This window comes from Nicotiana tabacum, chromosome 15, assembly GCF_000715075.1.
Source record: "Nicotiana tabacum cultivar K326 chromosome 15, ASM71507v2, whole genome shotgun sequence".
In the NCBI taxonomy this organism is placed as follows: domain Eukaryota; kingdom Viridiplantae; phylum Streptophyta; class Magnoliopsida; order Solanales; family Solanaceae; genus Nicotiana; species Nicotiana tabacum.
The window spans coordinates 127585584-127657672 of record NC_134094.1 but is presented as its reverse complement, the minus strand read 5'-3'; the positions used below and the strand labels follow the sequence as shown (position 1 = coordinate 127657672).

The window sequence follows — 72089 nt, the reverse complement described above, 5'->3', positions numbered from 1 at the left end:
CACTTTTAATAAAGACGAGCTGCCACCAGAAGGACTAAGTCACAATAGGGCACTGCATATCACAGTGCAGTTTGGGACAAATTCATTGCCGGAGTCCTGATAGATGGGGGTTCGAGTATCAATATATGTCCACTAACTACTCTGAAGAGATTGGGTAAAGGCCTTCACGAGATACGAGCAGGAAGTATGAATGTGAAAGAATTTGATGGGTCTCAAAGGGCCACAATTCGGGTGACCAACCTCAGCCTACAGATGGGCCCAACCTGGTTTGATGTTGAGTTTCAAGTGTTGGACATATCTGCTACCTACAACCTATTATTGGGATGACCTTGGATACATGCCGCTGCGCGCCGTAGCTTCTACTATACATCGGACCATCAGGAGGTGATCATCCATGGAGACGGAAGTAATCCTATTTATACTAATCAGACTGTTCCGATCGTCGAGAATAGAAGGAAGTTGGGTGGAGAAACATACCATCGCGTCGAGCACGTCAACACAATTGAGAAAGACAAATGGTGGAGCAGTAAGATAAAAAGCATACTATCATGGACAGGGTATGAACCCGGCAAGGGTCTCGGCAAGAATCTCCAAGGGATCACCAAACCGGTACAACTAAAGCGTCATGGCACAACTTTTGGGCTCGGGTATGAATACACCTGGCAAGAGTATCAAAATTGGTCGTCACCATGGCGTGGTCCTTATTACCCTCTAGAACAACCAATACCACATTTGCACCAGTTATTTCATCAAGCTGACATGATGTGGGGGTCCGAAGAAGATGAAGTTTTAGCTAGCATAAAGAATTTGTTTCTGGATGATGAAGACATGGATTGCAGTGCGATAGTTGAGGAGGAGGATGAGGAGGAAGGCCTTATTATTCAGACCGTGGAGAAGGGAGTTGTTCTCAAGAACTAGACTGCTGCACCATCAAGGGCCCATCAAGTTCCTGGGTAGCCTGAAAATTAGCATCGTTTATTTTTTAAGCCAATTTTATCAGCATCTAAGACATTTTCAGTATTTTGTTTTAAGCATATTTCGTTTTGAAATAATTGCTCGAGTCATCGAGCCGTACTGGTTTGATGTTTTCAAGATCTATCTAATGCATTGTTATTTTTAGTATTTTTATTATTCTTTACATTTTTTCCTCTACAACATTATTATATATCCCGATGAACCTGCGACTGTGATATGTAATGAGACAACACAACGTAAGGATAGTGATTCAGAGGATCTGGAAGAGGATGTAATACCTGAGGAAATTGTCAGAGAAGTGGAAAATTTTGAAAACAAGCCTAAGTCCAATTTGGATGACACCAAAACAGTTAATTTGGGAGACTCCGAAATAGTCAAAGAAACGCGTGTAAGAATTCACCTATCACCGTTAGAGAAGGAAGACTACATCCAGTTCCTGAAGGAGTATGAAGACATCTTTGCATGGTCTTACGATAATATGACTGGTATGAGAACATCCATAGTGGCTCACAAGTTACCCACCAATCCCATGTGTCCACCAGTGAAACAAAAGCTCAGAAAGTTCAAGCCAGATATGAGTTTGAAAATAAAAGAGGAAGTCACCAAGTAAATCAATACCAAGGTTCTTAGAGTGGATGAATATCCGACCTGGTGTCGACTATCGGGTTTTAAACAGAGCAAGTCCCAAAGATGATTTCCCTTTGCCTAATATACACATACTGATTGACAACTGTGCCAAGCATGAAATTCAATCCTTTGTGGATTGCTTCGCGGGCTATCATCAGATCTGGATAGATGAAGAGGATGCCGAAAAGACAGCCTTTATTACATCATGGGGAGTATATGGTTACAAAATGATGCCGTTTGGCCTAAATATTCTGGAGCCACTTATATGAGGGACATGACAACCATTTTCCACAACATGATACACAAGGAGATAGAGGTGTACGTGGACAACATCATCATCAAATCTAAAAAGGGTACAAATCACATAGTGGATTTGAGGAAATTTTTTGATAGACATGGAAAGTACAACCTGAAACTGAACCCTACAAAGTACGCCTTCGGAGTCCCTACTGGAAAATTGCTAGGATTCATCATCATCCGCCGAGGAATTGAGCTAGACCCGTCAAAGGTCAAGGCTATCCACGACTTGCCACCTCCAAAGAACAAGAAAGATGTGATGAGTTTCTTAGGGCGTCTCAATTACATCAGCCATTTCATAGCACAATCAACTGTGATTTGTGAACCGATTTTCAAAATGTTGCAGAAAGACGTTGCAACAAGTTGGACTGAAGAGTGCCAAAACGCCTTTGACAAGATCAAGGAATATTTATCCAAACCACATGTTCTGGTCCCACTGGAACCTGGGAGGCCTCTGCTACTCTATATATCTGTACTAGATGGGGCTTTCGGTTGTGTCTTGGGACAACACGATGAGACGGAAAGAAAGGAGCAGGCCATATACTATCTGAGTAAGAAGCACAGTACTCTTTGCTGGAGTGCACCTGCTGCGCTTTGACATGGATAGCACAAAAGTTGAGGGGCTGCCTTTGTGCCTATACCACTTATCTCATATCAAGGATGGATCCACTAAAATACATCTTCCAGAAACCCATGCCTCCGGAAAAGTTAGCAAAATGGCAGATACTACTGAGTGAATTTGACATCATCTATGTAACTTAGAAGGCGGTCAAAGGGCAAGCATTGGTGGATCATTTGGCAGAAAATCCCGTAGACGGAGAGTATGAACCACTGAAAATAGACGGAGAGTATGAACCACTAAAAACGTATTTTCCTGACGAAGAGGTATCATTCGTAGGAGAAGATATCACCGAAGCCTATGATGGTTGGAGAATGTTCTTCGACGGGGCCTCAAATTTCAAAGGAGTGGGTATTGGAGCAGTTCTAGTGTCAGAAACGGGCCAACACTATACGGTATCCGTAAAACTCAGGTTTCCATGTGCCAATAATATGGCAGAATATGAGGCCTGCATCTTAGGACTCAGGTTAGCCATCGACATGAAAGTTTAGGAATTGCTAGTAATTAGAGATTCAGACCTTTTGGTACATCAGGTTCTAGGAGAATGGGTTACAAAAAATACTAAGATATTACCATATTTGTACTATGTACAAGAGTTGATGAAGAGATTCACAAAAATAGAGTTCAAACATGTTCCGAGAATCCAGAATGAGTTCGCAGATGGATTGGCACTCTATCTTCCATGATACAACACCCAGACAATAATTTTATCGATCATATCCCAGTAAGGATTCATAATCAGCCAGCTTATTCTGCTCATGTTGAAGAGGAAATGGATGGAAATCCATGGTTCCACGACATCAAAGAATATTTGGCAAAAGGAGAGTACTTGGAGCACGCAAATCATACTCAAAAACACATACTCTGAAGGTTATCCAATCACTTCTTCCAAAGCGGAGGAATTCTATACAGAAGGACTCCAGATCTGGGATTATTATGATGTGTCGATGCCAAGGAAGCATCCAAATTGCTCGAAGAGATACATGCCGGAACTTGCGGACCGCACATGAATGGCTTTGTCTTAGCCAAGAAGATATTAAGAGCAGGATATTTTTGGATGACTATGGAAACAGACTGCATCAGGTATATCCAAAAGTGTCATCAATGCCAAGTACATGCGGATATGATACGAGTGCCACCCAATGAACTCAATACAACAAGTGAACCTTGGCCTTACTCCGCTTGGGGAATGGATGTTATCGGTCCAATCGAATCCGCCACTTCAAATGGGCACAGGTTCATTCTAGTGGCCATAAACTATTTCACAAAATGGGTTGAAGCCGCATCTTACAAGGCTGTAACTAGGAGGGTCGTCATAGACTTCATTAAGGATCGTATTGTCTGTCGGTTCGGGGTGCTAGAATCAATCATCACCGACAACGCCGCCAACCTTAAAAGTGATTTGATGAGATCCATGTGTGAAACCTTCAAGATCAAGCATAAGAATTCCACAGCATACAGGCCACAAATGAATGGAGCTATAGAAGCTGCCAACAAGAACATCAAGAAGATATTAAGGAAGATTGTAGATAATCACAAACAATGGCACGAGAAGCTACCGTTTGCTTTGCTCGGATATCGTACCACGATTTGCACATCAACTGGGGAAACTCCTTATTTGTTGGTTCACGGTACTAAAGCAGTTATCCCTGCCGAAATAGAAATCCCTTCTCAAATCATACAAGAAGCCGAGCTCAGCGACGCAGAATGGATACAGAGCCAATATGAGCATTTGGCCCTCATTGATGGAAAAAGAATGAATGCAGTATGTCACGGTCAACTCTACCAAAACAGGATGGCCAGAGCTTTCAATAAATGGGTCAAGCCTAGACAATTCACATAGGGGCAGCTGGTGCTAAAGCGGATCTTTCCGCGTCAAGATGAAGCCAAAGGAAAATTTTCACCCAATTGGCAAGCGCTCTACATAGTTCATCGAGTACTAACAGGAGGGGCACTTATACTTGCAGAAATGGACGGAGAAATTTGGACAAAACCTATCAACTTAAGTGCAGTCACGCGATACTATGTTTAGACTCTATACACTTCTTCATCTGATGTAACTGAACTATGCTTGACCTGATTCCCATTTAAGAGGGGTTACGTAGGAAGCCCTGTGGGTTCGTTCACATCTTAATAAAAATCTTCATTTTGCTATGATCAGAAAACTAGGGCAAAATTTTGAGGAGGACCCTCAAAATTCTAAAGCAAGTTCAGCTGACATCGTCATACATGTAATAGCCAAAGTATTGCATTTAAACTGGGGCAGAATTTTGAGGGGAACCCTCAAAATTTTAAAGCAAGGAGGTCGCAATGTTTCTAAAATATGTCACATTCACCGGTTCATCTGAATTATTTGAAATCACATACTACTACATTTCAAATAGCTATATTTATCAAATGCATGCATATTTTTTGAAAACTTTATTTCTATGATTCCCAAATGCTACCAAGGGTAACTCAAACAGGACACCAAGACAGGAGCAAAGGCAAAATAGAAGACAAAAGCTCAAACCAACCTTCCGCCACAAAACTCACGATTTTTCTTTGGATGCAGGCATGATAAGACAACAATACCCATAGATACATCAAATCACTACCTTCATGATGAGAAGTAACCAAACGCAAACACTTCCAGCTAAGAAATACTTTAATTTCTCACTGTCACTCATCGTTTTTCTAGCATAAGGCTAAGCTTTGACTTTTCCCAACACAAGACTAAGCATTGTATCCTCTTTGTATGAGGCTAAGCATTGCCTCCATAATTGCTTAAGGCTAAGCACTATCTTTCCCTGCATGAGACAAAGTATTGTCTCCTCTTCGCACAAGGCTAAGCATTTCCTCATTAATTGCATAAGGCTAAGCACTGTCTTTGCCCACATGAGACTAAGTATTGTCTCCTCTTTGCATGAGGCTAAGCATTGCCTCCCTAATTGCATAAGTCTAAGCACTGCCTTTCCCTGCATAAGACTAAATATTGTATCCTCTTTGCACGAGGATAAGCATTGCCTCACTAATTGCATAAGGCTAAGCACTGCCTTTCCGTGCATAAGACTAAGCATTGTCACCTATTCGAACAAGGCTAAGCATTACCTCCCTAATTGCATAAGGCTAAGCACTACCTTTCCCCGCATGAGACTAAGCATTGTCTCCTCTTTGCATGAGGCTAAGCATTGCCTCCCTAATTGCATAAGGCTAAGCATTGCCTTTCCCTGGATGAGACTAAGCATTATCTCCTATTCGCACAAAGCTAAGCATTGCCTCCCTAATTGCATAAGGCTAAGCACTGCATTTCCCTGCATGAGACTAAGCATCGTCTCCCCTTCACATGAGGCTAAGCATTGCCTCCCTAATTGCATAAGGCTAAGCATTGCATTTCCCTGCATGACACTAAGCATTGTCTCCCCTTCGCACGAGGCTAAGTATTGCCTCCCTAATTGCATAAGGCTAAGCACTGTCTTTCCATGCATAAGACTAAGCATTGTCTCCTTTTTACATGAGGATAAGCATTGCCTACCTAATTACATAAGGCTAAGCACTGCCTTTCCCGGCATGAGACTAAGCATTGTCTTCTCTTCGCACGAGGCTAAGCATTGCCTCCCTAATTACATAAGGCAAAGCACTGCCTTTCCTCGCATGAGACTAAGCATTGTATCCTCTTTGCATGAGGCTAAGTATTGCCTCCCCAATTGCATAAGGCTAAGCACTGCCTTTCCCTGCATGAGACTAAGCATTGTATCCTCTTTGCATGAGGCTAAGCATTTCCTCCCTAATTCTATAAGGCTAAGCATTGCCTTTCCCTGCATGAGACTAAGCATTGTCTCCTCTTCGCACGAGGCTAAGCATTGCCTCCCTAATTGCATAAGGCTAAGCATTGCCTTTCCTCGCACGAGACTAAGCATTGTCTCCTCTTTCCATTAGGTTTAGTATTGCCTCCCTAATTGGATTAGGCTAAGCACTGTGGTTCCCTGCATGAGACTAAGCATTGTATCCTCTTGGCATGAGGCTAAGCATTTTCTCCCAAATTGCATAAGGCTAAGCACTGTCTTTCCCTGCATAAGACTAAGCATTGTCTCCTCTTCGCACGAGGCTAAGCATTTCCTCCCTAATTGCATAAGGCTAAGCACTACCTTTCCCCACATGAGACTAAGCATTGTCTCCTCTTTGCATGAGGCTAAGCATTGCCTCCCTAATTGCATAAGGCTAAGTATTGCCTTTCGCTGGATGAGACTAAGCATTGTCTCCTCTTCGCACAAAGCTAAGCATTGCCTCCCTAATTGCATAAGGCTAAGCACTGCATTTCCCTGCATGAGACTAAGCATCGTCTCCCCTTTGCATGAGGCTAAGCATTGCCTCCCTAATTGCATAAGGCTAAGCACTGCATTTCCCTGCGTGACACTAAGCATAGTCTCCCCTTCGCACGAGGCTAAGTATTGCCTCCCTAATTGCATAAGGCTAAGCACTGTCTTTCCCTGCATAAGACTAAGCATTGTCTCCTTTTTACATGAGGATAAGCATTGCCTCCCTAATTACATAAGGCTAAGCACTGCCTTTCCCTGCATGAGACTAAGCATTGTCTCCTCTTCGCACGAGGCTAAGCATTGCCTCCCTAATTGCATAAGGCAAAGCACTGCCTTTCCTCGCATGAGACTAAGCATTGTATCCTCTTTGCATGAGGCTAAGCATTGCCTCCCCAATTGCATAAGGCTAAGCACTGCCTTTCCCTTCATGAGACTAAGCATTGTATCCTCTTTGCATGAGGCTAAGCATTGCCTCCCTAATTCTATAAGGCTAAGCATTACCTTTCCCGGCATGAGACTAAGCATTGTCTCCTCTTCGCACGAGGCTAAGCATTGCCTCCCTAATTGCATAAGGCTAAGCATTGCCTTTCCCCGCATGAGACTAAGCATTGTCTCCTCTTTGCATTAGGTTTAGTATTGCCTCCCTGATTGCATGAGGCTATGCACTGCCTTTCCCTGCATGAGACTAAGTATTGTATCCTCTTTGCACGAGACTAAGCATTGCCTCCCGAATCGCATAAGGCTAAGCACTGTCTTTCCTTGGAAGAGACTAAGCATTGTCTCTACTTTGCATGAGGCTAAGCACCGTCTTTCACTGCATGAGACTAAGCATTGTATCCTCTTTGCATGAGGCTAAGCATTGCCTTCCTAATTGCATAAGGCACCGCCTTTCCCTGCATGAGACTAAGCATTGTCTCCTCTTTGAATGAGGCAAAGCATTGCCTCCCTAATTGCATAAGGCTAAGCACTGCCTTTCCCTGCATGAGACTAAGTATTATATCCTCTTTGCATGAGGCTAAGCATTTCCTCCCTAATTACATAAGGATAAGCACTGCCTTTCCTGCATGAAACTAAGCATTGTCTCCTCTTCGCACGAGGCGAAGCATTGCCTCCCTAATTGCATAAGGCTAAGCACTTCCTTTCCTCGCATGAGACAAAGCATTTTCTCCTCTTTGTATGAGGTTAAGCATTGCCTCCCGAATTGCATAAGTCTAAGCATTGCCTTTCTCTACATGAGACTAAGCATTGTATCCTCTTTGCATGAGGCCAAGGAACTCCTCTCTAGTTCTATAAGGCTAAGCATTGCCTTTCCCTGCATGAGACTAATCATTGTCTCCTCCTCGCACGAGGCTAAGCATTGCCTCCCTAATTGCATAAGGCTAAGCATTGCCTTTCCCCTCATGAGACTAAGCATTGCCTCCTCTTTGCATGAGGCTAAGCATCACCTCCCTAATTATATAAGACTAAGCACTGCCTTTTCCTGCAAATGACTAAACATTGTATCCTCTTTGCATGAGGCTAAGCATTGCCTCCCTAATTGTATAAGGCTAAGCACTGCCTTTCTCTGCATGAGACTAAGCAATGTCTCCTCTTTGCACGAGGCTAAGCATTGCCTCCCTAATTGCATAAGGCTAAGCACTGCTATTTCCCACATGAGATTAAGCATTGTATGCACTTTGCATAAGGTTAAGCATCGCCTCCCTAAGTGCATAATGTTAAGCACTTCCTTTCCCTGCAAGAGACTAAGCATTGTCTCCTCTTTGCATGAGGCTAAGCATTGCCTCCCTAATCGCATAAGGCTAAGCACTGTCTTTCCCTGCATGAGACTAAGCATTGTCTCCTCTTTGCATGAGGCTAAGCATTGCCTCCCTAATTGCATGAGGCTAAGCACTGCCTTTTCCTGCATGAGACTAAGCATTGTATCCTCTTTGAATGAGGCAAAGCATTGCCTCCCTATTTGCATAAGGCTAAGCACTGCCTTTCCCTGAATGAGACTAAGCATTGTATCGTCTTTGCATGAGGCTAAGCATTGCCTCCCTAATTCCATAAGGCTAAGCATTGCATTTCCTTGCATGAGACTAAGCATTGTCTCCTCTTCGCACGATGCTAAGCATTGCCTCCTTAATTCCATAAGGCTAAGCATTTCCTTTCCCTGCATCAGACTAAGCATTGTCTCCTCTACGCACGAGGCTAAGCATTGCCTCCCTAATTGCATAAGGCTAAGCATTGCCTTTCCCCGCATGAGACTAATCATTATCTCCTCTTTGTATGAGTCTAAGCATTGCCTCCCTAATTGCATAAGGCTAAGCACTGCCTTTCCCTGCATGAGACTAAGCATTGTATCCTCTTTGCATGAGGCTAAGCATTGCCTCCCTAATTGCATTAGGCTAAGCACTGCCTTTCCCTGCATAAGACTAAGCATTGTCTCCTCTTCGCACGAGGCTAAGCATTGCCTCCCTAATTGCATAAGGCTAAGCACTGCCTTTCCCCGCATGAGACTAAGCATTGTCTCCTCTTTGCATGAGGCTAAGCATTGCCTCCCTGATTGCATGAGGCTAAGCACTGCCTTTCCCTACATGAGACTAAGTATTGTATCATCTTTGCACGAGGCTAAGCATTGCCTCCCTAATTGCATAAGGCTAAGCACTGCCTTTTCCTACATGAGACTAAGCATTGTCTCCACTTGGCATGAGGCTAAGCATTGCCTTCGTAATTTCATAAGGATACGCACCGCCTTTCCCTGCATGAGACTAAGTATTATATCCTCTTTGCATGAGGCTAAGCATTGTCTTCCTAATTGCATAAGGCTAAGCACCGCCTTTCCCTGCATGAGACTAAGCATTGTCTCCTCTTTGAATGAGGCTAAGCATTGCCTCCCTAATTGCATAAGGCTATGCGCTGCCTTTCCCTGCATGATACTAAGTATTGTATCCTCTTTGCATGAGGCTAAGCATTGCCTCCCTAATTGGATAAGGCTAAGCACTGTCTTTCCTTGCATGAGACCAAGCATTGTCTCCTCTTCGCACGAGGCTAAGCATTGCCTCCCTAATTGCAAAAGGCTAGGCACAATCTTTCCCCGCATGAGACTAAGCATTGTCTCCTCCTTGCATGAGGCTAAGCATTGCCTCCCTAATCACATAAGGCTAAGCACTGCCTTTCCCTGATTGAGACTAAGCATTGTCTCCTATTCGCACGAGGCTAAGCATTGCCTCCCTAATTGTATAAGGCTAAGCAATGCCTTTCTCTGCATGAGACTAAGCATCGTCTCCTCTTTGCACGAGGCTAAGCATTGCCTCCCTAATTGCATAAGGCTAAGCACTGCTACTTCCCACATGAGATTAAGCATTGTATCCACTTTGCATAAGGTTAAGCATTGCCTCCCTAATTGCATAAGGCTAAGCACTTCCTTTCCCTGCATGAGACTAAGCATTGTCTCCTCTTTGCATAAGGCTAAGCATTGCCTCCCTAATCGCATAAGGCTAAGCACTGCCTTTCCCTGCATGAGACTAAGCATTGTCTCCTCTTTGCATGAGGCTAAGCATTACCTCCCTAATTGCATGAGGCTAAGCACTGTATCCTCTTTACATGAGGCAAAGCATTGCCTCCCTAATAACACGAGGCTAAGCACAGCCTTTCCCTGCATGAGACTAAGCATTGTCTCCTCTTCGAACGAGGCTAAGCATTGCCTCCCTAATTGCATACGGCTAAGCACTGCTATTTCCCGCATGAGACTAAGTATTGTATCCACTTTGCATAAGGCTAAGCATTGCCTCCCTAATTGCATAAGGCTAAGCACTACCTTTCCCTGCATGAGACTAAGCATTGTCTCCTCTTTGCATGAGGCTAAGCATTGCCTCCCTAATCGCATAAGGCTAAGCACTGCCTTTCCCTGCATGAGACTAAGCATTGTCTCCTCTTTGCACGAGGCTAAGCATTGCCTCCCTAATTGCATAAGGCTAAGCACTGTCTTTCCATGCATGATACTAAGCAGTGTCTCCACTTTGCATGAGGCTAAGCATTGCCTTCCTAATTTCATAAGGCTAAGCACCGCCTTTCCCTGCATGATACTAAGCATTGAATACTCTTTGCATGAGGCTAAGCATTGCCTGCCTAATTGCATAGGGCTAAGCACCGCCTTTCCTTGCATGAGACTAAGCATTGTCACCTCTTTGAATGTGGCAAAGCATTGCCTCCCTAATTGCATAAGGCTAAGCACTGTCTTTCCATGCATGAGACTAAGTATTATATCCTCTTTGCATGAGGCTAAGCATTTCCTCCCTAATTGCATAAGGCTAAGCACTGCCTTTCCTTGTATGACACTAAGCATTGTCTCCTCTTCGCACCAGGCTAAGCATTACCTCCCTAATTGCATAAGGCTAAGCACTTCCTTTCCTCACATGAGACTAAGCATTTTCTCTTCTTTGCATGAGGCTAAGCATTGCCTCCCTAATTGGATAAGGCTAAGCACTGTCTTTCCCTGCATGAGAATAAGCATTGTATCCTCTTTGCATGAGGCTAAGCATTGCCTTCCTAATTCCATAAGGCTAAGCACTGTCTTTCCCTGCATGAGACTAAGCATTGTTTCCTCTTCGCACGAGTCTAAGCATTGCCTTCCTAATTGCATAAGGCTAAGCACCGCCTTTCCCTGCATGAGACTAAGCATTGTCTCCTCTTTGAATGAGGCTAAGCATTGCCTCCCTAATTGCATAAGGCTATGCGCTGCCTTTCCCTACATGATACTAAGTATTGTATCCTCTTTCATGAGGCTAAGCATTGCCTCCCTAATTGGATAAGGCTAAGCACTGTCTTTCCTTGCATGAGACTGAGCATTGTCTCCTCTTCGCATGAGGCTAAGAATGGCCTCCCTAATCGCATAAGGCTAAGCACTGCCTTTCCCTGCATGAGACTAAGCATTGTCTCCTCTTTTCACGAGGCTAAGCATTGCCTCCCTAATTGCATAAGGCTAAGCACTGTCTTTCCGAGCATGAGACTAAGCATTGTCTCCACTTTGCATGAGGCTAAGCATTGCCTTCCTAATTTCGTAAGGCTAAGCACCGCCTTTCCCTGCATGAGACTAAGCATTGTTTCCTCTTCGCATGAGGCTAAGCATTGCCTTCCAAATTGCATAAGGCTAAGCACCGCCTTTCCCTGCATGAGACTAAACATTGTCTCCTCTTTGAATGAAGCTAAGCATTGCCTCCCTAATTGCATAAAGCTATGCGCTGCCTTTCCCTACATGATACTAAGTATTGTATCCTCTTTGCATGAGGCTAAGCATTGCCTCCCTAATTGGATAAGGCTAAGCACTGTCTTTCCTTGCATGAGACCAAGCATTGTCTCCTCTTCGCACGAGGCTAAGCATTGCCTCCCTAATTGCAAAAGGCTAGGCACAATCTTTCCCCGCATGAGACTAAGCATTGTCTCCTCCTTGCATGAGGCTAAGCATTGCCTCCCTAATCACATAAGGCTAAGCACTGCCTTTCCCTGATTGAGACTAAGCATTGTCTCCTATTCGCACGAGGCTAAGCATTGCCTCCCTAATTGTATAAGGCTAAGCACTGCCTTTCTCTGCATGAGACTAAGCAATGTCTCCTCTTTGCACGAGGCTAAGCATTGCCTCCCTAATTGCATAAGGCTAAGCACTGCTATTTCCCACATGAGATTAAGCATTGTATGCACTTTGCATAAGGTTAAGCATCGCCTCCCTAAGTGCATAATGTTAAGCACTTCCTTTCCCTGCAAGAGACTAAGCATTGTCTCCTCTTTGCATGAGGCTAAGCATTGCCTCCCTAATCGCATAAGGCTAAGCACTGTCTTTCCCTGCATGAGACTAAGCATTGTCTCCTCTTTGCATGAGGCTAAGCATTGCCTCCCTAATTGCATGAGGCTAAGCACTGCCTTTTCCTGCATGAGACTAAGCATTGTATCCTCTTTGAATGAGGCAAAGCATTGCCTTCCTAATAACATGAGGCTAAGCACAGCCTTTCCCTGCTGGAGACTATAAATTATCTCCTCTTCGCACGAGGCTAAGTATTGCCTCCCTAATCGCATACGGCTAAGCACTGCCATTTCCCGTATGAGACTAAGCATTGTATCCACTTTACATAAGGCTAAGCATTACCTCCCTAATTGCATAAGGCTAAGCACTTCATTTTCCTGCATGAGACTAAGCATTATCTCCTCTTTGCATGAGGCTAAGCATTGCCTCCCTAATCACATAAGGCTAAGCACTGCCTTTCCCTGCATGAGACTAAGCATTGTCTCCTCTTTGCACGAGGCTAAGCATTGCCTCCCTAATTGCATAAGGCTAAGCACTGTCTTTCCCTGCATGAGACTAAGCATTGTCTCCACTTTGCATGAGGCTAAGCATTGCCTTCCAAATTTCATAAGGCTAAGCACTGCCTTTCCCTGCATGAGACTAAGCATTGAATCTTCTTTGCATGGGACTAAGCATTGCCTGCCTAATTGCATAAGGCTAAGCACCGCCTTTCCCTGCATGAGACTAGCATTGTCACCTCTTTGAATGAGGCAAAGCATTGCCTCCCTAATTGCATAAGGCTAAGAACTGCCTTTCCTTGCATGAGACTAAGCATTGTCTCCTCTTCGCACGAGGCTAAGCATTGCCTCCCTAATTGCATAAGGCTAAGCACTTCCTTTCCTCACATGAGACTAAGCTTTGTCTCCTCTTTGCATGAGGCTAAGCATTGCCTCCCTAATTGCATAAGGCTATGCACTGCCTTTCCCTGCATGAGACTAAGCATTGTATCCTCATTGCATGAGGCTAAGCATTGCCTCCTTAATTCCATAAGGCTAAGCACTGCCTTTCCCTTTATGAGACTAAGCATTGTCTCCTCTTCGCACGAGGCTAAGCATTGCCTCCCTAATTGCATAAAGCTAACCATTGCCTTTCCCCACAAGACTAAGCATTGTCTCCTCTTTTCATGAGGCTAAGCATTGCCTCCCCAATTGCATAAGGCTAAGCACTGCCTTTCCCTGCATGAGAGTAAGTATTGTATACTCTTTTTATGAGGCTAAGCATTGCCTCCCAAATTGCATAAGGCTAAGCATTGCCTTTCCTTGCATGAATCTAAGCATTGTCTCCTCTTCGTACAAGGCTAAGCATTGCCTCCCTAATTGCATAAGGCTAAGCACTGCCTTTCCTCACATGAGACTAAGCATTGTCTTCTCTTTGCATGAGGCTAAGAATTTCCTCCCTAATTGCATAAGGCTAAGCACTGCCTTTCCTTGCATGAGACTAAGCATTGTCTCCTCTTCGCACGAGACTAAGCATTGCCTGCCTAATTGCATAAGGCTTAGCACTTCCTTTTCTCGCATGAGACTAAGCATTGTCTCCTCTTTGCATGAGGCTAAGCATTGCCTCCCTAATTAAATGAGGCTAAGCACTGCCTTTCCCTACATGAGACTAAGCATTGTATCGTCTTTGCATGAGGCTAAGCATTGCCTCTTTAATTCCACAAGGCTAAGCATTGCATTTCCTTGCATGAGACTAAGCATTGTCTTCTCTTCGCACGAGGCTAAGCATTGCCTCCCTAATTGCATAAGGCTAAGCATTGCCTTTCCCCACGAAACTAGGCATTGTCTCCTATTTGCATGAGGATAAGCATTACCTCCCTAATTGCAAGAGACTAAGCACTGCCTTTCCCTGAATGAGACTAAGCATTGTCTCCTCTTCATACGAGGCAAAGCATTGCCTCACTAAATGCATAAGGCTAAGCACTGCCTTTCCTCGCATGAGACTAAGCATTGTCCCCTCTTTGCATGAGGCTAAGCAGTGCCTCCCTAATTGCATAAGGCTAAGCACTGCCTTTCCCTGCATAAGACTAAGCATTGTCTTCTCTTCGCACGAGGCTAAGCACTGCCTTTCCCCGCATAAGACTAAGCATTGTCTCCTCTTTGCACGAGGCTAAGCATTGCCTCCCTGATTGCATGAGGCTAAGCACTGCCTTTCCGTGCAAGAGACTAAGTATTGTATCCTCTCTGCCTGAGGCTAAGCATTGCCTCCCTAATTGCATAAGGCTATGCACTGCCTTTCCCTGCATGAGATTAAGCATTGTCTCCACTTTGCATGAGGCTAAGCATTGCCTTCCTAATTTCATAAGGCTAAGCACCACCTTTACCTACATGAGACTAAGCATTGTATCCTCTTTGCATGAGGCTAAGCATTGCCTTCCTAATTGCATAAGGCTAAGCACCGCCTTTCCCTGCATGAGATTAAGCATTGTCCCCTCTTTGAATGAGGCTAAGCATTGCCTCCCTAATTGCATAAGGCTAAGCACTACCTTTTCTTGCATGAGACTAAGCATTGTCTCCTCTTCGCACGAGGCTAAGCATTGCCTCTCTAATTGCATATGGCTAAGCACTGCCTTTCCCCACATTAGACTAAGCATTGTCTCCACTTTGCATGAGGCTAAGCATTGCCTTCCTAATTTCAAAAGGCTAAGCACCGCCATTCCCTGCATGAGACTAAGCATTGTATCCTCTTTGCATGAAGCTAAGCATTGCCTTTACCCGCGAGACTAAGTATTGTCTCCTCATTGCATGAGGCTAAGCATTACCTCCCTAATTGCATAAGGCTAAGCACAGAATTTCCCTGCATGAGACTAAGCATTGTATCCTCTTTGCATAATGCTAAGCATTGCCTCCCTAAATGCATAAGGCTAAGCATTGCCTTTCCCCGCATGAGACTAAGCATTGCCTCCTCTTTGCATGAGGCTAAGCATTGCCTCCCTAATTATATAAGACTAAGCACTGCCTTTCCCACCATGATACTAAGCATTGTATCCTCTTTGCATGAGGCTAAGCATTGCTTCCCTAATTGCATAAGGCTAAGCACTGCCTTTCCCTGCATGAGACTAAGTATTGTATCCTCTTTGCATGAGGCTAAGCATTGCCTCCCTAATTGCATAAGGCTAAGCACTGCCTTTCCCTGCATGAGACTAAGCATTGCCTCCTCTTTGCATGAGGCTAAGCATTGCCTCCCTAATTATATAAGACTAAGCACTGCCTTTCCCACCATGATACTAAGCATTGTATCCTCTTTGCATGAGGCTAAGCATTGCTTCCCTAATTGGATAAGGCTAAGCATTGCCTTTCCCTGCATGAGACTAAGTATTGTATCCTCTTTGCATAAGGCTAAGCATTGCCTCCCTAATTGCATAAGGCTAAGCACTGCCTTTCCCTGCATGAGACTAAGCATTGTCTCCACTTTGCATGAGGCTAAGCATTGCCTTCCTAATTTCAAAAGGCTAAGCACAGCCTTTCCCTGCATGAGACTAAGCATTGTATCCTCTTTGCATGAGGCTAAGCATTGCCTTCCTAATTTCATAAGGCTAAGCACCGCCTTTCCCTGCATGAGACTAAGCATTGTCACCTCTTTGAATGAGGCTAGGCATTGCCTCCCTAATTGCATAAGGCTAAGCACTGCCTTTCCCTGCATGAGACTAAGCATTGTCTCTACTTTGCATGAGGCTAAGCATTGCCTTCCTAATTTCAAAAGGCTAAGCACCGCCTTTCCCTGCATGAGACTAAGCATTGTATCCTCTTTGCATGAGGCTAAGCATTGCCTTCCTAATTTCATAAGGCTAAGCACCGCCTTTCCCTGCATGAGACTAAGCATTGTCACCTCTTTGAATGAGGCTAAGCATTGCCTCCCTAATTGCATAAGGCTAAGCACTGCCTTTCCCTGCATGATACTAAATAAGGTATCCTCTTTGCATCAGCCTAAGCATTGCCTCCATAATTGCATAAGGCTAAGCACTGCCATTCCTACATGAGACTAAGCATTGTCTCCTCTTCGCATGAGGCTACGCATTGCCACCCTAATTGCATATAGCTAAGCACTTCCTTTCCCCGCATGAGACTAAGAATTGTCTCCTCTTTACGGGAGGCTAAGCATTGCCTCCCTGATTGCATGAGGCTAAGCACTGTCTTTCCCTACATGAGACTAAGCATTGTATCCTCTTTGCATGAGGCTAAGCATTGCCTCCCTAATTGCATAAGGCTAAGCACTGTCTTTCCCTGCATGAGACTAAGCATTGTCTCCACTTTGCATGAGGCTAAGCATTGCCTTCCTAATTTCATAAGGCTAAGCACCGCCTTTCCCCGCATGAGACTAAGCATTGTCTCCTCTTTGCATGAGGCTAAGCATTGCCTCCCTAATTGCATAAGGCTAAGCACTGCCTTTCCCTTAATGAGACTAAGCATTGTCTCCTCTTTGCATGAGGCTAAGCATTGCCTCCCTAATTGAATAAGGCTAAGCACTGCCTTTCCCCGCATGAGACTAAGCATTGTCTCCTCTTTGCATGAGGCTAAGCATTGCCACCCTAATTTCATAAGGCTAAGCACTGCCTATCCCCGCATGAGACTAAGCATTGACTCCTCTTTGCATGAGGCTAAGCATTGCCTCCCTAATTATATAAGACTAAGCACTGCCTTTCCCTATATGAGACTAACCATTGTATTCTCTTTGCACGAGGCTAAGCATTGCCTCCCTAATTGCATAAGGCTAAGCACTGCCTTTCCCTGCATGAGATTAAACATTGTCTCCACTTAGCATGAGGCTAAGCATTTCCTTCCTAATTTCATAAGGCTAAGCACCGCCTTTACCTGCATGAGACTAAGCAGCATGAGGCTAAACATTGCCTTCCTAATTGCATAAGGCTAAGCACCGCCTTTCCCTGCATGAGACTAAGCATTGTCCCCTCTTTGAATGAGGCTAAGCATTGCCTCCCTAATTGCATAAGGCTAAGCACTGCCTTTCCCTGCATGATACTAAGTATTGTATCCTTTTTGCATGAGGCTAATCATTGCCTCCCTAATTGCATTAGGCTAAGCAATACCTTTCCTTGCATGAGACTAAGCATTGTCTCCTCTTCGCATGAGGCTAAGCATTGACTCCCTAATTGCATATAGCTAAGCACTGCCTTTTCCCGCATGAGACTAAGAATTGTCTCCTCTTTACGGGAGGCTAAGCATTGCCTCCCTGATTGCATGAGGCTAAGCACTGTCTTTCCCTGCATGAGAATAAGCATTGTATCCTCTTTGCATGAGGCTAAGCATTGCCTCCCTAATTGCAAAAGGCTAAGAACTGTCTTTCCCTGCATGAGACTAAGCATTGTCTCCACTTTGCATGAGGCTAAGCATTGCCTTCCTAATTTCATAAGGCTAAGCACCGCCTTTCCCTGCATGAGACTAACCATTGTATCCTCTTTGTATGAGGCTAAGCATTGCCTTCCTAATTGCATAAGGCTAAGCACCACCTTTCCCTGCATGAGACAAAGTATTGTATCCTCTTTACATGAGGCTAAGCATTGCCTCCCTAATTGCATAAGGCTAAGCACTGCCTTTCCCCGCATGAGACTAAGTATTGTCTCCTCTTCTTGTATGAGGCTAAGCACTGCCTCCCTAATTGCATAAGGCTAAGCACTGCCTTTCCCTGCATGAGACTATGCATTGTCTCCTTTTCTTGCATAAGGCTAAGCACTGCCTCCCTAATTGCATAAGGCTAAGCATTGCCTTTCCCTGCATGAGACTAACCATTGTATCCTCTTTGTATGAGGCTAAGCATTGCCTTCCTAATTGCATAAGGCTAAGCACCACCTTTCCCTGCATGAGACAAAGTATTGTATCCTCTTTACATGAGGCTAAGCATTGCCTCCCTAATTGCATAAGGCTAAGCACTGCCTTTCCCCGCATGAGACTAAGCATTGCCTCCTCTTTGCATGAGGCTAAGCATTGCCTCCCTAATTGCATAAGGCTAAGCACTGCCTTTCCCTGCATAAGACTAAGTATTGTATCCTCTTTGCACGAGGCTAAGCATTGCCTCCCTAATTGCATAAGGCTAAGCACTGCCTTTTCCTGCATGAGCTAAGCACTGTCTCCACTTTGCATGAAGCTAAGCATTGCCTTCCTAATTTCATAAGGCTAAGCACCGCCTTTCCCTGCATGAGACTAAGCATTGTATCCTCTTTGCATGAGGCTAAGCATTGCCTTCCTAATTGCATAAGGCTAAGCACCGCCTTTCCCAGCATGAAACTAAGCGTTGTCTCTTCTTTGAATGAGGCTAAGCATTGCCTCCCTAATTGTATAAGGCTAAGCACTGCCTTTTCCTGCATGAGACTAAGTATTGTATCCTCTTTACACGAGGCTAAGCATTGCCTCCCTAATTGCATAAGGCTAAGCACCGCCTTTCCCTGCATGAGACTAAGCATTGTATCCTCTTTGCATGAGGCTAAGAATTGCCTTCCTAATTTCATAAGGCTAAGCACCGCCTTTACCTGCATGAGACTAAGCATTGTCACCTCTTTGAATGAGTCTAAGCATTGCCTCCCTAATTGCATAAGGCTAAGCATTGCCTTTCCCTGCATGATACTAAATAAGGTATCCTCTTTGCATCAGCCTAAGCATTGCCTCCATAATTGCATAAGGCTAAGCACTGCCATTCCTTGCATAAGACTAAGCATTGTCTCCTCTTCGCACGAGGATAAGCATTGCCTCCCTAATTGCAAAATGCTACGCACTGCCTTTCCCCGTATGAGACTAAGCATTGTCTCCTCTTTGCATGAGGCTAAGCATTGCCTCCCTAATTGCATAAGGCTAAGCACTGCCTTTGCCTGAATGAGACTAAGCATTGTCTCCTCTTCGCACGAGGATAAGCATTGCCTCCCTAATTGCATAAGGCTAAGCACTGCCTTTCCCTGCATGAGACTAAGCATTGTCTCTGCTTTGCACGAGGCTAAGCATTGCCACCCTAATTTCATAAGGCTAAGCACTACCTATCCCCGCATGAGACTAAGCATTGACTCCTCTTTGCATGAGGCTAAGCATTGCCTCCCTAATTATATAAGACTAAGCACTGCCTTTCCCTACATGAGACTAACCATTGTATCCTCTTTGCAAGAGGCTAAGCATTGCCTCCCTAATTGCATAAGGCTAAGCACTGCCTTTCCCTGCATGAGATTAAACATTGTCTCCACTTTGCATGAGGCTAAGAATTTCCTTCCTAATTTCATAAGGCTAAGCACCGCCTTTACCTGCATGAGACTAAGCATTGTATCCTCTTTGCATGAGGCTAAACAATGCCTTCCTAATTGCATAAGGCTAAGCACCGCCTTTTCCTGCATGAGACTAAGCATTGTCCCCTCTTTGAAAGAGGCTAAGCATTGCCTCCCTAATTGCATAAGGCTAAGCACTGCCTTTCCCTGCATGATACTAAGTATTGTATCCTTTTTGCATGAGGCTAAGCATTGCCTCCCTAATTGCATAAGGCTAAGCAATACCTTTCCTTGCATGAGACTAAGCATTGTCTCCTCTTCGCATGAGGCTAAGCATTGACTCCCTAATTGCATATAGCTAAGCACTGCCTTTCCCCGCATGAGACTAAGAATTGTCTCCTCTTTACGGGAGGCTAAGCATTGCCTCCCTGATTGCATGAGGCTAATCACTGTCTTTCCCTGCATGAGACTAAGCATTGTATCCTCTTTGCATGAGGCTAAGCATTGCCTCCCTAATTGCATAAGGCTAAGCACTGTCTTTCCCTGCATGAGACTAAGAATTGTCTCCACTTTGCATGAGGCTAAGCATTGCCTTCCTAATTTCATAAGGCTAAGCACCGCCTTTCCCTGCATGAGACTAAGCATTGTATCCTCTTTGCATGAGGCTAAGCATTGCCTTCCTAATTGCATAAGGCTAAGCACCACCTTTCCCTGCATGAGACAAAGTATTGTATCCTTTTTGCATGAGGCTAAGCATTGCCTCCCTAATTGCATAAGGTTAAGCACTGCCTTTCCCCGCATGAGACTAAGCATTGCCTCCTCTTTGCATGCGGCTAAGCATTGCCTCCCTAATTGCATAAGGCTAAGCACTGCCTTTCCCTGCATGAGACAAAGTATTGTATCCTCTTTGCACGAGGCTAAGCATTGCCTCCTTAATTGCATAAGGCTAAGCACTGCCTTTTCCTGCATGAGCTAAGCATTGTCTCCACTTTGCATGAAGCTAAGCAATGCCTTCCTAATTTCATAAGGCTAAGCACCGCCTTTCCCTGCATGACACTAAGCATTATATCCTTTTTGCATGAGGCTAGGCATTGCCTTCCTAATTGCATAAGGCTAAGCACCGCCTTTCCCTGCATGAGACTAAGTGTTGTCTCCTCTTTGAATGAGGCTAAGCATTGCCTCCCTAATTGTATAAGGCTAAGCACTGCCTTTTCCTGCATGAGACTAAGTATTGTATCCTCTTTGCACGAGGCTAAGCATTGCCTCCCTAATTGCATAAGGCTAAGCACCGCCTTTCCCTGCATGAGACTAAGCATTGTCCCCTCTTTCAATGAGGCTAAGCATTGCCTCCCTAATTGCATAAGGCTAAGCACTGCCTTTCCCTGCATGATACTAAGTATTGTATCCTTTTTGCATGAGGCTAAGGATTGCCTCCCTAATTGTATAATGCTAAGCACTTCCTTTCCCTGAATGAGACTAAGCATTGTCTCATCTTCGTACGAGGATAAGCATTGCCTCCCTAATTGCATAAGGCTAAGCACTGCCTTTCCCTGCATGAGACTAAGCATTGTCTCCTCTTTGCACGAGGCTAAGCATTTCCTCCCTAAATGCATAAGGCTAAGCATTACCTTTCCCCGCATGAGACTAAGCATTGCCTCCTCTTTGCATGAGGCTAAGCATTGCCTCCCTAATTATATAAGACTAAGCACTGCCTTTCCCTACATGAGACTAACCATTGTATCCTCTTTGCATGAGGCTAAGCATTGCCTCCCTAATTGCAAAAGGCTAAGCACTGCCTTTCCCTGCATAAGACTAAGCATTGTCTCCTCTTCGCACAAGGATAAGCATTGCCTCCCTAATTGCATAAGGCTAAGCACTGCCTTTCCCCCCATGAGACTAGGCATTGTCTCCTCTTTGCATGAGGCTAAGAATTGCCTCCCTGATTGTATAAGGCTAAGCACTGCCTTTTCCTGCATGAGACTAAGTATTGTATCCTCTTTGCACGAGGCTAAGCATTGCCTCCCTAATTGCATAAGGCTAAGCACTGTCTTTCCCTGCATGAGACTAAGCATTGTCTCTACTTTGCATGAGGCTAAGCATTGCCTTCCTAATTTCATAAGGCTAAGCACCGCCTTTCCCTGCATGAGACTAAGTATTGTATCCTATTTGCATGAGGCTAAGCACTGCCTTCCTAATTGCATAAGGCTAAGTACCGCCTTTCCCTGCATGAGACTAAGCATTGTCTCATCTTTGAATGAGGCAAAGCATTTCCTCCCTAATTGCATAAGGCTAAGCACTACCTTTTCCTGCATGAGACTAAGTATTATATCCTCTTTGCATGAGGCTAAGCATTTCCTCTCTAATTGCATAAGGCTAAGCACCGCCTTTCCTTGCATGAGACTAAGCATTGTCTCCTCTTTGCACAAGGCTAAGCATTGCCACCCTAGTTGCATAAGGCTAAGCACTACATATCCCCGCATGAGACTAAGCATTGACTCCTCTTCGCACGAGGCTAAGCATTGCCTCCCTAATTGCATAAGGCTAAGAATTTGCCTCTCCCCGCATGAGACTAAGCATTGTCTCCTCTTTGTATGAGGCTAAGCATTGCCTCCCTAATTGCATAAGGCTAAGCACTGCCTTTCCCTGCATGAGACTAAGCATTGTATACACTTTGCATGAGGCTAAGCATTGCCTCCCTAATTGCATAAGGCTAAGCACTGCCTTTCCCTGCATAAGACTAAGCATTGTCTCCTCTTCGCACGAGGCTAAGCATTACCTCCCTAATTGCATAAGGCTAAGAATTGCCTCTCCCCGCATGAGACTAAGCATTGTCTCCTCTTTGTATGAGGCTAGGCATTGCCTTCCTAATTGCATAAGGCTAAGCACCGCCTTTCCCTGCATGAGACTAAGTGTTGTCTCCTCTTTGAATGAGGCTAAGCATTGCCTCCCTAATTGTATAAGGCTAAGCACTGCCTTTTCCTGCATGAGACTAAGTATTGTATCCTCTTTGCACGAGGCTAAGCATTGCCTCCCTAATTGCATAAGGCTAAGCACTGCCTTTCCCTACATGAGACTAAGCATTGTCTCCACTTTGCATGAGGCTAAGCATTGCCTTCCTAATTTCATAAGGATAAGCACCGCCTTTCCCTGCATGAGACTAAGCATTGTTTCCTCTTCGCACGAGTCTAAGCATTGCCTTCCTAATTGCATAAGGCTAAGCACCGCCTTTCCCTGCATGAGACTAAGCATTGTCTCCTCTTTGAATGAGGCTAAGCATTGCCTCCCTAATTGCATAAGGCTAAGCACTGCCTTTCCCTGCATGATACTAAGTATTGTATCCTTTTTGCATGAGGCTAATCATTGCCTCCCTAATTGCATTAGGCTAAGCAATACCTTTCCTTGCATGAGACTAAGCATTGTCTCCTCTTCGCACGAGGCTAAGCATTGCCTCCCTAATTGCATAAGGCTAAGGCACAACCTTTTCCCGCATGAAGACTAAGCATTGTCTCCTTTTTACATGAGGATAAGCATTGCCTCCCTAATTACATAAGGCTAAGCACTGCCTTTCCCTGCATGAGACTAAGCATTGTCTCCTCTTCGCACGAGGCTAAGCATTGCCTCCCTAATTGCATAAGGCTAAGCACTGCCTTTCCCTGCATGAGACTAAGCATTGTCTCCTCTTTGCACGAGGTTAAGCATTGCCTACCTAATTGCATAAGGCTAAGCACTGCCTTTCCCCGCATGAGACTAAGCATTGCCTCCTCTTTGCATGAGGCTAAGCATTGCCTCCCTAATTGCATAAGGCTAAGCACTGCCTTTCCCCGCGTGAGACTAAGCATTGCCTCCTCTTTGCATGAGGCTAAGCATTGCCTCTCTAATTATATAAGAGTAAGCACTACCTTACCCTGCATGAGACTAAGCATTATATCCTCTTTGCATGAGGCTAAGCATTGCCTCCCTAATTGCATACGGCTAAGCACTGCTATTTCCCGCATGAAACTAAGCATTGTATCCACTTTGTATAAGGCTAAGCATTGCCACCCTAATTGCATAAGGCTAAGCACTACCTTTCCCTGCATGAGACTAAGCATTGTCTACTCTTTGCATGAGGCTAAGCATTGCCTCCCTAATCGCATAAGGCTAAGCACTGCCTTTCCCTGCATGAGACTAAGCATTGTCTCCTCTTTGCATGAGGCTAAGCATTGCCTCCCTAATTGCATGAGGCTAAGCGCTGCCTTTCCCTGCATGAGACTAAGCATTGTCTCCTCTTTGCATGAGGCTAAGCATTGCATTCCTAATTGCATAAGGCTAAGCATTGCCTTTCCCTACATGAGACTAAGCATTGTCTCTTCTTTGCACGAGGCTAAGCATTGCCTCCCTAATTGCATAAGGCTAAGCATTGCTTTTCCCTGCATGAGACTAAGAATTTTTTCCTCTTTGCATGAGGCTAAGCATTGCCTCCCTAATCGCATAAGGCTAAGCCCTGCATTTCCCTGCATGAGACTAAGCATTGTCTCCTCTTTGTATGAGGCTAAACATTACCTCCCTAATTGCATGAGGCTAAACATTGCCTCCCTAATTGCATAAGGCTAAGCACTGCCTTTCTTCGCATCGAGACTAAACATTGCCTCCCTAATTGCATAAGGCTAAGCATTGCCTTTTCCTCGCATAAGATCAAATACTATCTCCATTATTCTATCTACGACCTAGCACTATCCTCAACTCACCTAGGGCTAAGCACTGCCCTCATCTTACACAAGACTAAGCCTTGTCTTATCTCATTTCGCATATGACCAAGCATCATATCTTTACATTTCATGGGCTGAAACATTGCCAGTTTGGCTAAAGGTATCATAGTCCGAAGGCATCATCCTCATAGCCGGGAGACACCATTCCATGGCCTGAGGATCTCTCAAAGGTGCACATCATTATTCAAAGGCGTCATAGTCTAGAGGCACCATCCTTATGGACCGAGGACATCATTTCATGGGCTACGAATCCCTTATCACATGCTTCATGGCCCAAGATGTCATGGTCTAAGGATATCATCTTCACCATCCAAAGACAACCTTCATGGTCCAAAGGGAACTTGCATCACGCTTAAACTTTTGCAATAATCCGTATATATATTCGCATGCACCGTATTTTAAGTTTTACAGGTAATCCAGGAGGTAACCGTTCTCCAAACGGGAGAAATCTTCGCTCCGGTTTCCGTTCACTGTTCGCATCCTGCAATTATTTCAAACGTAACCAACCACCATCAATTACCTGCCTTTTACTCTATGACCGTTCAGATATTTGTTCTGTGATACATCCATAATGTCTCAAATTCACATTCATGACTTCGCATAAAATCATCCGATGCTATGCTACCCAAAAGAACCTTTTCCGAAACATACGACCATTCTTATAACAACTCCATCGGTTTCGTTCACCGTTGGATCCAGAATTATACACGACCTGATTCCCGTAACGCCAGGGATATGTAAGCAACTCAGGAACCAGGGTTCGGCCCTATTTTTTCCCAAATCACATCTTCCCTCACTCAATTCGGCCAAAATTGGTCATCATTTTCTTTACCCGATAACTCTTTCATCATTCCCTAGTAAAGAGGGGCAGTTGTTAATACCCAATTTTGCCCTCAAATTTTTTCAAAATATATACATGCCTTCAAAATAGCATTTTATGTATCATTATTTAGTTTATAAATCTATACAAGCATTTCCTATAATTTTTCATATTTTTAGAGCTCTTAAATTAATTTGCATGCATTTAAATTATATAAATATTCAGCAATTATCCCTTTAAATTATTTTATGATGACTTAATCACCCAAATTACTATGTTTTCATCCTCATACATGTTTCATAATATTTTTCAGTTCATTTCATATAATTATATTTATAATTTAAGCTATTTATTTAAATTTGCAATAGTAGCCTATATTTTCCATTCTTATTGCAATTGATATTTCAGTTAGGGTCAAACTAATATTTTATATTCTATCACTATTTAAAGTATTAATTTGCATAAGTAGCATTTGTTTTAGATATTTTATTTAATTATTTCCCTTTTAATTTCTATTTAAAACAGCTGGCCCAATTTTGAAATTTTCGGACCAGACAAACCCAAATCCCTGGCCCAAAACCTCAAGCCCAATCCAAGGAAACCATGCCCCATCCAAAACCGACCCAGACCCCCCTTAAACCACAGTCGTTGATCAAAAATGATCAACGGCTCACAACCCTCAACCCATGTTCTCTTATTACCCAATCCCTAAACCCTATAGACCATTATCTCTGTCTAACCGCCCTCAAACGCTCCTCCCCCACCAAAAACCCTAATCGCTGCCTTCTCTAAATTTTCTCCTAATCCCGGCTACAATGGGATTATCCTCTTATTTACTTACCATATTTGTGTGTTTCCGCTACTGGTTGATTCTCTATGGTATCACCTAGTACTTGCCTAAACATGGCAAGTACTACCTCTCTGATTCTGTCCGAATGAGTCCTATTTCTTGAATCTGGACCGTATTTCATCTACATGCATCTGATTCTACACTGTGTGAGTCCTATTTTGTTTGGACTTTGCTGATTTGCACTTTCCCTAAAAAAACTAGGGTTTACCAGATTTTCTCTCTTAAATTGATTTCAAATTGATTTGCATGTTTCTTTTCCTTGTTTGGTTCTTAATTTATTCTGTTTCCTTATATGTTTGCTCGATTCTTAACTACTATATAAACACCCTCATTTTCCGTTTTGGGGACAGACGGAATCGATACAATCTCACTTAAATTTGAAGCTTTGCTCTGTTAATTCCTTTATTATCTTGTTCTGTGTTTGTGTTGGCTGGCTGAAAGCCAAGGCCACTGAGAATCTACTGTTCAAACTTTCTTGGTGCGAGCATTGTCCGGGGTTCTTTCGAAGCTCTTGGGAGCTTTGACGCATCAAGGTTTCTAGGTTCTTGTGGATCTTTTGTTCTTTATTGTTGTCCGTTTAACTGGTAAGCCACTTGACTTTTGCAATTTCATCCCTATGTGTCTTTGATTTACATGTGTTCTCACCTCTAAAATCCCCAATGGCTTAATATGTTTTCTTGATTACTTTTGTGCACGATTCTGTTAAGTCTACATTGTTCTAAGTCTCTTTAGCATTTAACTTCCTCCTAATGTTGCTAGTTCTCAGATTGCCTAAGTCGAACTTGGATAATCCGACCTCTTAAGTTCGTTTAGCCAGTGTATTGGTACCTGAATATTCCGTAAAACGTGCTTATTTACTTTGTCCTTAATCGCTATAATGAATGCTTCACACTTGTGTTAGAACTTCCTGTGTTAATTAAGACATGTTCCCCTGCTATTGTATCATTCAGCATGATCCCCATACCCCAGTAGTGATTGACTGAGATCTTAACAGTTACCTCAACTTGGTTTCCCTGTCCTATTTGAACCATTTTGTTGTATGGCATAACTTAGATCTTCTTTAGTTAATTAGTCTATAGTGTCAATCCCAGAATCCCTTCATGTGCTATTTGGTATGAACTTGCTCTCACTCTGTTCTGAATCTCTGTGATGCTTATCTTGCATACATAATGTGTTTAATGTTATAAGACCTTTTCCCTCAAGTGTGATCTTGCTTCCCTGCTAATATGCCACCCAGTGTGTTTTAATCCCATGTTCCTTCAATAATTACTTGGCCTGTCATAATGTATATTCCTATCATGTTTCTATGTAATCTTGTCTCCTTATGAGAGTTAACATGTTTGTCTTATGATACTAATATGTACTTAGCATAAATTGGACTTCGTAGATCTCAAGCTGTTAATGTTAACTTCTGTCAAACCTGGCAAACTTTTTCCTCCTCTAACTCTCTCACTCAATATGTGTTTGTTATGTGCTATTTTGCTAAATGTTGAAGTTCTCCTGACCAAGTCCTAGGACCTGCTTGATTGCAAAATTTGTATGCTCAACTTGGCTATGTCTACCCTTAACTTCTGTACATTCTCCTTACTTGCAACATTCTGAACTCTTCATTCTTAGCTGGCTGAAAGCCAAGGCTACCTAGGTTCTATTGTTGGCCTCCCTAGTGTGAGCACTGCTCGGGGTCCAATTGAGACCCTTGTGAACTCTGACACACTAGGGCTTGGTCCTTAGTCATTCCCCCAATCTCAAACTGTTCCTATTCACTCTACTTCTCCTGTTATGTGTTGTGTACTTGAATTGGCTGATTTATGTGGTGCAGCACTTGGTGCCATGGTTGAGTAAATTGGTTCTGTACTCCTCTATGGACCCCTGAGTCGTGTATTGAATGTGGCTCTTTGTTGAAGGCCTAGGTATGATGTGTAAAAGTTATTGAAGACCCAGGCAATGCTGGATATTTCTATTTAGGCCTGATGTAGGCCTATTCTCACTATTATGTAACATTTATATTTTTACTCATTATTGGGCCTTTAATAACTTTTTGTATAAACAATTGGGGTATTAGTAAAAAAAAAGGAATGGGTAGAATTTGATATCTACATGCAATGGGTAGATAACATGCCTATAGGACTTGACAATGTGTTTGTTATATGTGTTGTTCGATTACATGAGCACTGTAGAGATCATGACATTAGGAGAAGCACGCACACACTACTTGTTTACCATTAATCATGAGTTCAGATGCTATGTCTACTGCTACGTGTTTATAGACAGCATGCCTATAGGAAGTGAGCACTCTGCATGACTACTTTCAAATGTATTAGAAACCTGCCTATAGGAAGAAATGGCAACAAACTTTCTTTCAATTCCCTTTGGTTATTCACTAGAAATCATCCCTATAGGATTTGATCACTTTATTCGCTATTACATCGCATTGATTGCTAGAAATTTTGTTTATAGGACTTAGTATAAATAAAGCAAGTTCTAATCATCAACTGTTAGAGATCCTGCCTATAGGAAAACAATTGCTTGTTAATTGGCTAACATTAGACTACTCAAACACTGTTTCTGAGCGTCACTGTTAAAACATCTAGATAATTCTGGGACTCTTCCTGGCAGATTCTGTTATACCTAATTGCGTAGATCACCTAGGCATCACATATGGGATTGGTAACTTAAAACTGTTAATAATTAGCTCATAATCCTGCATCTGAAATTTACCTGCATACTTTGATCGCCCAGAAAGCATGTCCATAGGTTTAAGATTCTGGACTCTGCCAATTCCTAATTGATATATATGTTTGAGTGCACTTGCTGCTTAAGTGTGGAGGTCAATGTGAGCCTTTAATTGCATTTATGTGAAGAGTTCAGTTGTTTTCATTGTGGCCTAGCATTTGCATTTCTGAGCAACCTAGATAAGGTCTAGAACTATCCAAATAGAGGTCCAAAGCCTCCTGGACCATAGGTATGGGATGGGTAGTGCACTCGCAGGGTACGATTTAGAATTGAATTAGAGCGCCTTTAAGTAAACAACTTTAACATAAAAATCGTGTAGCAGGAGATGATAGTCTGTGCCCGATGGATAATATGAGTAACACCCTATCTCAAGGGAGTTACAAAATATTATTTATGTTGCACGGGGTAATCCTTTAGGCTAAAAAACTTAGGACTCCCCCCCCCCTTCTTTTTCTTTCTTTTCTACTAAAAATGCAAAAATAGTTGCACCTCCCTATTCAAAATCTCTTTGTAATAAGATTCTTAGATTTTGAACTCTCTTTGTTTACTTGATCACATAGACTAATTCATATAATTTAAGTTCGGTCGGGACCCACAGTTGTGGACCTCGAGGAGTGCCTAACACTTTCTCTTTGAGTTAACTTGAGCCCTTACCCGATCTTTGGTGGTGTTGACTAGTCCAAACAGAGTTATTTACAAATAGGTGCCCTAACGCACCTAAACAATCGTTAGGTGGCAACTCTCCTCATTTAATACCTCCTTTAAAAGGGTTGTCACACATCGAGTCCCACTTTTCGCGAGAAAAAGGGGCGCGACATCAGGTGCCTACTGAGTGCGAGTACCGAGTTCTGAGTGAATGGGAAGACTGAGTGACTGTTGCTCTGAGAGGATGCATTTATTACATTGTTGTTGCACTTCAGTTGTCATATATCATTGTTTTTGGAAAATTCTAATAGATGTTATCTTCTGCTTCAGTTGAACTTGATATGAAATTACTGTTTGGGCCTTAATTGTTGAACTTGAAAGTATGCCTACCTTCTTATGTTGTAAATTACTATAACTGGACTTAGGTGTGAAGCTCGTCACTACTTTCAATTCTTTATTTAGTATTGTTACTTACTGAGTTGGTTGTACTCATACTACACCCTGCACTACTTGTGTAGATCCATGTACTTCCTGACACAGCGGTTGTTAGTTTTTCGGAGCTTTATCTGTTGGAGATTATCGAGGTGGCTGCTTGACGTCCGCAGACCTTGACTCTCTTTCCATTTAGTTTTTGTACTGTTCTATATTTTTCAGACAGTGTTTTTATCAGTCAGACTTTGTTATCATTTAAATGCTGATTTAATAAGTGACACCAGGTTTTGGAAGTGTTTTATATAAGTATATTGGTGAGATTTTTTGTATTGAATTTAAATATTATATTTTCAAACTTAGAAGAAATTATGGTTTATTGAGGTTGTCGGCTTGCCTAGTATTGAGATAGGTCCTATCATGACAAGCGTGATTTTGGATCATGATTTCTGAGAACCCGAGAGACTGGAGAGATTTATGACTAAGTGAGGTCGGGGGCCTGATTATGAGATATTGATACTATAGCAAGTAAGTTGTCCGTGCAGCACGTGAGTTGTCCGTGCGGATCCAGATATTATACTAGCACGTGATTTGTCCGTGCAACACATGATTTGTCCATGTGGATTCAGATATTATACTAGCACGTGAGTTGTCCGTGCAACACGTGAATTGTTCATGCGGTTTATAGTGCTTACGCTAAAGGCGTCTCTCTAGAGTCTGTACACACCCCAGGGAACGCAGGTACCTACTGAGTGGGAGTGTCGAGTGCTGAGTGAATGGGAAGACTGAGTGACTGTTGCTCTGAGAGGATGCATTTATTTTATTGTTGTTGCCCTTCAACTGTCATATATCACTATTTTGGAAAATTCTGATAGATATTATCTTCTGTTTCAGTTGAACTTAATATGAAATTATTGTTTGGGCCTTAATTGTTGAACTTGAAAGTATGCCTACCTTCTTATATTGTAAATTACTCTAACTAAACTTAGTTGTGAAGCTCGTCATTACTTCAAGTTCTTTATTTAGTATTGTTACTTACTGAGTTGGTTGTACTCATACTACACCCTACACCACGTGTGCTGATCCATGTACTTTCGGACATGGCGGTGGTTAGTTTTTCGGAGCTTTATCTGTTGGAGATTATCGAGGTGGCTGCTTGACGTCCGCAGACCTTGACTCTCTTTCCATTCAGTTTTTGTACTGTTCTATATTTTTAGTCAGTATTTTTATCAGTTAGACTTTGTTATCATTTAGATACTCATGTACTCACTGACACCGAATTTTGAGAGTATTTTATGTCGGTATTAATGAGATTTTTTGTACTAAATTTAAATATTACGTTTTCAAAATAAAAAGCAATTGTGATTTATTGAGGTTGTCGGCTTGCCTAGTATTGAGATAGTCGCCATCACGACAGGCATGATTTTGGGTCGTGATTTTTGAGAGCCCGAGAGACTGGAGAGATTTATGACTGAGTGAGAACGAGGGCCTGATTGTGAGATATTGATACTATAGAACGTGAGTTGTCCGCGCGGATCTAGATATTATACTAGCACGTGAGTTGTCCATGCAACACGTAAGTTGTACGTGCGGTTTATAGTGCTTGGGCTGAAGGAGCCCTCCAGAGTCTGTACACTCCCCCAGTGAGCGCAGGTACCAACTAAGTGCGAGTGTCGAGTGTTGAATGAATGGGAGGACTGAGTGACTGTTGCTCTGAGAGGATGTATTTATTTCATTGTTGTTGCACTTCAGCTGTCATATATCACTTTTTTGGAAAATTCTCATATATTTTATCTTCTGTTTCAGTTGAACTTGATATGAAATTACTGTTTGTGCCTTAATTGTTGAACTTGAAAGCATGCCTACCTTCTTATGTTGTAAATTACTGTAACTGGACTTAGCTGTGAAGCTCGTCACTACTTTCAATTTGTTATTTAGTATTGTTACTTACTGAGTTGGTTGTACTCATACTACACCCTGCACAACGTGTGCAGATCCAGGTACTTTCGGACACGGCGATTGTTAGTTTTTCGGAGCTTTATCTGTTGGAGATTATTGAGGTGATTGATTGACGTTCGTAGACTTTGATTCTTTTTCCATTCAGTTTTTGTATTGTTTTATATTTTCAAATAGTATTTTTATCAGTCAGACTTTGTTATCATTTAGATGCTCATGTACTCAGTGACATCGGGTTTTGGGAGTGTTTTATATTGGTATTGGTGAGATTTTTTTATATTGAATTTAAATATTATATTTTTAAACTTAAAAGAAATTGTTATTTATTGAGGTTGTCAGCTTGCCTAGTATTGAGATAGGCGCCATCACGATAGGCGTGATTTTGGGTTGTGATTAGTGAGATCCCGAGAGAGTGGAGAGATTTATGACTGAGTGAGGCCGAGGGCCTAATTGTGAGATATTGATACTATAGCACGTGAGTTGTTCGTGCAGCACGTGAGTTATCCGTGCGAATCCAGATATTATACTAGCACGTGAGTTTTTCGTGCGGATCCAGATATTATGCTAGCACGTGAGTTGTCCGTGAAACACGTGAGTTATACGTGCGGTTTATAGCGCTTGGGCTGAAGGAGTCCCTCCAGAGTCTGTACACACCCCCAGTGAGCGCAGGTACCAACTGAGTGCGAGTGCCGAGTGTTGAGTGAATGGGAGGACTGAGTGAATGTTGCTTTGAGAGGATGCATTTATTTCATTATTGTTGTACTTCAGTTGTCGTATATCACTGTTTTTGGAAAAATATGATAGAAATTATCTTCTGTTTCAGTTGAACTTGTTATGAAATTACTGTTTGGGCCTTAATCTTTCAACTTGAAAGCATGCCTACCTTCTTATGTTGTAAATTACTATAACTGGACTTAGCTGTGAAGCTCGTCACTACTTTCAGTTCTTTATTTAGTATTATTACTTACTAAGTTGGTTGTTCTCATACTACACCCTGCACCACGTGTGCAGATTCAGGTACTTTCGGACACGGCGGTTGTTATTTTTTCGGAGCTTTATCTGTTGGAGATTATCGAGGTGGCTGCTTAAACGTCCACAAACCTTGACTCTCTTTCCATTCAGTTTTTGTATTGTTCTATATTTTCATACAGTATTTTTATCAGTCAGACTTTGTTATCATTTAGATGCTCATGTACTCAGTGACACCGGGTTTTGGGAGTGTTTTATATAGGTATATTAGTGAGAGTTTTGGTATTGAATTTAAATATTATATTTTTAAAGTTAAAAGAAATTGTGATTTATTAAGACTGTCGACTTGTCTAGTATTGAGATAGGCACCATCACAACAGGCGTGATTTTGAATCGTGACAGAATCATTTTTAAAGTTTGAACTTGAATGGCCAGTGTGGTTTTCTTTTTCAAAAGTCAATTGACAATTGGTCACATAAAATTATGTATAAAAAGTTTTTCTGTCATAATGACATTTCAAAAATTACAGAGAAAATTAATGGTGGCTATTCCAAATCATGAACTTATTATTTCAAGTCAATTTTTTTATGCTCTTCAACGCCACGGCTTGACTGGATTTATATGTTTCTGCCAACGGAAGGATGGCGAGGGCGCAATATCACTATGTATCTCAGTGTTAGTGGGCTGCTACTTTTTTAAGGTGGAGGAGAAATTTGCATACAAATAATGAAAATATATTTTAGCATATATATATATATATATATATATATATATATATATATATGTGTGTGTGTGTGTGTGTGTGTGTGTGTTATACAATGAGATATACAAAGAAGATAAATAAATCTTTGATATACATTGTAATATAAAAAGAATAAAAATAAAATTTTGATATATAGTTTGATATACACAAAGAAGGAAAATAAAGTTTTGATATATATTTTGATATACACATTATTTTTTATGTATTATGCATTGTGATATACAACAATAACAACAATAACAACAACAACAACAACAACAACAATAATAACAACAACGACCCACTAAAATTTCACAAGTGGGGTCTGGGCGGGTTACTGTGTACGCAGACCTTACCCCTATCCCGGTGAGGCAGAGAAGTTTTTTCCGATAAACCCTCAGCTCAAGAAAACGGAAAGAAAACAAGAAGAGACAATATATCACTACCGTCAACAGAAATCATAAAAATATGAACAACATCATAAAAAGCAGAAAATAGATGATTGCATTGTGATATACAAATAATATAATTATTTTTGTGTTATGCTCTTAGATATATTCAAAGAAGGAAAATAAAATTTTGATATATATATTTTGATATGTACAAAAAAGAAAAATAAAATTATGATATACATATTAATATACACATTATTGTTGTGATATACATTATTAACTATTTGGTGTCAATATTTATAACTAAGGCTTTTTTCTCTAATTATGTGGGTGCGTTGTCACACCGTATCAAAACCCCTAGAAATTATCCCACCAAATAATGTTGGACTCGAATCTAATATCTGCTCGTATATTACCCAACCTTACTGACATAATATTAGACTGACACCTAACGTTACAATAACTTACAAATTGCTCAAAGGGAATCTTTAGACTGTAATCTAAATTAAGGTCCATAAATTACAAGTGAAATAGAAAGAGAACCACTTACTAAACAATTATGTAATGAAGCACACCTACTAAAAGTAAAACATAACCAAAGGTCCCTATATTAGTGATAGTGGCAAAACTAATTTAAAAGAATAATAAAAAATTTAGCTTGCAAACATCTTGTAACCTTATAAAATGAGAAGAATCTCTTATAAATTGGCATTGAGAAAGCAAGAGTATTTTCTTTTTGAAACAAAGACTGTAATTGCCACTAAGATTTACTGAGAAATTTAGTAATAAGCATAACATTTACTTAAAAAATTAATCTGATGCATGACTTGATCAATTTTGTCAAATACATATATCTTTTCTCAATCTGATACTAAGTCTAATGCATTACAAGTTGAAAGAAATTCTTCAATATTTTTATCAGAACTTCCTCCTTCATCTACTGCTTCCTTAGCCAAAGTTTTCCATTTAATTGCATTCTCTTTTAGCATTACTCCTTTCTCTTCTTCCATCACTTCCTTAATAGAACTAGCTACTTCTTCTCTTGTAATTACACCATCTTTTCCAGCTTTAACTCGAATTCCCGTTCGCCATACATCACTAATAAATTTTGCATTAGTTGGTTGATCTGTCCACTGAGGCATACACACCATTGGGACTCCCAAACTCAACGCTTCGAGCGTCGAATTCCATCCACAATGAGTAAAGAAACATCCAACTGATTTATGAGCTAAAACATCAAGTTGAGGACTCCAATTCACAATTAGTCCTTTTTCTGATGCTTTGGACTTGAATTCATTTGGAAGTTTGTTTTCTTCAGTATCTCTAACAGCCCACAAGAAGTAGGAGTTGCTCATTATTAATCCCAATGCTAATTCCTCCATTTGTTTTTCTCCTAGACTGGCCAAACTTCCAAATGATACATAAACAACTGAGCCAATTTCTTTCAAATCTAGCCATTTCATACAAGTTTCACCATTGGGTTTGATAAGACTTGAGCCATATTCTTTGTCATCTTTTAGTCTCTTGTCAAGATACATTGATGGAATAGTTGGTCCAATTGTTTTGATTGGATATTGAGTCCTCATCCAATCGACCACCTATATAGTTTCAGCAAAAGAAACATCAGATTATTGGTATAAGCAGTGGCAGAAGAAGCAGGATATTCGCTAAAGGAATTCAAAAAATAAAAAAATGAACACGCGAAAAAGCTAAGGAAATTCAACATTTAATATATATGCATGAAAAAAAATTAATCTTATATAGATATTATAATTTTCGGAGTATTTAAGTGGAGTATTTGTTTTTTCCATTTACATGACACTCTTTACTCTTTAGTATGTTAAGAAACATTTCTATGTTAGAATATTCTTTAATTTTAAACTTTTCATTACAATCTCTTATGTCTATAAAAATGCCATTTAAAGCTCACATACTAAAGTATTTTTGGTATGTGCCAAAAAATTTCTTTCTTTCTTAAATCCGCGCTTAATCAAACACCCACATATAAAATGTGGCAAGAGGAGTATATTATTGTAGCATTTGGGGTGGTCACTTTGTGTGCTACAGATGAATTATACTTATGTCTCATTTTATAAGGCATACTTTAACTTTTATTCTGTTCCAAAAAATAAATTTACATATCTATTTAAAAATAATTTAACATTAAATTTTTTATTTTACTCTAAATGAAATTATTTATAGTCACACTTGTTTATATGACTTGTTTCAAACTGCAAGATTCAATATTTTTCTTTTTACTAAAAATTTGTGTCCAATCAAACACTGTCACAAAATTTGGGACGAGATGGGTGAGAGAGCATACCTCCTCTAACACATCAAATGTGTTGAAAAAAAGCCAATCTGCTTTCTTGAAATTAATATTCTGGCTGAAGACAAGTCTTACAAGAGCAGGATATGATTCACTCTGATAAACAAAAGAAGGCAAATCTTCCTTTTCTAACAATGGAAGTGAAGGCAAAGAAACAGCAGAACCATCCAAAGTAATTTTACTTATTTCTGGATCCAAATGATAATATATAGCACTAAGAGAACAAGATTGTGTAAAAAAAGCAGCCCCTTTAATTCCTAACTCATGTGCTAAGTCAATTGCCCAAGTAGCAACTGAATCAAACACAAGAACTTTCACAGGATATTCAGAATCAGATAATTTCTTAACAATTTCTCTCAAATTGTTAGATATTAAAGTAAAGAACCATTCAAGAAAAATATCAATACTATTTGGTGGTGACTCATCATGTGGAATTGACTCAATTTTGATTGAATTTGAGTCCTTCGGAATGGATTTGCTAATAGAATCTATAGTGATTAAGGTAACTTTAACCCCTCTTGATACTAAACGTTTGGAAAATTGAACCATTGGATTTATGTGCCCTTGTACAGGAAAAGGGAGAACTAGAACATGAGATTTGCTGGTTATTTCTTCCATTTTTAGAGTATACTCTTAGCTGCTCAGTTCAGCTTTAGAATTTTATATATCAAGAGTAGTTTTGGGAAAGAAGAGCTAACCTTTCTGAAAAGTTGGGACGACACATCTCCTTTCCTTTGAATTTAGGCCAAATACATAGGTGGCCCCTTAATTTTGGTAGTAAATTCCACTTAGATCCTTTAACTTAGTCTTATACCTATTGAACACTTGAAGTAATACAATGCTGATGTGGCAAGTTACGTGTTTTCACCTGAAAATAGGCGCGTATACATACTCTTTCTTTCTCACTCTTGCCTCTTTTTTTTCTCCAAACTCTTTTCTTACTTTTTAACTCAAAAAATTACTGCAAAATCCATTTTTGAGTTTGAACCATTACCAGCAGAGATATTTTATTAGAAGTTGAGACAAAAACCAATTTTCAAAAGTATACAAATTTAAAGAGGGATCTAAAGCAGGTTATCAAAATAGCAAAACGCTAAGTTCAATGACGTTATATTTGTCGAGTCATTCTTCTTCAACTCATAAGAAAAAACGCTAAGTTCAAAGAGAAATAGACCCGTCATGAAAAATGGTGGAACAACTAATTTGTCGGAGACAGCAAGCTTATGCAACCAACAAACATAGATTTGTCAAAACCCAGTGGGAAGCTCATTTGCCGGAGGATATAAAAATGGCATAAACAAGAATCTTCCTACAAAATATTCAATACCCACATACTGTTTCACCAAATTATTTTGCAAATAAAAAATTTCAAACTTTTCTTCTTCATAAAGACTTCGAATACTAAAGAAGCTAGCATAAACAATTCACTTTATTCTTTATTTTTTTCATTTTATATACTCTCTTATTATTGCATCTAAAAGCAGAAAATGCACGTAAACAAACGAAGAAGACAGTTTCACTTTCCCCACTTTTCATTTTCTTAACATAACCTAATTGTCAGTGGTGTTGGGTGATTAAATAAAATGATCAAGAAATACGTACCAAACTTTTTTGGTGTGGAGTAAATTTAAAAAGAAAGGGAGAGGAAGAAGAGAGATAAGGTATTTACACATAAAATTTAGAAGGAAAAAGAAAAATAAAACGAAAGAGTAAAGAAAAATAAGAAGGATAAACGAACAAAGAAAAAAGTGTTATAAAATAAAAGCAATTTAGTAAAACATGAATAAGAAATGTTGTTATGAAATAAAAGCAATTTAGTAAAATATGAACAAGAAATGGAGATAGAGAGAAGGAAGAGATTTTCTTCTTCAATTGTGTGTATTTTCTTATCTATTACAAGGCCTTTATATAGGCATGAAAAGTGAAGAAAAATATGTCATTGAATATGTCATTAAGCATAGAAATATGTCATTAAACATTTGAGAAGATCATGGAGGAAGAGTAGACATCCACCATAATTTGATTTTTCTTATAACACTCCCCCTTGGATGTCCATAGATAATGTGCCTCGTTAAAACCTTATTAGGAAAAATACCCTATGGGAAAAAAATTCTAGTGAAGGAAAAAGAGTACACATGTTTAGAAATACACCTTTTGGTTGCCTCGTTAAAAACCTTACAAGAAAAACCCAGTGGGACAAAACCTTGTAAGGAAAAAAGAGTACAACGCGTATTAACTCCCCCTGATGAGAGCATCAATTCACATCTTTGAGCCTTCGCATCCCAATCTTGTATACCGGTTTCTTGAAGGTTGACGTCGGTAGAGATTCGGTGAACAGATCAGCCATATTATCACTTGAACAGATCTGTTGCACATTGATATCACCATTCTTTTGAAGATCATGTGTGAAAAATAACTTTGGTGAAATTTGCTTTGTCCTATCCCCTTTATGAATCCTCCCTTTAATTGGACTATGCATGCTGCATTGTCTTCATACAAAATTGTGGGTAGTTTGTCACACTTCAAACCATATTTGTCTCGAATAAGGTGTATTATATACCTCAACCATACACATTCTCGACTTGCTTCATGAATAGCAATTATCTCAACATGATTAGATGAAGTAGCCACGATTGATTGATTAGTCGATCGCCAAGATATGGAAGTGCCTCCATATGTAAACACATAGTCTGTTTGAGATCGAGCCTTGTGTGGGTCATATAAATACCCAGCATCGGCATAACCATCAAGATCGGGACTGCAATCATTGCCATAAAATAATCTCATATCGGTAGTCCCTTTTAGATACCGCAATATGTGTTTGATTCCATTCCAATATCTCCTTGTAGGAGCAGAGCTATATCTTATTAAGACATTACCTGAAAAAGTTATGTCAGACCTTGTAATGTTAGAAAGATACATTAGTGCACCAATTGCACTAAGATATGATACTTCGGGACCAAGAAACTCTTCATTATTTTCATGAGGTCGGAGTGGATATGCTTTATCCATATAGAATCGCTTTAAAATCATTTTAGTGTATGCTGATTGATGGATAAAAATTCTATTTTTCATATACTCAATTTGTAGACCAACACAAAATTTTATTTTTCCAAGATCTTTCATTTTAATTTTTTTTTTTAAATAGTCTACTTCTTTAGGAAGCTCTACTGCTTTAGGAAGCTCCCTAGGAGTTCTAATGATATTTAAATCATTAACATAAACAGTGATTATAATAAATTTAGATTCAGATCTTTTTATAAAGCCACAAGGTCAAATTGAATCATTCTTGTACCCTTCTTTCAACAGGTACTCACTCACGCGATTATACCACATGCGCCCTGATTGTTTTAATCCGTATAAGAATTTTTGAAGCTTTATTTAATACATTTATTGGAAACCTTAATATGCTTCAGAACAATTTAAATCCTTCAATGATTTTCATTATACGCATATTACGTTTTTCTTGTATTGCCAGATTAAAACCTGAAATGGCGACATCCACCACAGGAGAATATGTCTCTATATAATCAATGCCAGGATATTTACAAATATTCTTGTGACACAAGTCGTCTTTATGTCTATCGACTTGACCTTTTTTTTTTTGTTTTTGCACAAGAACACATTTATACCTCCACTGACTTTATACTTTCAAATGTTGGGACAATCCATCCAACTTCATATTTTTCAGGTGAAATCAATTTTCATTGCGTATTTTTTATTTGGCCAATCATTTATCTGTCCAAATTTCATGATAGATTTGAGCTCAAAATCCTCGTCAATATTAATAATATTGAGCGCTACATTATATTAACAATATCGTCGACGATCATTTTTTTTATCGGTTCTACTATCGTCGACGAGATCCCTTTATCTTATTATTTTCAGGTACCCGAGCCTCTCCCATAAGGTCTTATGAAGTGTTATATCGTGGTACTCTTCTAGAACACTTGCCTCCTTATTATGACCATCTTGAATATTTGCTCATCTCCTTCTTCGAGGAGTTTTATCTTTGGAACCGATTAGTCTATTATGCTTCATGCATGCCATAGACTCTATTTATTATAAACTTTATTTTATTTGGAGCATTAGCAGCTGAATATACGCCTGGCAATATTTTGCAAATGAATTATCACTTGAACTTCAAGTTCACATTTTCTCGTACGAGGATCTAGATGTACTCATAATAATTCATTACATGCATTACTTTTTCAGCTGCCCATTTTCTTCCCTTATTGTTGGGATCACCAACCCATATCCCTAGCCTTATTTGGGGATCCATCTTTATGCATTGTGGTAGAACAATTAAATCATATAGCACATTCATATTTCTAGATGGAAATTATTTGGTTCTTGACCCCGAACCGATTGTGATAGGGAGAACTTATCATAACTTGGCTAGATGCGTATAAGTGATGTTGTATATTAAATAATATATCACATACAAAATTTTATTTTGGCAGTTTTATTCTCATAACCAATGGTTTAGATATAATTGGAGGCATACATTTTTTAATAAACCAACTTGGATTTAAACCAGTATTATCAAGATAAATCATCATAATTTATATTCTGGAACTGTGCTCTAATAATTTGAGCAATCAATCTTGCAAAAGCCAAACTGCAAGTTGATAACAAATGCACATGTGACCATAGAATAGATGCATCTATTAAAATCATATAATAGTAAACGGTCCACATGGAAGGTGACTGGGCCCATATATTTATCACCTTTTATTCATTCCAGAAATCAAGGGATTCAATCCCAACTTTAACTGGTATATCATGAGAATAAGCAGCACAAAAAAATTCTTAAGAATCTTATATTTCTTCAATATATGCCAATGTAATTCTCAATTAATTTTTTCGCATCATAATTGAACCGAGATGGTCAACCAGTCATGCCAACTAATATTTATTTCAGTAAACCTCTAGTTTACTTGTGGCTTGTGATTGCATCATCATGCTTATACTTGTGTAGTACAAATAGAAGAAAAATCAGGTAACCTTTCATATTTACCCGATATGATTATAGTAATATAAAGATATTCAATCTTCTTTTTATTTATAGTCTCAATATGCCAACCACTTTGGCTAATATATTTGTAAATCGGAATGTTTATTTTGAGACTTACTACAATATTAATGTCATGAACAATTTTATTCATTCGGGTAGTAACAAATTAGTTCTCTCAGAGCTTTTAACTGCTTTTGTACTACAAGATTTTTTGTCACACCATCCATATAATGAATGTCTCCTTCGCAAAGAGAATCACATCATAATAATTATCATGTTCAAAATCATCATAAGCAAAATAATTTCTTACTTTAATTTTGCTTTTAATAACTTTCATAAGGCTTGACAAAATATTTTTGGCGTATCACATGTATGCGACCAATGATATATTCATGTAACTACACAGTAATATTCATTATCTTTCTTTGTCTCAAACCTCCCTTAGAGGTGAGTTGTAATATTTATCCAACCATGCACAAGTATATTATTATGCATAATCTTTATCAAATATATATTTTCACATTCACTTTCAGGAATGAGTATGCAATCTCAATGTTTATCACAAGTCACATTCTTTTCAAAGAATTTCTCTCTTTTTATAATTACTATAGTGATAACTATTATTATTTTGGCCTTTCGCTCGCTCACATTCATTGGTCAACCATTTGTCTTTATTTAGACTTATCATATACTGCTATCACATTCACTTCAAGAATGGAGCAAATCAAGTGGGACAAGCTTCATGCTTTTTCATGAAAAATATATTATTTTTCTTTAGTTATTATTATTATTATTATCAATATGGTGCATTAGGACTCAAACCCAATACCTTATTCATATAAAGGCATGCTAGGCCATAATGCGTTGGAACTTAAATCCAACGTCTTTTCATCAACATAGTGCGTGACTTGAACACATCGTCTTACCCTCAATCTTTGGCATAATAGGCCAAAATTCACTAGGACTTGCACTCGAACTTTTAAAAGATTATTACTTCATAATTATAGGCATAAGTAAATTAACTTTCAAGAAGACTTATATAACTATTTCAATCTTGAAACAGTTCCTATGCAACAAAAATGTTAGTCAGGATATATGCCATTTTTTTTTTAAATGATACAATCACTTTTACATTTTAATAAATTAATTAGGAAAAGGGACCAAATAACCTATAACCACTTATATTTCAAAGATTATAAAAATTTCACCCAAAAAAAATCAATACGGAGGAATGAGCCTTATGTTTCCAGCAAAAATATTTAAGGCTTAATGCATAACCGTGACTATTATAAATTATAACTATAATGAGTTTATATTGATTGTATATTTGATAATTTTGCTTTCAATGAAATACATCATGTGATGGTAAAAATATTATTACTAAATTGCCTTAATAATTATCTAACATAGTATGTAAACGGTCAGAACATATATATACGTTGGAATATTAATTTTGTCCTATAAGAGATGTAACAAATAAAGACATACCTTTCCAGTTCTTTATTTCACTGGATACAATTGAAAAAAATATTTTAACTAAACACTGCATATAAAGTTAATGCAAAGATATGAAAGTATGAATGAGTTTAAATGAATGTAAAACTTATCTTTGTATTATCATCCAAGACATTTTTCATTGTACTTGATCTCATTGTCTGCTTATAATTTACATAGTCTTGATGTAGAAGATCATGAAATGAGCAATTCGTGCTGATAACGTGTTATAAAATAAAAGCAATTTAGTAAAACATAAATAAGAAATGTTGTTGTGAAATAAAAGTAATTTAGTAAAATATGAATAAGAAATGGAGATAGAGAGAAGGAAGAGATTTTCTTCTTCAATTGTGTGTATTTTCTTATCTATTACAAGGCCTTTATATAGGCATGAAAAATGAAGAAAAATATATCATTGAATATGTCATTAAGCATAGAAATATGTCATTGAATATGTTATTAAGCATTTGAGAAGATCATGAAGGAAGAGTAGACATCCACCATAATTTGATTTTTGGGATTATCCCAAAAGTGAAAACAAAACTCTGATTTTTTTTTTTTTTTTTTTGTGGTGGGAAAGGGGCTTAAAGGCACGTGTCAATAAAGCATAGGTGTTTCTTCCATGTCATAAGCAATTGAGAACACGCGCTATTGAATTTTTAAAGACTATGAAAAGTGTGTCTAATAGAAAAACTTTTTGCTCGCTTTAAGTGTTCAACAGGTACAGAGCTTAGTTAAGGTGTCTAAGTGAAATTTACGGTCAAGTTTAGGGCAGCGGGGCTACCTATGTATTTGGCCTTGAATTTATCTTAGACACAAATATTTCCTTATTAATCCGTTTAAAAAAGATATCACATTTATATAGGAGTACATAAAATAATTGAACTTTAATTTCTTGATTTATTTTTAATGAAATTTTTATAGTTACATAAATTTATGACATATTTAAAATTATAAATCTTAAAAATTTTATAACTACACAAATATTATATTTCCGTTGTTTCAATTTATGTGAACCTATTTGACTGGTCACGAAATTTAAGAAAAAAGAAAAGACTTTTGAACTTGTAGTGTAAAATGAAGTATATATATTTTGTGTGACTATAAATCAATGCATAAAATATATTATTTCCAAATATAAAAAAAAATGTCATTTTTTGGGCACATACTGAAAAAGAAGAAGGTTCAGGTAAATTAAGAAAGAGGGAATAATATATGTAGAAAAACAACCTTCAAAAAGTTGGATGTATGATGTTTAAGTTTAAGGCAGGAAAGGCAACCACAAAGATAGGAAACTGTCTTGTCAATATTGTTTGTCTGTTTGGTGTTTTTGTCTCGTTAGTTGGCGGAATATGTGGTAGGGGCTATAGATACGAACAATATAAATTATAATGGGAGAATTAACCTAAATATTTGTCTTACTTAATTTAATAAATTAAAAATAGTTGGCATATCTATATCTATATATATAATTCATATTGAATATGTGTATAATCATATATAATTGGTATATAATTTATTATGTACCGACTAGAAGAAGTAAAATAATAAATTCCACTAGCTATTTGTATAAATAATATAAGTAATAACGGAGAAAAATTCTTATTTTACATCTGTTAATTATCTTTAATAATATCATATCTTTCAACTTATTTTATCTATTATTTCACGAGGGTAAACTATCTATATCACATCTCTTAAAGTGTGTCTCTTCTCCCTACATGTGAACGTGAGATGCTTTTTATCGAAAAGCACTAATACAAATTACTCAAGAACCTTTTTTCGTTGCCTTCAAAAGAATTCGCTTTTTTACTTGGAGTCTCACATTTGTCTAATGTTCCTTTTTCAAAAATTACCGATTGTCTAAAATGTATTGACTCGATAAATATGATTCGTGTCGTAGATAGGCTATTATGGGTGGTTTTAGCTTTCCATATTAAAGAATTTCATTGTGAGTGCTCGAATTTGATATTTTTAATCAAAGGTGAAAAAATCATTATCATTTTATTATGCGCCGTTGGCCATAAGAAATTTTTACTTTTTTTTGAAAAATCTTCATTTTTTTCGGATTCATTGTTTGTCCATGAAATTTTCAAATTTCACTTGAAATTATATTTTGAAATTTTTGGAAAATTAAAAAACTCAAAAAAATTATTTTTCAAAATTTTCATTTCAAATCACTCACACAAATTTAATAACAACTCCAAATTGTATTCATTTTCAAACACAAGTCTAATTTTTACATTAAAAAAAAAATTCCTTTTTTCGCATTTTACAATTCTTATGCCCAAACGCCCACTATATCTTTTGGTGGGTGTTGTTTCTTCTTTCGGCAATGGAAAATGCCTGACTGTATTCTTCTATATTTAAACTGTATATCAATTTGGGGTTTAATATAGGGTCATTAATGCCAAATTATTTCACAAGCATGTCAGCTTTTCCATATGTACGAAATAAAATGATAATACGTGATTTTACGACCCAAGTGAATAGCATGGTTCCTGCTATTATTTAGTCGAAATGAAAAAGTACGTGAAATTTTTTATGAATAGTCACAATCATAGTCAGGACTCACGGGAAACAAATTGGAGAAGATTTGTCTTTTTTGCGCCAATAAATTGAAAAGTGAAAACGGACCAGTACTCTCTCCTTCTTTATTTTTACTTGTCCATTATTGACTTTGGCACACCTCTTAAAAAATAATAAATAATATATATAATTTATCATGATACACATATTAATTAATGTATGTTTTTAATAAATTTAAAAAAATAATTTAAATAAGTAATTAATATTATAAATATAATATAAAAAAAAATTTATTTTTTTTAATATGCTAAAAGTATAACGTAAAAGTAAACGGTCAGAGTATTTGTTTATGGTTTTGATTGCTAAAGTTTCGAGTTTTGAATACCCATGTGACATAATTGGCGAGAAAATAAGAAGTTGGAGTTTGCCCCTCCAGTATTTAAGCCTCCAATAATTTTTGATTAAATCTACATGTGGACCCGACAATAATTTATTGCAATTTTAATAACCCCAAGGCCAGCTCAGACGATTAATGCAGTTTATGGAGTATGTGTTATGTTGCTCCGATATGGGGCAGGGCCGGCTCTAATATTGTTGTTAATAACGCGCGAAAATAGCACGGGTTAATCAGTTTTCGGACTGATAATTGAAAAATAGTCAGTATTTACAAAGTTATTGAAAAATAGTTACTATTTTGCTGCAACACATAAAGTTCCAGCATAACATATTGGGGATTGACGCACTTGTGTAGAAACTTCCAGCATATTATGCTGGAACTCTATCACACAGAAAGTTCCAGCATGATATAATGGAGATTGGAACTCCAGTATATTACGCTGAAAGTTCACATGTAAAAAATTCGAACTCCAGTATATTATGCTAGAATATTTTTTCGATTTTGAACAGTGTTTTCGTTCAGATTTATCTTTACATGAAAAGTGGCTAAATTTCGATTACTTTTAAAACTGTGACTATTTTTCAATTGTCACTTGTAAATCTGACTATTTTTGAATTTCACTCTAATAACGCTTGTGCCTAAGGACCTCAAATTTGGGAGCCCTTATATCCCATTTGTTAGACATAATAGGTTTATAAGTATTTAAAAAATAGTATTTAATAATTTTAGTACAAAAGTAGACTTTCTTATATAAAAGAAAAGAACTTTTTTTTTTAGCTATGTCAATAAAGTAACTGTTTGACTTACTTAAAAATGAGTAGTATGAATAGCTAATGTGTGAATTGAAAATTTGAAATTGATTTGACAAGGAAAATGATACAAGTAGAAGATATTACTCTAATCGATATACCCTATCAAATAAAATGACTTTTTGTAATGACCCGATCAGTCGTTTCGAACATTTGCACTTCGCTCGCTAGTTTGAGGGCATGAGTAGCTTCGTATAATGTACTATGACTTATGTGAATCGTCGATTTTGGTTTGCAGGTTATTCGGAATCGATTTGGAAGAATGAATTTCACGATTTAAGCTTTAGCTGGAAGAGTTGACCAAGTTTGACACTTTTGTGAATTTGACCCCAGAACATAGTTTTGATGATTCTGTTAGGCCCGGATGGTGATTTTGGACTTGAGCGTATACCCGGATTTGCATTTGGATATTTCTAAAAGGATTCGGCGCTAAATGGCGAAAGTCGGAAATTTGAAGGTTCAGAAAGTTCATAAACTTGACCGGAAGTTGACTTTGAGGATATCGGGTTCAGATTATGGTTCCGAAAATTTGAACAGCTTCGTTATATCATTTGGGACTTGTGTGCAAAATTTGAATTCATTCCGGGTTGATTTGATATGTCTCGGCGCGAGTTTTGGAAGTTGAAAGTTCAAAGTTCATTCTAGTTCGAATTGGGGTGTGATTCGTCATTTCGATTTTGTTATGTATGATTTGAGGCCTCGAGTAGGTCCGTGTTATGTTATGAAACTTGTTGGTATATTCGGACGGGGTCCCGGGTGAGTTTCGGACGAGGTTCGGATCATTTTCGTTTCATGTTGCATTGTTGTAGGTATGCTAGTTCTGGTGTTTCCGCATCTGCGGAAGAATAGGCATAGATGCGGATAGGTGATCGCAGAAGCGCAAGTAGGATTGGCTAGGGAAGATCACAGAAGCAGAAATTGGAGCGCATCTGTGGCCCCGCAGAAGTGAGGGCCTTGGACACATAAGCGAGAAGGAGCGCAGACGCACGTTTGGCTTTGCACGTTGCGCAGAAGTGGACAGAGATCCGCAGGTGCGAGGAGTCGACTGGCTAGTGGAGTCCGCAGAAGTGAAGCTCGTGTCGCAGAAGCGACTCTTGTGTCCGCATAAGCGGAATGACTGGACAGAAATTTTAAATCGAGGGTTTGGTCGTTTTGTTCATATTTTAAGATGTGGGACTCGGATTGAGGCGATTTTGGAGACGAATTTTATCACAAGGATTTGAGTAAGTGTTCTAAACTCGGTTTTGATTATATTTCGATATTGTATCTTCATTTTTGGTAATTGGATTATGGGCTTTAAAGAGAAAATTGGGGATTTTAGCCTAAAGTCTCAAAGAGTGGGTTTTTTAAGTTTTGGATGTCGACTCGGAGTCGGATTTGAGTGAAACTAGTATGGTTGGACTCGTAATTGAATAGGTTATCGGATTATTAAATTTCATCGGGTTCCGAGGTGCGGGCCCAGGTTGGGCTTTTGGGTTGATTTCAATTTTATTAAGATTCGACCTTTATCAATTGGAATTGTTTCCTTGGGCTTTATTTGATGTATTTGAGTTGCTTTTGGCTTGTTCGAGGTAAGTAACACTTCTAAACTTAGTGTTGAGGGTATGAAACCTCGAATTTCGTGTTATGTGTTTGCTGTTGAGATGACGCACATGCTAGGTGACGGGCGTGTGGGCGTGCACCGTGTGGATTGTAACTCTGTTATTTTTATGGTGCTGTGTACTTGCCTGAACTTATCTGTAAACATGAAAACTCTACGTACTAGAGTTATTGAGCTGTGATCCATGTTAGAAACTGTCACGATCCAATTGCACCTATAGGTCGTGATGGCACCCAACACTATAGCTAGGCAAGCCAACCGGTATTTAAAATAACCAAGAAAATAAGCAACTCTTAATTTAACCAATGTGTGTGCCAAGACCTGGTGTCACAAGTGTATGAGCATTCTAGTAGATTATGCAAAACCTCAAATACTGTCTGAAATAAAAATAGACAGAATGTAAATATAAGAAGGGACACTGGTAGCTGCAGAACGGCTCAGAAAGGCAGCTCACCACTATACCTCTGGATAACGTGGGTGTAAGTCGATAGGTCCCCCACTAGTACTTGCCTCAGGTTCTGCACGAAAAGTGCAGCAAGTGTAGTATGAGTACGTAAACAACGTGTGCCCAGTAAGTATCAAGCCTAATCTCGAAGTGGTAGAGACGAGATGGTCGACTTTGACACTCACTATGGGTCAATAATAATAATTGAAATAAAACTAGAATATCTAAATCAGCATGATTCACAGAATATAACAATAATTTATTTAACCAGCAGAAATAATTATTCCTTCAATTCCAATAAATTTCTAAATTTATCAATTAGTCTCATTTACAGGAATAAAAATAATTCCTTAACAAGCAGGAATAATAATTCTTTAAATTTCAAATATTTCCAATTTATCAATTAGCTTCACAAGCTACAATAAACTATCAAAGTATCGTGTAATTATTATTATTAAGCACGATTTCTGCAGAGGTCGTTCGGCCCGATCCAGAGTGTCGTGTACACTGCCGAGGGACGTGCGGCATGATCCATAGATGCATCTATCCTGCCGAGGCGTTTGGCCCGTTCCACAAAAAAGGAGGACATTTTCTTATGTACCTCCGGAAAAGAGAGTATATTCATTATAAGATAAATTCAGGAGGATGAACAATTTCTTTTAATAATTTATTTATTTAATCTCTAACTTTCATAACAATTCACAATATATACATCAAATATTTTAATTAATAAAGAATATAATTTACACAAGTAATTCATGCTTTGAGTCCTAAACTACCCGGATTTTAGCATTAATAGTAGCTACGCACGGACTCTCGTCACCTGGTACGTACGTAGCCCCCACAATTAGCAACAATTATTACCTTAATTACCTATGAGGTAATTTCCCCTTTACAAGATTAGACAAGAGACTTACCTCAATTTGCTCCAATTTAATCCAATAGAAGGCCTTTTCCACGACTATCCAACTTTGTCTGGCTTGGATCTAGCCAAGAATAATTCGATACAATCACTAACAATTATAGGAATCAATTTCATAAGAAAATACTATATTTTTCAATAAAAATCCGAAATTAATTAAAAATTCGTCCGTGGAGCCCATGTCTTGGAATCCGGTGAAAGTTATGAAATTCGATAACTCATTCAATTACGAGTCCAACTATACCGGTTTCACTTAAATCCGACTCCGAATCGATACTGAAATGTCAAAAATTCGTTTCTATGAGATTTCAAAAATTTCCCAAATTTCGATCTCAAAACACTAATTAAATGGTGAAAATAATGATATATTTATGTATATAGACCAAATCCGAGTTAGAATCACTTACCCCAATGTATTTCCTTGAAAATCTATCTAAAATCACCTCTGCTCAAGTTACAATTTGTTAAAAATGGCGAATGGGACGAATGCCCTCTCTTTATAAAACTGCCTAGACAGCCTTCGGAACTGGGCCTCGAACTGGGCCTCGATCGTGGCTTCGATCACATGTTCGAGCCTAGACCTTGGTCATGGCCTCGATCATGGCATCGAGCCTGAGCCTTCGATTATGACCCTCGATCTTGGGTCTCGATCCTGGCCCTCGAGCATTGCCCTCGATCATGGCCCTCGAGTTGGACGTTCGATCGTGGCTTCGATACTGAGCCTCGTCCCTGGCTCCGTCTTAGGCCGTCGACCCTGGGCTCAATATCTGGGCTCGATCACAACCCAAAATATCCAGCAGAAGGAAAAATTGCAGCAACTTTTTAAGTCCAACTTTTGATCCGTTAACCATCCGAAACTCACCCGAGGCCCTCGGGACCTCAACCAAATATAGCAACAAGTCCTAAAACATCATACGAACTTATTTGAAACCTCAAATCACCTAAAACGACACTAAAACCACGAATTATGCTCCAATTCAAGCTTAATGAAACTTAGAATTTCCAACTTTTACCTTCGATGTCGAAACCTATCAAATCAACTCCGATTGACCTCAAATTTTGCACACAAGTAATAAATGACATAACGGAGCTATGAAAACTTTCAGAACTGGATTTCGACTTTGATATCAAAATGTCAACTCCCCGGTCAAACTTCCAAACTTAAATTCTTGTTTTAGCCATTTCAAGTCTAATTTAACTACAAACTTTCAAATAAAAATTCGAACAGGCTCCTAAGTCCAAAATCGCCATACGAAGCTGTTAGAATCGTCAAAATTCTATTTCGGAATCATTTTCTCAAAATGTTGACCGAAGTCAAACTTGGCCTTTTAAAGCCATCTTAAAGAACCAAGTGTTCCGATTTCAACCCAAACACTTCCAAATTCCGAACCAACCATCCCTGCAAGTCATAAATCATTAAAAGCACATATGGGAAGTTTTATTTTAGGGAACGGGGTTCTAAAAGTCAAAATGACCAGTTGGGTCATTGCATTCTCCACCTCTTAAACAAAAGTTCGTCCTCGAACGGGTTTAGAATTATACCTGAAGTGCTGAATAAGTATGGATATCTGCTCCACATGTTTTCCTCGACCTCCTATGTCGCTTCCTCTGCTGGTTGGCCCCTCCACTGGACTTCTACTGCAGAAATCCTCTTGGACCTCAACTGGCGAACCTATTTATCAACAATGGCAACTGGCTCCTCTTCATAACCCAAGCTATTATCTAGCTGAACTGTGCTGAAGTCTAACATATGTGATAGGTCGGTATGATAATTCCGGATCATAGATACATGGAAAATCGGATGAACTCCCGATATGCTAGGAGGCAATGCAAGCTCATAAGCAACCTCCCCAACTCATCTCAACACCTCAAATGGGCCTATAAACCTTGGGCTCAATTTCCCCTTTTTCCCAAATCTCATGATTCCCTTCATCGGCGAAACCTTCAAAAGAACTTTTTCACCTACCATAAATGATAAATCACGCGCTTTCTGATCCGCGCAACTCTTATGTCTAGACTGCGCTGTACGGAGTCGCTCCTGAATCAACTTTACCTTTTCCAAGGCATCCTTCACCAAATCAGTACCATATAACTTAGCCTCACCGGGCTCAAACCACCCGATGGGTGAACGACATCGCCGACCATATAAAGCCTCAAATGGAGCCATATCGATGCTGGATTGGTAACCGTTATTATAAGAAAACTCTGCCAAAGGCAAGAAACGATCCCACTGACCTCCAAAGTCAATCACACATGCCCTGGGCATATCCTCCAAAATTTGAATTGTCCGCTCTAACTGCCCGTCGGTCTGTGGATGAAAGGTTATGCTGAGCTCTACACGGGTCCCCAATTCACTCTGTACTGCTCTCCAGAAATGTGAAGTAAACTGAGGGCCTATATCTGATATGATAGAAATTGGCATGCCGTGCAACCAAACTATCTCCTGAATGTAAATCTGGGCCAACCTCTCTAAAGTATACGTAGTCACAACAAGAATAAAATGTGCCGACTTGGTCAACCTATCAACAATGACCCAAACTGCATCAAACTTCCGCAAGGTCCGCGGCAACCCAAATACAAAGTCCATAGTGATGCATTCCCATTTCCACTCTGGTATAGTCATCTGCGGAAGTAGGCCACCTGGCCTCTGGTGTTCGTATTTAACTTGCTCGCAATTCAGACACCTAACTACATACTCAACTATGTCCTTTTTCATTCGTCGCCACCAATAATGCTGCCTCATGTCACGATACATCTTCATAGCACCTGGATGAATAGAATACCGAGAACTATGTGCTTCATCTAGGATCTTTTTCCTCAGTCCATCCACATTAGGAACACATAGATGATCCTGGAGTTGCAGAACACCATCCGCACCAATAGTAACTTCCTTGGCACCACCCCGTAGTACTGTTTCTCGAAGAACCATTAAGTGTGGATCATCATACTGGCGAGCCTTGATCTGCTCAAATAGTGAAGACTGAGCTACAACACACGCAAGAACTTGACTGGGCTCTAAAATGTCCAACCTCACAAGTCGGTTAGCCAAGGATTGAATATCCAAAGCTAATGGCCTCTCCTCTGCTGAAATGAAAGCCAAACTACCCATACTCTCCGCCTTTCTACTCAAGGCGTCTGCAACCATATTTGCTTTGACCGGATGATAGAGGATAGTAATATCATAATCTTTTAGTAACTCAAGCCATCTGCGCTATCTCAGATTTAGGTCCCTCTGCTTGAACAAATGTTGCAAACTGCGATGATTAATGTAAACTTCACAAGACACCCCATAAAGATAATGCCTCCAAATCTTAAGAGCGTGAACAATCACAGCTAATTCCAAATCATGTACTGGATAATTCTTCTCATAGGACTTCAGCTGACGTGAAGAATATGCAATAACTCACCCTTCCTGCATCAATACACAACCCAAACCAATGCGTGAAGCGTCACAATACACTGTATACATCCCCGAACCAGAAGGCAACACTAACACTGGTGCTGTAGTCAATGCTGTCTTGAGCTTCTAAAAGCTCACCTCACAATCATCAGACCATTGGAACGGAACACCCTTTTGGGTTAATTTGGTCAAAGGTGTTGCAATAGATGAAAAGCCCTCCACGAACCGAAGATAATAACCTACTAAACCTAGGAAACTCCTGATCTCAGTTGCCAAAGTGAGACGATGCCAATTCTGAACTACCTCAATCTTTATGGGATCAACCTTAATACCTTCGCCCGATACAATATGCCCCAAAAATGCTACAGACTCTAGCCCGAACTCACATTTGGAGAACTTAGCATATAGCTTCTGTTCCCGCAATGTCTGAAGCACTACTCTCATATGCTGCTCGTGTTCCTCCTTACTGCGTGAGTAGATCAAGATGTCATCAATGAAGACAATGACAAACGAATCAATATATGACATGAATACCCTGTTTATCAAATCCATAAATGCTGCCGGGGCATTAGTTAAACCGAAAGACATCACCAGAAACTCTTAATGACCATATCTAGTCCGGAAAGCAGTCTTCAGAACATCTGGATCCCGAATCTTCAACTGATGGTACCCCGACCTCAAGTCGATCTTAGATAATACCCTAGCACCCTGCAACTTGTCGAATATATCATCAATACGCGGCAACGGGTACTTGTTCTTAATAATGACTTTGTTCAATTGGAGATAATCAATACACATCCACATTGTTCCATCCTTCTTATTCATAAATAATACCGGTGTACCCCGAGACGCTACACTCGGTCTGACGAACCCTTTGGCTAGTAACTCTTCAAGATATTCTTTCAATTCTTTCGGAGCCATGCGATACGGTGGGATAGATATAGGTTGGGTATCTGGAGCCAAGTTAATATAAAAATCAATATCACGATCATGTGGCATACCTGGAAGATCTGAAGGAAATACATCGGAGAACTCCCGAACTACAGGCACTGAATCAATAGCCGGAGTCTCTGCAGTAGTATCCCGAACATAGGCTAGATAAGCCAAACAACCCTTCTCAACCATGTGTTGAGCCTTTATAAAAGAAATAACTCGATTAAATGAACTAACAGACGAACCCTTCCACTCCAGCTTAGGCAATGCTGGAATAGCCAAGGTAACAGTCTTGGCATGACAATCTAGAATAACATGATATGGAGATAACCAGTCCATGCCCAGAATAATTTCAAAATCGGTCATCTCAAGCAATAGGAGATCTGCTCTAGTTTCATAACCACGGAATGTAATAATACAGGACTGGTATATCCGGTTCACAACAACAGAATTGCCCACAGGAGTGGACACATAAACATGAGTACTCAAGGACTCACGAGAAACACCTAGGAATGGAGCAAATAGAGATGACACATATGAATACGTAGATCCTGGATCAAATAGTACTGAGGCATCTTTGCCACAAACAGAAATAATACATGTAATCACGGCATCTGAGTCCTCTGCATCTAGTCTGGCCGGAAAAGCATAAAACCAAGTTGGAGCGCTAACTGGCTGGCCTCCGCCTGGATGACCTCCACCTCTAGGACGATCCCTACCCACCTGTCCTCCACCTCTTGGTGGTCGGACTACTGGTGGAGAAACTGGTCCGGTAAGCATAGGCTATTGACCATGCTGCACTGGTCTACCCTGTAGCTTGGGGCAGAATCTCCGCATGTGACTGGGGTCCCCGCACTCGTAACAACTCTTCAGCGCGATGGGCTGCTGACTAAAAGTCTAGCCCTGGGAAACTGAATACCCACTAGAAGGACCCTGAATAACTGGTGGGCGATAAGAACTCTCTGGTATAGCACTGAGGTAGGTGTCGCACTAGAGCACCTCGAGGAGGCGGTGGTGCTGGATATGGGGGCCTGCTGGACTGCCCTCTCACGAACTGACCTCTGCCTCTAGACGGATCACCTCTAAACTCTCCAGAATACCTAAACCGCTTATCTCTCGTAACCTGCTCTCGGCTCAGCTGATGTACACACTCAATCTTTCAGGATATCTCTACGACCAGCTCATAAGAAGTACCCATCTCAACCTCTCGACCCATAGCGTCCTGAATGCCAGTATGTAAACCCGCAACAAACTTCCGCACTCTCTCCAACTCAGTAGGGAGTATCATAAGTGCATGGAGAGATAACTCAGAAAACCTCGCCTCATAATCGGTCACTGACATCTGACCTTGCTGGAGCTGCTCAAACTGAAACCTCAATTCTTCCCTCTGGGAGGGTGAAATATACCTGTCCAGGAAGATACGGGTAAACATGTCCCAAGTTATGGGAGGAGAATCTGCTGGTCTGCCAAGAACATAAGACTGCCACCATCTACGGGCTTTGCCCTCTAGCTGAAAAGTAGCAAAGTCTACCCCATGAGACTCCAATATCCTCATGTTGTACAGTCTATCCTTGCACCGATCAATGAAATTCTGGGGATCCTCATGTCTCTCACCCCCAAAAATAGGAGGATGTAGTCTAGTCCATCTCTCTAATAGTTTCTGCGGATCAGCGACTGCAGCTGGTCTGGGCTCAGGTGTAGCTGCTGCCACTGGTTGGGCTCCACCCACGGGTAGTGCACCCTACATCTGATATACAGCAGCTGCCTATCCATAAGACTGCGCGGTAGGGGTCTGTGCTTCCCCGCCTACCTGGGATGTGGCTGGGTCTGCCGAAAATAAACCGGCCTGAGTCATATTTTCCATTAAATGCAGCACACGACCCATAACATCCTGTAATCCCAGTGTAGATGTGAAATCCATCGGAGCTGGCTCGGCCACAGGCACCTCATCCTATTCCTCAACAATGGGGTTCTCTGTTGGACCCACTAGCAGCATAACTGGAATAGTTCTGGGACGTCCTCGCCCTCTACCACGGGCTGGAACCCTCCCTCGGCCTCTAGCAACTGAGGGAGTAGCTCTTCCCTGGTCTGGAACCTCATTAGAGCGCGTTCTCACCATCTGTGAGAGAATAAGAGAAGGATTTTTAGTATTACCTCAATTGCAGGATAGAATATGAAGAAAGGTAGTTTCCTAACACCCTATAGCCTCTCGAAGATAAGTACAGACGTCTCCGTACCGATCCGCAAGACTCTATTAGGTCTTCTCATAACTTGTGAGACCTACGTGAATCTAGTGCTCTGATACTATGTTGTCACGACCCAATTGCACCTATAGGTCGTGATGGCGCCCAACACTACAACTAGGCAAGCCAACCAGTATTTAAAATAACCAAGAAAATAAGCAACTCTTAATTCAACCAATGTGTGTGCCAAGACCTAGTGTCACAAGTGTATGAACATTCTAGTAGATTATATAAAACCTCAAATACTGTCTGAAATAAAAATAGATAGAATGTAAATATAAGAAGGGATACTGGTAGCTGCAGAATGACTCAGAAATACAGCTCACCACTATGCCTCCGGATAACATGGGTGTAAGTCGATAGGTCCCCCACTAGTACTTGCCTCAGGTCCTGCACAAAAAGTGCAGCAAGTGTAGTATGAGTACGTAAACAACATGTGCCCAGTAAGTATCAAGCCTAATCTCGAAGTGGTAGAGACGAGATGGTCGACTTTGACACTCACTATGGGTCAATAATAATAATTAAAATAAAACTAGAATATCTAAATCAGTATGATTCACAGAATATAATAATAATTTATTTAACCAGCAGAAATAATTATTCCTTCAATTCCAATAAATTTCCAAATTTATCAATTAGTCTCATTTACAAGAATAACAATAATTCCTTAACAAGCAGGAATAATAATTCTTTAAATTCCAAATATTTCCAATTTATCAATTAGCTTCACAAGCTACAATAAACTATCAAAGTATCATGTAATTATTATTATTAAGCACGATTTCTGCCGAGGTCATTCGGCCCGATCCAGAGTGTCGTGTACACTGCCGAGGGACGTGCGGCACGATCCATAGATGCATCTATTCTGCCGAGGCGTTCAGCCCGCTCCACAAAAAAGGAGGACATTTTCTTATGTACCTCCGGAAAGAGAGTATATTCATTATAAGATAAATTCAAGAGGATGAAGAATTTCTTTTAATAATTTATTTATTTAACCAGAAAATTAAGCATATGAGATTTTGATCTTTTAATATTTTTATCTAACAATTCATAATATATATATATATCAAATAATATTTATTAAACAAATAATACAATTTACACAAGTAATTCATGCTTTGAATCCTAAACTACCCATACTTTAGCATTAATAGTAGCTATGCACAGACTCTCGTCACCTGGTGCATACGTAGCCCCCACAATTAGCAACAATTATTACCTTAATTACCTATGGGGTAATTTCCCCCTCACAAGATTAGACAAGAGGCTTACCTTAATTTGCTCCAATTTAATCTAATAGAAGGCCTTTTCCACGATTATCCAACTATGTGTGGCTTGAATATAGCCAAGAATAATTCGATACAATCAATAACAATTATAGGAATCAATTCCATAAGAAAATACTATATTTTCGATAAAAATCCAAAATTAATTAAAAATTTGTCTGTGGGGCCTACATCTCGAAATTCGGCAAAAGATACGAAATCCGACAACCCATTCAATTACGAGTCCAACCATACCAGTTTCACTCAAATTCGACTCTGAATCGATACCGAAATCTCGAAAATTCGTTTCTATCAGATTTCAAAAATTTTCCAAATTCCAATCTCAAAACACTAATTAAATGGTGAATATAATGATATATTTGTGTATATAGACCAAATCCGAGTTAGAATCACTTATCCCAATGTCTTTCCTTGAAAATCTATCAAAAATCGCCTCTGCTCAAGCTCCAATTTGTTAAAAATGGCAAATGCCCTCTTTTTATAAAAATTGCCTCAGATCAAGCTCCAATTTGTTAAAAATGGGACGAATGCCCTCTTTTTATAAAACTGCCGAGACAGCCTTCGGAACTGGGCCTCGAACTGGGCCTCGATCGTGGCTTCGATAATGGCCCTCGAGCCTAGGCCTCGATCTTGGCTTCGATCATAGGCTCGAGCCTGGACCTCGGTCATGGCCTCGATCATGGCATCGAGCCTGAGCCTTTGATTGTGACCCTCGATCGTGGGTCTCGATCCTGGCCCTCGAGCATTGCCCTCGATCATGGCCCTCGAGCTGGACCTTCAATTGTGGCTTCGATAATGAGCCTCGTCCATGGCTTTGCCTCAGGCCGTCGACCCTGGGCTCAATCTTGGGCTCGATCACAGCCCAAAATATCCAGGAGAAGGAAAAATTGCAGCAGCTTTTTAAGTTTAAATTTTGATCCGTTAACCATCCGAAACTCACCCGAGGCCCTCGGGACCTCAACCAAATATAGCAACAAGTCCTAAAATATCATACGAACTTATTTGAAACCTCAAATCACCTAAAACGACGCTAAAACCACGAATTATGCTCCAATTCAATCTTAATGAAACTTAGAATTTCCAACCTTTACATTCGATGTCTAAACCTATCAAATCAATTCCGATTGACCTCAAATTTTGCACACAAGTCATAAATGACATAACGGAGCTATGAAAACTTTCAGAACTGGATTTCGACTTTGATATCAAAAAGTCAACTCCCCGGTCAAACTTCCAGACTTATATTCTTGTTTTAGCCATTTCAAGCCTAATTTAACTACGGACTTCCAAATAAAATTCCGAACACGCTTCCAAGTCCAAAATCGCTATACGGAGCTGTTAGAATTGTCAAAACTCTATTTCAGAGTCATTTTATCAAAATGTTGCCTGAAGTCAAACTTGACCTTTTAAAGCCATCTTAAAGAACCAAGTGTTCCGATTTCAACCCAAATACTTCTAAATCCCGAACCAACCATCCCCGCAAGTCATAAATCATTAAAAGAACATATGGGAAGTTTTATTTTAGGGAACAGGGTTCTAAAAGTCAAAATGACCAGTTGGGCCATTATAGAAACCATGTCAAGGGTACATTCTTATTCTGTTGGGACCCACTGAGGCCATTTCTGCTGTCGAATTATTTTCTTACATTACAATTTCATACTCAATCATGTTTATTCATTTTATATTATATCTCAGTCTCTGTTGCTATATATTGATACAACATATCATCATTTTGGGCTAGTTTCATGGCATTGTGGGCCCGAGAGACTGGAGAGATTGATGAGTGAGTGAGGCCGAGCGCCTGATTGTGAGGTTATTGATACTATAGCATATTCTCTTAACACTCAAGTCAACTTTCTCAACCAGATTTAAATTCAAGTCTCAACACATACGCCATGCTGGCAGAAAAGAAACTCTCTATTCACATCATAAGGAATACACCTACATAGATTACTCCGCAGGAGATAACCCACCTACTTAGTCTCAAATTGGCATCTTGTTATACCCTTTCATAGCCACAATTACTATGAAATCACTTAATCTTTCTGAGTCCAAACTCATTAACCAGACACGAGAATTTAATTTTCCCCAAACATTAACAACGTGAAAGATCTTTCAAAATATTCACACTCGAGATTGTACGTCACATCAAAATGAAAATAAAGCACCCAATGACCTTCCTTTACATATCAAGGAAACACTTCTCATCACATTCAAATCATCTTAACACATCCCGTAGTTACATCATACTCATCACAAAGCCATTGTACCGCTCATCGAGCCACAAATTCCACTTGTAGGGACATTATCGGACATATGATCCCAAATGTACAAGTTCACACAACCGAAGCTACCGAGCTTAAGCTGCAGTATAAACTTGGCCTCAAGTCCTGTAGATTGGCCCATCACAAAACACAGAATACACATCTTGAACCTTGTTCATGGAATCACAAGCCAGCAATACACATCTGATACCGAGCGCTCACATGCACACACGAATGCGTGGAAGGAATTCAAAGAGTTATGTTTCAAGCTGAATCAATTCCGCACTATAGAATATAAGAAAGTGAACTTTTCCTAAGGGTTCGGCAGCCTCTCGAAGATAAGTACAAACGGCTCCGTACCGATCTGCAAGACTCTACTAAACCTGTTCATGACCTCTGAGACCTATGTAACCTAGGCTCTAATACCAACTTGTCAACCTAAAATCTCACCTGTCGTAATGGTGCATATCTCAATACTAGGCAAGCCAACAATCTAAATAAACCACCATATCTTTTAAATTTAAAAACAAAATAATTAAATTCAGCGGAAGAAATCTCACTAATACGAATATAACACTCCCAAAACCCGGTGTCACTAAGTACATGAGCATCTAATATGAATACAATGTCTGACTGATAAAAACCATTATCTGAAAGTATAGAACAATACAATAACTGAAGGAAAGAGAGACAAGGTTAGCGGACTCCAGGCAGCTACCCAGATAGTCTCCAACTGGAAACACCCTGAGGTCTAACAATCGCCGTGTCCGAAAGCACCTAGATCTGCACACAAGGTGCAGAGTGTAGTATGAGTACAACTAACTCAATAAGTAACAAGACTAACCTCTAGGCTGAAAGTAGTGACGAGCTCCACAGGTACAGTCCAGTATAAATAATGGTACAAAATGTAGGCATGCTTTCAAGTTCAACAGTTAAACTCAGTACAAGTGAAATAGATCAATATTGCATGATATGAGGAATATGACATCCCAGTAGAAAGACCTCATGTAAATACTGGTCACAAATTATTCGGTCACTCGGTACAGTTTATGGCTAATCCAGCCCAGGGGTGTTCCAACCCGTATATATATACACTTCGACTGACAGTCAGTCACTCAGTACCGTATAAGGCCAATCCAACCCTGAGGTAATTTATCCCCAAATGTAAATGATATGGACAAGATCCATGTCCAGGTAAATTCATTACAATATAAATAAGTAAGGCAAGTCTATACCCTGGGAAAATCCATCCCGAATATATATATATGATCATCGTAAGTAAGCAAGTCCGTGCCATGGGAAGTCCATCCCGAATATATATATATATAATCATCTACGCTCACTGGGGGTGTGTACAGACTCCGGAGGGGCTCTTTCAGCCCAAGCGTGATATAAAGCTGATATGGCCTACTGCAGGCGGGCAGTCCTGATCCATATAATAATAAAGTCAATAAGTCCTGCTACAGGCGGGTAGCCCCGATCCATTTAATAATAAAGCCAATAAGGCCTGCTGCAGGCGGGCAGCCCCGATACATAAAATAGTAAAGCCTATAAGGCCTGCTGCAGGCGGGCAACCCCGATCCATAAAATAGTAATGTATAAAGCCATTATGGCATGCTGTGTCGTGCAACTCAATCCCATAAATATCCTCACAATGGACAAATATTACTGAGTGTGAAATATATATTTTTGAACAATTAATTCAACAGCAACACGACCCCATGGGTCCCAAAATATTGGCACGTACGCTAAACATGATCTTTATTAGGGGCCTCAGCTCAATTTCTCTAACACGTGGAGAATGTTCAGATAATAACATGATTCATTAATCTTACACCTGCACATGATTTATTCAAGACACAATTTATATGGTGCACGCCCACATGCTCATCAACTATCGTGTGTGTCACCTTCAAACAATTTATATCATACCAAATTCGGGGATTCATATCCTCAGAACCAAGTTTAGAAGTGTTACTTACCTCAAACCATATAATTCTTTACTCCGCTATGCCTTTGCTTTATGAATTGGCCTCCAAACACCTATAATCTAGCCACAATTCATTCGATTCAGTTAATAAAATTTATTGGAATTAATTTCCATAAGAAAATGCTAATTTTCCATAAAAATCCGAAATTTAGCTCAAAAATCGCCCGTGGGGCACACGTCTCGGAATTCGGTGAAAGTTATGAAATATGAACGCCTATTCAACCACGAGTCTAACCATACTAACATTACTAGATTCCAATAACAATTCGGCTCTCAAATCCTCAAATTTATCCAAGAGGGTTTTCAAACTTTTTCAACTTAATTCACCAATTAAATGATAAAAAATGTGATGGATTCGGTTAATCTAACCAAAATTGAGTTAAGAATACTTACCCCGATGTTTTCTCTGAAAATCTTCCAAATATCACCTCACTTGGAGCTCCAAATCGGTAAAAATGGAAAATTCATCCCATTTTCCTTCAAATCTTAAACATTCTGTCCAGGTTTGCATTTGCGGACAAAAACTTCGCATTTGTGAATGAACAGTGTTTTCGCAATTGCCATAAATGGTTCGCAATTGCGAATGAATAGTATTTTCGTAATTGCCATAAATGGTTCGCAATTGCGAATGAACATTATTTTTGCAATTGCCATAAATGGTTCGCAATTGCGAATGAAAAGTACCTCACCAGAAACCAGCAAACTCAAACTTCTCCGAAATGATTCGAAACCACCCTGAAACTCATCTGGAACCTCCCGGACACAAACCATATATGAATTTCAATCATAAAACATGCTACGGACCTGCTCGCGCACTCAAAACACTGAAAAGAGATCGTCTTAACCCGATATTGACCATGATCAAACTCCCAAATTTCCTAACTTTACTAGTCTCTCAACCAATGATCCAAAAAATACAACCAAGCCCCTCAGGACTCGTCAAATCATATCAACAAGTCCTAAAACATCATACGAACTTAGTCGAAACCTCAAATCACATCAAATAACGTTAAAATCACAAATCACACCCCAATTCAAGCTTAATGAAACTTAAGAATTTCCAACTTCTACATACGATGCTGAAATCTATCAAATCAAGTCTGATTGACCTCAAATTTTGCACACAAGTCATAAATGACATAACAGAGCTATGAAAATTTTTGGAATCGGATTCCGACCCCAATATCAAAAAGTCAACCCTCCGGTCAAACTTCCCAAAAATTCAACTTTCGCCATTTCAAGCCTAATTTCTCTACCGACCTCCAAATTATTTTTCGGACATGCTCCTAAGTCCAAAATCACCATACAGAACTATTGGAACCATCAAAATTCAAATCCGAGGTCGTTTACACATAAGTCCACCTCCGGTCAACTTTTCTAACTTAAGCTTTTAATTTTGAGACTAAATGTCTCATTTCACTTTAAATTCTCTCCGGACCCGAACTAACTAACCCGATAAGTCATACAACATCTATAAAGCATAAATTGAGTAGTGAACGGAGGAACGAGGCTGTAATACTCAAAACGTCCAGCCGGGTCGTTACACAACCTAAGGTTTGGTTTGTTACTTATTGAGTACATGGGGCCGGTTGTACTCATACTACACTTCTGCACCTTGTGTACAGATTTTGGATGTTGATGTTGCTGTATGTGGCGGGAGCTAGATCGGAAGATGTACATGTGTTCCAGTCATTGTTGCCTATTGTTCATGGTAGCTTTAGAATTTTTAATCTGTTCATGTATATTTCAAACAGATGATGTATTTTTATTTCATACCAGTTTTTTAAATTCTAATCTTAGAAGCTCATGATTTGTACTACCAGTCCTTGGGAAGTTCTTGTATAAAAGCGGTTGTAATTTTATTTCTTTTCATAATAAATCTAATTTGAATTGGTTAGTTGTTAATTGGCTTACTTGACGGGTTGAGTTAGGTGCCATCACAACTAGGTGGATTTTGGGTCATGACACTTTTCTTTTCCAAATGCTTATATTACTTATAGAATAATGTTAACAATTCTTATAACAATTGCCTCAATGAAAGAAGTTTTTCAAAATTAAAATTCATAAAATCTTAACTAAGATCAATATTAGCCAATAGTGTCTCAAGAAAGATTAAATGGTTTAGCTATATTAGTTGAAAAGAAATTATTTGAAAAAAATAATTATAAATAGATTATTAACAACTTTGCATCTCAAAAATCTACAAGAATAGACGTCAAATAAAAATAAAAATTATAATATTTTTCTAAAAACAATTGACCTCACATTAAACTTTTACTTTAGACCACATATGTGCTTGAGCTGCCCCTGTATATGGGTGCGGGTATTTGACGCAAATTCGTCTAAAATAAATTCGTTCACATAAATTTTAGGTTCGACAATAGCACATTTCTTTTTGTTGAAGAGTAAATTAGGAGTATATATTTTTGTCAAATATAATTTAACTCGATTTCTATTTACTAATTAAGTTAAAGAACCAATGATTATTTTGTAATTATGACTTGATTTTTTATATTTAATTAATTAAATATTCATTGTTTACTAGTAATAGTTGTTAATCAATTCTGCTGAGGATGCTGAGATACAACTTGCTTTTTGATAGATTCGACACGAATCCATTCATACTTTTGGAATATTCTAACAATGTACGATATGTGTCAATATCCGAACTAGACAAGCTCAGGGCGGATACACATGGGAGGAGGCAGGTTCACGTGAATCTATCCTCCTCCCCCTAAATCATTCATAGCACTAGTAAATTTTAGTTTAAATACTTAAATTAACATAGGTAAATTCAAGCTCAAGTAAACACTTTAGTGCATTAGTAAGGAGGTTCGATACCCGTACTCTTTCTTCTTTTGAATTATATTTTAATTAATAAGTACGATTAAATCCCCATGCTCTGCCGCCTTTTCTAATTTAATACACTTTTTGTTTCTTTTTTTCTTTTTTTTTATTGGTTACACATTTTTTTTCCTTCTCTTTTTTTAATCTTTGTTTTGATTTTTAAAATTCCTAAACCAAAAATACATCTCTCAAACACCTTCTCGAAAACTCGGGTTTCTGGTTCTTATAGTACACCATGCTGTTAGAAATTCTAGATATGCCTATGCTTAAAACAGAGAGGAAGAGATAAGGGAAAGCAACATCAAATACTCCATAATTCCTGAAAATATCATAGCCTCGGAACTCACCAAAAGTTCTTGTAACGACCCGATCGGTCATTTTGAGCTCTAGCGCGTCGTTTAGCGATTTGAGGCCTTGAGTAGATTCACTTCAGGTATTATGACTTGTACGTATGGTCGGAATTGAATTTCAGAAAGTTCAGAGTTGATTTGGAAAGAAAATTCTAATTTTGGAAGTTGTAAGTTGGAAAAATTGACTAAGGTTTGAATTTTAAGTAAACGACCTCGTAATCGGGATTTGAAGGTTCCAATAGGTTCGTATGATGATTTCGGACTTGAGCATATGTTCGGTTTGAGTATTGGATCACCTAGGAGCATTTCAACGCTTATTGTGGAATTTGGCATTTTGAAGGTTTTAGAATTTCCTAAGTTTGGTTTGAGGTGGACTTTGGTGTTATCGATATCCTTTGGGATTCCGATCCTTGGAATAGGTTCGTGTCGTGATTTATGACTTGTGCGTAAATTTTGGCGTCATTCCTGAAAGTTTAAGTGTCATTCGGACGCATTCAGCGAAGTTTGAAAGTTTAAAAACTTAAAGAAGGTTTCGATCGTCAATTCGTAATTTAGATGTTGTTTGACGTGGTTCGAGGCTTCGACTAAGTCCATGTTGTATTTTGGGATGTGTTGGTATATTTGTACGGGGTCCCGGGGGCCTCGGGTGCGAATCGGATTGGATCTGATCTAGTTTGGACTTGGGAAACTGCCGAGGTGCACCTGGTCTGGTGCGACCGCACCTGCAAAGGATTTGGTCGCAGGTGTGATCGCATCCAAATGCACACCTTAAAAGAGGTATGAAATGGTGTGTGCAATAATAGAAACCCAACCAAGAGTCGGGGTCGAATTCAGATGGAGCTAAGATGGAAGTTAGGGGTATATATTTCAATGTGCATGATTGAATTATCTATATTGCACTTCCACAAAAAGATTGGTTTTCTATTTCTAATTTTACTCTATCGATTGCAAAATAAAGAAATAAGACTAGAGATAATTGTTTTTGAGGTTTTTCCAAATTGATAAAAAGCCTAGGGCAGTGACCATTACCTAAGCGTTTGCCTAGTGGGATAAAAACTTTAATGCTTGTTCTGTTGACTGGGGTGTATTGTAGCTATCAACTCTAAAGTACTCACTCAATACCTCTCGGTCAAAGAGTAGCTTTGCCCAATTTGGCTTTCTCAAGACCAAATGGGTATCACACAAAATAGTTAATAAAAGCTCAAGTCGGGTTATTACTATCTCTAGGTTGAACCCTTTAATTAGATTAATCAATATTTTGATTGACCCAATTCCTTATTAGCTAAGTTATCCTAGACTAGGTCTCTCTTTCTCAAGAAGAAACTTAGTCAAATAGGAATGAATTAATGTTTGCAACCATTAATTCCACAATTAAAGCATGTACTAAGCTAAATAATAAACACCCAATCATAAACAAGAACTAAATTAGATACCCATAAGGTTTACACACTAGGGTTGGGTCACAAACCTAGTAAATATCTAGCTTCTCATACTTGGGTTTGAAGAAAATAGAGAAGAAAGACTAATTAAAATCATAATGAAAGCTTAAAATGATTAAATCTATTGTAAAATACACCAAAAAAAAGTAAACATCCAAAAATGGCAAAGAAAAATGGCTACAGTAATTGCAGAGGTTCAAACTTGACCTAGTTTTGTGAAACTCGTCTATTTATACAACGCTAAAAATCTCGGAAAAAAATATCCCTCGGGAGGTTCTACGGCCACACAATTCCATGTGCGGTCCACAGATTTCTTCATCTGATAGGAGCTGGAGTTTTGCGGCCGCACAATTATGAACTGCGGTCGTGAAGTAACCTTTCTATGGTCTGCAGATTTAGAACTGCGAGTGCAAGACAATCTTCTGCGGTCCGCAATGTTAGGGTTGCGGCCACATAAATATTGTGCGGTCCACAATTCACCGAGGTGCTGGACTTTGTAATTTACATACTCTCTGATCTTGACTCCTAGCCCAGCTTTTGCGGCTGCACAATTTATGTGCGGTCCGCAATTTGGACAATTGTCTGCAGAATTTTTCCTTTTTTGCTTGCGGCCGCAGATTGAATTCTGCGGACTGCACATTTTGTGTTTTTGTGCCCTTTAGTCGGATTTCATCTCGGGAGCCCAACTTCCAGCATTCCTGCAATTTTGCACAATTTCATTAATTTCGGGCACATAATTCAATACTTTTAGACTAAAACAAAAGTTAAAAGGCACTAATAAGTAGTCAAAATCTCCACTTATCAACTCCCCCAAACTTAAGTCTTTGCTTGTCCTCAAGCAAACAATTAATTCCCACCTCCAAAAGTTAAGGGTCATTTCAGCGAGTCAAAGGAGAGCCATCCACATATTAGTTGTGACCAACAATTATCCACACTACTTATGTATTATCAACAAGGCGACAAGTTAAACATTTATGTACATATAGTTCTAAAGTGATATTTGAGCATCAAAAGTTGACTTTACTCATCACGGATTCTTTCTCTATTATGTAGGTCATGGTGGATTCCAAACTCTTCCTCTTCTACTTTCTGGTTGCCTGGCTCACTTAAGAATTTTTAGCAACTCAATCCAAAGATTTATGAAAGGTTCACTCATCTCTCTCAAGAGAATGTCGCGAGTACGGCTTCAAATACCATAGGCTTTCCCCTCATGTAGATAACGACTAATGTAATCTCTCTCGAATTGAAATCAAATAGGACTTCTTTTGCGATGTAATGAAGGCTTTTGGATTAGGGTTGGATACAATATGGTTGAGTGGTTACACATTCCCTTAAGCACTCCGTTTGTTTTTATTCTCGGCTCACACTTTGCCAATTTTTTGAGGCACTTTCTTTTCCTTGGGGAACTAAAGAGACTTAACATCACTCTTTATTGATCATTATATTCATTTTATCCCTCTTTGATTTCTCCTTGTTTGGGATCATTACCTCTCTTTGAATCCCTTCAACTCTTCCACTTATTCACTTTTCTGTATTTTTCTTTATGTTCTTTTCTTTTCTTGCCTTTCCTTCTCATAAATTCTTTTCTCTTTTTGTGCCTTTATTCCTTTTTCAATTTCCTCGTCTCTCCCCCAAACTTACATTTTAGCCATTTTATTTCACAAGAGTGTTAAGGAAAGCTCGGTGTGCCAAGAGAGGGTCACGACAAAACCGATAAAGGCTTGTAACATGGTTATCAAATGAGAAAGGCTCGAGGCTCAAATGAGTTGACTAAGGATAACATCATTGGTAAGAAATAAAAAATTCAAACGGGCCAAGGAAAGCTTACAATCACTTCTCAATCGAAGCAAAACTTAGGGTTTCGCCTTGTAACACATTCGGGGCAAGTTCTAGACCTTTCGCACGTGTACTTGGACTAGCAACAAAGTATCCCACCTCTCACACAACCAAATTATTAAAACGGATAGAGTCGAGGGCCCACAACGACCACATTCAAGATTGAAAATCACTATGGTTCAATTAAACCACCCGATGGTTGCCAAAGTCAACACAAGAGTCACAAGTCACTAACTAGAGATATTTCTTTCAAAAACCTTATTTCTAACCATAAGCACGTATTTAAGAGTGTTGGTACTAAATGAAGCATGTTTGACTCTTCGAGCATGACTTAATTAGGTCTTTTTATTCATTACTACTATGATTATTACCTAAACACCAAAAACGGACTCATTCCCTTAAGAAGGTTGTCATGCCATCAATTGTTGGGATGAGTCACCCGGTTCACACTACAACAACCTTTGGAAAGAACTGTGGTATTAAGAAAACCAAATGGTTATTGTATACTAAAACATAGAAAGAAGCTACTAAAACAAACAAAGAAGCTACTAACTCAAACTACGAACTAATAATGGAACCAAAAATAAAGAAGCTAATTAAACAAAGACTACTGAATATACATAATGAGAGAAAAACAGAGAATATACACAGAATAAGAAAGAGAAAGAAAATAATATCATGTTATTACAGGCCAATTGTCTGAGAATGTACCAAATAAGATCAAATAAACTCCACCCCCTGAAATAAAAATAAGCATTGTCCTCAATGCTCATCAAAATAAAAGTAAAAGAGGGGAAAGAGTGAAGAAAACACCATATGGCTCCTTGGACATCTCTGTGTCCACGGCAAGGTCACCACCCTCAGTCTCATCCAACTGGATCTCATTATCCTCAACTATGGGAGTGACTGGGTTGGTGAACATCTACCGCACTACCTCGGCAGTGTCAGCAGTAGAGTTTGGCTCCTTAGACTGGCCAGCTGGTGCCACCGGTACTGACGGTGCTGTAGGATCTGGGCCTAAAAGGTGTGGGTCAATCAACATGTTAAAAGGGATGTCTCCGGCTGCAACACGCTTGGTCACTTGCCTCCGGAGCTTGTCCACTGACTTCTTACTGGCATGGGACTTTCTCATCTTCTTTACTTCTTTTCCCAACTCTTCGATCACTAACCTGTGTTGTACCAAGGTAGCCATGATGATGTTTTGGTTCTCTAGGACTTCTTCAATGTCTTCTCAACTGTTGGTGAAATCTGAGGTACCTGAACTGAAGACTGTGTTGCAACAGTACTGGATAGGTCAGACAGCTTTACAGTGGCTGTCTGCATTCAGTTGTTGAGGCTCGCCAATGTCTGAGAGACTCATAGCGCAGAAAGTGGAGCAGTAGGCATGGGAACCGGCTTCAAAGTCAAAGTGGAGACTATGGCAGGAGCTGCAGACGGGGTTGTGGATGATGGTGGAGGCATAACTGCGGCACTAAAGGAAGGCTCGACTGAAGTAGATGGGACATCAGGTCTCTCCGCAACTACCATAGCTGGCTCATCAGACTGTCTTGTGGTGGTAGACGGTTGACCTTTTCTATTCGGGTTGCTTGCATCCATAAGTGAGTACCATGAGAAAGGCTTTTTCGGCCGCACCTTTGTGTCATAATCCCTCGGCTCTACCCTCGCATCAGTAAGATACTCTATAATAGTGTTGGAATATGGGTAGGACTAGTCATCTTACCGATCAATGACTGATATGTTGGCCGACATCACTGCACCCACATTGATAGGGTACCCGGCCATGATAGAAGCAACTAGAACTGCCCGAGGTATCGGGACATAGGTCTCATTCTGGCCCGGGTCCAATGTGCTGCAGACAAAGGTTTGCCACCCTTTTGCCTCAAAGCTCAGAGTGCTCTTGTGAATAGGAACCCCTGCTGTGATCCATGGCGGTGGTGACCCAGGAGCTGTTAGAATCTCTACTAACCAAGGCCGGGCTTCATCTCCCATTGCATACTTCTCTAAGTATTCCTTCGGCTCGACATCTTCAAAACCCAAGTACGTGTTGAGAGTATCTTGATCAAATCTCACTTTAAGGTTACACACTTTGGTTACCTTTGTCCCCTTCTTGATATACTCCACATTGGCGTAGAATTCCCAGACAAGATATTCTTTGGCATCCACCACACTCTGGGTGAACCACATCTACCCCTTGCGTTCCTTGAACTGTCTCAGCACTGCCGGGTTATATTTATCCAAATCCTTCAACTGAAATTGCCGCTTAGAAGTAATCGACCTCACCGGCCACCATTGATGGAGGCTGGTGAAGGCGGCCAAGCTGACGAACCGATCCTCCCAAACCTCTTTCTTCTTCGTCCTTTCAAGGCCAGTAACTGTATCATCTCCCCCTCTACCATCATAGGGGATGTCCTGAACTGGTGTCTCTGGTGCCTCAGAGGCAGGTGTAGTAGATGGCTCAAACGTCTGACAAGCAGTTTCTAAATCCTCGAAAGTGATGTGGGATAATGATGGCTCGTCCCTCAGTTAGAATATCCCTGATGGCCTGGAATGTACTGATGGTTGTTCCTGAATGGAGGCTGAGTTTCCCACTGATACGTCCCTAGACAGGGCGTATGAACTCGTCTCGAAGAGATCTGCACCTCTCCCTCTCCCGGCTGCTGTCTTTTTTCTGATTTCATGCTGTTGGGCACTAGGTAAGGCTCTCTTGCCTCGTCCCCGAGAAGGTTCACCCCTTCCTTTAGAAGCATCACCTCTGCCTCTTGAGCAAACCATTTTATGTATCAAATAGATACAATCGTTAGTTGCAATTCAATGTTCAGTCAGACACATGATATATACCAGTAAACACCAGAAACATAGTGAGGGTCACACACACAATGTGCTTGAAGGGTGAGGGTCTGCGATCCGTATAAATTTCTTGCGGTCGCAAGTGAGGTCTTGCGGACCGCACAATTCTCTCTTGCCGCGGCAGATGGGAATTGCAAACCGCACATTTTCATTGCGGCTACAACTTAGAACCAAAAACATGCCAACTCTCTAATGACAAAGAATTGGTAGATGTGCAGCCGCAACATGTTTTCTGTGGTCCGCACATTTTGTCTTGCGGCCGCACATTGAATCACAAATATGTAAACTCTCTGAAGATATTGAAATGACTATTTTGTGGCTGGAATGGAAATTCTGCGGTCCGCACAATTTTTGTTGTGGCCGCAGACTTATTCTTAACTAAACTTACCTAGAATCAACTTTTGCAGTCCGTACAACTTCAGGTGCGGCCGCAGAATTCATAATATACGAACTATCATTTCAAGGGTTTGCAATTGTTTTGTACAAATTTTGACATGGTAACATCATCAAAGCATGAGAATACATTTACCCATTCCCCATAGAGCATGTACTCATTGACACACTATAGATATACCCCCACAAGTATGTACAATTGAATTCTATTGACAAATGGCCTAAAATTAACTAAAAATCTAAAAATTAAAAAACAAATATTAACAAGATTGTGAAGCATACCAAATGAATGAGTGTGATGAGTGATTGATCAAAGATGTTGTATGAATGCACATGTAGACTCAGCAAGAAACTTCAAAAGATTACTGTGATTATTTGCTCAGAGAGGGAAAAGAGTAACAGTAACCCTAGCCCTCTATTTATACGTTTAATGTTTTTAAGGGAGAGAAGAGCGAGTGCGGCCGCAGAATTTCAATTGCGGACCGCACTCTGTTACCTAGTGAGCGTTAATCATCATTTTGTCTGCGGTCCACAGAATATTGCATGCGACCGCAGATCCCATGTTGCGGCCACAGATCGACCATTTTTCTAACAGACCAACTTCAG

At 39.7% G+C, this 72089-nt stretch overlaps 1 protein-coding gene across 1 annotated transcript; it reads right to left on the bottom strand.

The window, feature by feature from the left end:
• Positions 1-34788: 34788 nt before the first annotated feature.
• Positions 34789-38323, bottom strand: LOC107809659 (UDP-glycosyltransferase 74E2-like). Its single transcript, XM_016634310.2, has 2 exons — positions 36437-38323; positions 34789-35711 (listed from the first exon to the last, which is right to left on the bottom strand). The coding sequence occupies exons 1-2, from the start codon at positions 37058-37060 to the stop codon at positions 34974-34976; spliced, it is 1362 nt and encodes a 453-aa protein (XP_016489796.1). The 5' UTR covers positions 37061-38323; the 3' UTR covers positions 34789-34973.
• Positions 38324-72089: the final 33766 nt, after the last annotated feature.

Bases quoted from the DNA above. Each gene is read 5' to 3' on its own strand.
- LOC107809659 (XM_016634310.2), bottom strand. From the start codon at position 37,060: ATGGAAGAAATAACCAGCAAATCTCATGTTCTAGTTCTCCCTTTTCCT. The intron at 35,712-36,436 runs GTATGCTCTCTC...GAAACTATATAG, and splicing joins CATTTGATGTGTTAGAGGAG to GTGGTCGATTGGATGAGGAC.